The sequence below is a fragment of the Phacochoerus africanus genome, chromosome 5, assembly GCF_016906955.1.
Source record: "Phacochoerus africanus isolate WHEZ1 chromosome 5, ROS_Pafr_v1, whole genome shotgun sequence".
Classification (NCBI taxonomy): domain Eukaryota; kingdom Metazoa; phylum Chordata; class Mammalia; order Artiodactyla; family Suidae; genus Phacochoerus; species Phacochoerus africanus.
Window position 1 is genome coordinate 86,277,904 of NC_062548.1, and position 72,089 is coordinate 86,349,992.

Genomic DNA, 72,089 nt, shown 5'->3' on the forward strand with positions numbered 1-72,089 from the left:
AAGAAGAATCATCATCTCAATTTGACATAAATTTTTGGCTCTTCCCTGCTGATGAGAGAACTGGATTACATGTGGGTTGGCCAGTGATAGGATTATAGTGTTTTCCTCATTGAGGAAACCTACCGAATTAAAGCTTACCTCACTCCTGCATGCTTCTCTTATCTTCCCCCCAAATTATCAGATGGGTTACTCAATTTATTTTGTTTCTCTGACCTCTTCAGATGGTTTTGTATAAGTAGTTCTCTCTAAGGAAGAGAGTGGTAATGATTTCTTTTCTTTTCTTTTCTTTTCTTTTTTTTTTCCCCCAAGAAACCCATGAATTCACAGGAATTTGTCAGGGTGATAGGAATATGTTTAATGTTCAAAGGTATTGATAATATTAAAGCAGCTAGCTAGAGCTAAATAATCTCATATCTGTATATATACACACACAATTGTGATAAATATCTTGCTAGAACTCTAAGGAACTGCTCTCTTTTTTCTAAAATATTTTCTTGTATCCTCTTCTAGGAATCCTGGAAAAGGAAAGATAAAAATGAAGTTTTCTGTATAAACTAATTGACCAAAGGACTAAAAAACAAGTTATATAATTCTAAAATTCCTTCCTCAGTCTGCTCATGATGACTGGTGACAAAGATGGCTCTTATCAACGGGTCATCTGATAGATCACATGTTCAACTATCTGGCCACAGCAGGTGCAAAAGACAGAACCCACTTCTAAAAATAGGAATTTTAGCGACACTGTGTGTGTGTGTTTGTGTGTGTGTATGCAGGTGCACATGTGTACATATTTGGATGATGAAACAAGCAAGGATGGTCAGATTTTCAAGGTTATATTGGCATAGACCTGTGTGCTGAAGTGTGATTTTCAAAAACCCAGACAGATTTTTATGTCTTCTGAGATTCTTCAGTGATGGAGACCAAGATTGCTGTTCTAACTTTGCCTCCTTCATTTCTGATAAAACCACCGTTTCTCATCATATCCTCTCCTTTCATCTCTGCCAATTAACTAAGTAGCCAGAGCCTTGTTTTGAAAAGTTCTGAGTAGTTTGTAATCTCTCTCTTTTTTTTTCTTAGCCAAGTCAACGTGTCCTCTGGAGGCCTCTGAATGAGGGGTCTGTCCACTGCCCCACCCCTGACTGCCTGTTAGTGCAGGCCTGGGCTTAATCTTCTGCTTTCAATGAGTGGCGCGGGGGGGTGGGGGGGGTGGGGGGGGGGTGTAGCTAAAGCATGGGGGGGTGGGGTGGTGACCGCAGGTGGCTAAAGAAAGGGGGTCTTGTTCTCAGGATGCTAAATGACTGGTTAGCACTGCTTTTACTGTGAAATCCAGCTTCTGTCACTTCATGGCTAATTGCTTTATTATTCTCAGATCCAGATTGGACCTGATTTAGTTCTATCAGGAGCCATGACTCTCCCTGGCATTTGGCCAGGATCCTTTCGATCCTTTGATCTGAGGTTTTATAATCACATTACCATTTTAGGCGGAGGCAGGAGGCATGGGCTTTTGCTGATGCTTTCTATGTACAAGGGCACAGGTTTGCTCAGTGGGCAGATGGAGTGTGACTCTAACCTGGGCAGGGTTTGAGGAATGGAATCTTCTCTGTAATTTGGTTTTTCCTTCTCAGTCTTAGGCTTTGTGGGTTTAATTTGCTTTCTTCCCTCTATTCAGCCCCGTATGCGCTTGCCCTGTCGGTGGGTTTAATTTTGGCCATTTCAATGTTGGACCCTGAGTAAAGTTTTGCTCTCCTCTTTCGCCAAAGCTTTTCTGCATCAGCTGGCTGCCCTTAATGTGAAACAAGTCAACAGGTAGTTATAATGACCTCCCCTAATTGTCAGCAGAGCCTGGCTGGTCCCCACCAGTTGTTCTGGGATCCAGACACCAGAGCTGAAAACGTCAAGCGGCCCACAGGCTGTGTTGGTTGTTAGTTTGCCTGAAGAGGGCGAGAAGCAGGAGCAGCAATGGCCTGGGATTTTTTAATAGGCAGGGCTGTAAACTGTCGGCCAGGCCTAAGTCACAGATGCACCACAGAGCTCTTTCAAGCCCTTATTCCAGTGCTCCACTTGTAACTATTTTTAACCTTATTAAAAGGGAGCGAAATGCTTCAGCTTCACAAGCACATGCTAGCGTCTTGCAGTAAATTTCTTTGCTTTATAACCCCACCTTTGATTCAGAAGGCCAGCGGGCATGAGAACTTGGATAAACATAAATCTCCTCCAGATCTGCTTCAGGGACCCCTGCACAGTCAGCGATGTGCTAGAAGTAGGCTCTGGGTCTCCAGCTGGAGCAGAGGGGATGGAGAGGCTCCCCTCTTTGGATTTTCAGGCAGTTCAATCTTCAATTCAATCTTGCAAAGACAGAATTTGTGGCATTTGTGTAATAGAAACACAGACAAAAGTCAGAAGAGGCACCCAGGCAGGTGATGTCTGATAACTTGAGCTCCACGTGACCAGTTTCCCAGTACAAGGTCAGCAGGTCCGTGGAAGCCAGCTGTGGAAGCGGGAGGTGGAAGTGGGGCTGGCATTACAGGGCTGAGGGATTTTTGTCACTCTCTCTCTCTTTTTTTTTTTTTTTCCACTTCTCACATGGCAGCTCCTCCTCTATCAGTGGCAGGGCCTAAAATCTCATTTAGAATTTCTTCCAAGCTTTCTAGTTTGGAAAGTCTTTGCTAACTTTTGAAAGGACTTTGGGGGGCCTGGCATAATCTTCATCTGAAGTACCTGCTTAGGTCTCTTTTTTGTTTTGATTCAAAACAGAAAGAGACTCTTGCCCAATATAATGCTTTGGGTTCAGGCGTCCACTATGTGGAGAAGCCCAAATTCTACTGAGCTTAAGATCATCCCCATGGGGGGCCTGAGATGAGCTGACATGATAGCAGAAGTTTTGGGGTTGAAACTGTAACTGTCATTATGTAGAGTCTGCTCTGTGTACTGTGCCAGGATGGAAGGAGCGTTGCAAAGGACAAGTAAGACAAGACTTCTGTCCTCCAGGAGCTTCTCAGCTTATTAGCAATGTCACACCCAGTTATGGAGCTGTATGATGCAGTGCGTGATGAGCATTAACAGCAATGGGGGTCAGAGAAGAAAGTATGTGTGATGCTAGAACAGGTCAAGAAAGGTTCATGAGGAGTTCCTGTCATGACTCAGTGGTAATGAACCTGATTAGTATCCATGAGGACATGGGTTCAATCCCTGGCCTCCCTCAGTGGGTCAGGGATCCAGCGTTGCCATGATCTGTGGCATAGGTCGAAATTTCGACTTAGATCCTGTGTTGCTATGGCTGTGATGTAGACCAGCAGCTGTAGCTCCAATTGGACCCCTAACCTGGGGACTTCCATATGCTTCAGGTGTGGCCCTAATAAGACAAAAAAAAAAGGGGGGGGAAAGGCTTATGAGAGTTGGGCACCTCAATTCTCAGCTACTATTGAGTAGAGACTGTCATGGACATCTGGTATTTTGGGCTGTTGCTGATTACTTCTCTCCATTCATAACCTTCTTTTTGCTATGGGAAAAATCCAGTCTATATGGTTGGTTCCATTGGGCTGCCCTGCCATGGAGCTGGACATATGACCGAGGATTTGCTGGTCTCACCACCAGGGCTGTATTGATTGGTTTAGGGAGGAACACCAGACTCAATCTGGCCAATCCTCCTCCTCATGAGACTTTGCAGACAGAGTGCTACAAGGAAGCCTTGCTCTTTCCGCTGGGCTTGCCCGGCTGGACATGTGTGGATGAGGGGTGGCTAGCAGCTCTCTTTGATTCTGTGTGAAGAGAACCAGTGTAAGCTGAACAGAGATAAGCAGAGCGAAGAGATGGCAAGAGAAACAGACACCTTTGGGTGACATCATTTGAACTTCCATATCTAGCAGTGTCTGAAGCCAGTTACATGGGCTGATCATTTCTTTTATCTCTGCGAGCTTGAGTCAGGTTCTATAACTTATACCTGGAGGAATCCAACTAATGTGGGCTAACTGGGGTGCAGTGATAGAAATGTTTCAAGGAAGTAGGGTGTTGGGTTTTTATGTTAGTGTGGGTAGCTCATAAACAGGATAACTTTACCCAAAACAAAACAGTAATAACAGAACCGTTACCCTGGCCAGCTCTTTTCTCTTGAAGACCAGCTACAGGAGAAGGTATAGAAACAAAGCACGATGGAATGTTTATTAGTACTGGATCCATTGCATCCATTTTTAGAAATATATTTATCAGGTTCAGTCCCTCCTCACACCTTCCCCAGCTTGCTCAGAATCCTCTTTGTTACTACATATTATACCTACAACACACTTTGAAACACGACGCTTTAACCAGAACATTTAATTCAATAAATATGACTGAACTCTTTGAGTCAGGCACTGTGCAAGTTTGGGGGGTGGGGTGGTATACATTGATAGACAAGAGAGACATGGTGTCTTTCCTCATAGAATTTATGAACTCAATAAAACAGCATATACTGGCATTACTTAATGACAAAGGTTTTTCTGTGGCCTTACATTTATTAGGCACTTAGTATCCAAGATCTCTCTCAAGACTTTGTTTATCCCTTGGGCCTCAGGGCATACCTGTCTTAAATATTGGTGATCCCTAATTCCTTCCTAGGGCTTGTCTACTAGTGTATCTTTGCCTGATCTTATAATCCATTGGCCTTGATTAAATTAAGTGTTGTACTCTTAAGGGTTGGGCCATTTCTATTAATTTGCTTTGTACAATTCTGACAAAAGTGTTCTACTCAAATTAGAAGAAAAAAGAATTTAAGAAAGGAAGAAAGGAAACAACAATAAATATTGTGCCAATTCTAGCCAAATTGAATACAGTATCCTGTGTTCCCCATAAAACATCCTCCCTACTTTCTGTCTCGACCTAGAATGTAAAAAAATTGTAGCATCAGTATGTGTACTTTTATGCTTTTAGGTCATGATGCACTCAAGGTAGCAGAGCAGGAGAGCCCAGGGGCCATAAATACTGGAGACTTTAGATGCTGGTGTGCTTCTCCTCTCATGCGTAAGAGCAGCAGAATCAGACTATGTTCCAAACCATGGCTCCATCATTTAGTAGCTGTATGTCCTTGGTTCAGTTGCTTAATCACTCTGAACTTCATATTCCTTGATAGGAATTGAATGAGAAGTTCTCTTGTGGCGCAGCATATTAAGGATCCACTTTGTCACTGCAGTGGCTCAGGCTGCTGCTGTGGCACAGGTTCGATCCTTGGCCCAGGAACTTCTGCGTGCTGTGGGAGTGGCCAAAAAAAAAAGGGTTAAATGAAATAATGCATGAAAAATGCTTAGCAAAAATGCTGGCATGTACAAAAAGAATCTGTAAAGGATGCTAAAATTAGTATGTGAATGTATGATGAAAAACAGCATATGTACCATGCATATAAGTTTCAAAAGGAAAAATAGTCATTTTTCACTGTAGAAGCCTGATGAATACTACCTATATCACGTGGTCAAAGTTATCAACATAAAAATTAATGATGTTTATTATATAATTATAGTGGGGCAGGTCTAAATCATGTGCCTCCTGACATCAGCATTGAGAAGGGCACAGCAGCACTTGTTGATACTCTTGCTTGAGTTTAATCTTGAGGAAACATCAGATAAACCCAAACTGGGGGGCATTTTAAAAAATAACTGATGGAGTTCCTATCATGGCTCAGTGGTTAACGAACCCGACTAGCATTCATGAGGATGCAGATTCGATCCCTGACCTCGCCCAGTGGGTTGAGATAAAGCGTTGCAACCTGTGGTGTAGGTCGCAGACGCCGGTTGGATCCTGCATAGCTGTGGCTCTGGCGTAAGCCAGGCTCTGGAATTGGCCAGCAGCTACAGCTCGGATTGGACCCCTAGCCTGGGAACCCCCCTATGCCGTGGGTTCAGCCCTAAAAGGACAAAAAGACCAAATAAATAAATAAATAACTGAGCTGTACTCTCCACAAATATCAAGGTCATGAATGATGACAGATTGAGAACCTGACTAAATTCAATATCTGATCCAGGCTTGGCTACTGGACCAGAGAAAAAGGGATCTAAATAGGACAGTCGACAAAACTTGAATATAGTTTTTAAATCCAACTATAATGTTGTTTTAATGTTAATTTCATGATTTAGGTAATTGTATGATGGTTATATAAGACAATAGTTGAGAAATTCGGGTGAAGGGCAGAATAATTCTTTGCACCAATTTTATATTTTGAAGTCTGAAATTATTTTGAAATGAAGGAAATAAGGCAGGTAACAGACATTTGGTAAACTATGCTGTGTCAGAGGGAATCTTCCTGAATCTGGGCCAGCCATTTAGATGAATGAGGTTGGCAGTTTTGAGGGCTGGATCTGCTTTCTCTGTTGGGAGGTCTGCTAGCTCTGTGAGGGAGTCACGCATTTGCAAGGTCGTTCCGGGGCTGGTCTCTGGTCCTCTCCTAGGGTATATCCTTCAGCTCTATAGCTCCTTTGAGGAAGAAGTTTGAGATAAGTAGGAAGTTTCTCTCTGACAATTTTTAGAAATGGGGCTCCTCCTTTCAGGTCAGTGAGATTGTCCTGTTGACAGAGATTCACCCAGAACTCTCCCTGTGGCTCAGATATTAATTTTGTTCTGGAATCTACCATCATTCTATCACTTGCTGGACTTTGGCTCTTGATCACTGGGAACAGGAGGAATAATGATGGCCTTATAAAAAAGTACTGCGTCTACATTTGACATCTATATTATCAATATAGGATGCTCAGTAGAAGAAAACTTAGAAAAGATGACTAAAGCTACGAAAGGTACATTCTATGAAGATATATAAAGTTTTAGATAGAGACCCTGTTCCAGAAAACCAAACCAGAGAAAATGTTATCTGCAAAATGCATAAGATCTTGGAAAGTACAAATGTGTTGTTCACCACCCATAGCAGGAAGACTGCCTGCATGTGGAAATGTAGGAGGACCAGTTTTCAGAAAGTAAGAGGAAAAAATGATTTCACAAAGTAAACAAAGAAAAATATGAGTCTTGTTAACAAGTACTAAATCTGACAATGATGAGGTTCAAGACAGGTTTGAATTAACTCACAGGTGACAGTTATAAAAAACAAATAAGTGAAACTATGGAGAGTGGAGTTGCCAGCAAGGAGCCCAGGCATTTCCTAAGCTTCTTTTGATGTCCAAACTCTAATTTTCCTATTCTTAATTTTGCTTATTCACTATTAGCTCATTGAACCTGGGCTGCTCTCTAAGAGTGAATGGTGAGTATCTTACAAGGAATGTTGTGAAATTAACAAATACAGTTTGTAATATGCACTGCAAATATGAAGTGCCATAAAATGCTAATGAATGGTAATGCCTGTCCACTCATTAGCGACTGGTGCAAAGGGCCAAGGATAACAGGAAGAGAGGCTGCTTTTTGAACACACAGAGTGCTGTCCTATCCATCTGGCCTCATGCATGGCACCAGGGGAGGCTCTGGCTCAGCCCTCATTATTCACCCAAACAACTTCCTTTCCTTCCCTGTCTGGGTCTGCAGGCTGTGTTCTGAGCAAAGAAAGATTCCTTGAAATCCTTTGGTGCCATCAACAACAGCAGCAACGCAAGTTTGGCTTGAAAAATCCATTCCAGGAATGAAAAAATACAATGGAAATCTATCATTATGGATGTTTGAGAGAGAGAAAGGAAAAAATAAAAGACCTGGCTTTGTTTTGCATTTTGGTAAGAAATGATATATAGCTACCTAGTAAAAACAGTTTTATTAAAAAGATCCTCTAGCTCTGAATTCCAAATAAGAATTGTACCCTCTTATCATCCAGTCACTTTAGAATGAAAGTTAAAAATGCTGATACTGTGGAACTAGCCCTTGGTATTATATCTCATAGCTGATATATTTGTCTAATACTTTGGTTTTTGAAGGCCCATTACTCAGGACAGCGCGCAGGGCTGTTCATTTTAATCCTTTCTGGTTAGTGAAAGCAGGAATGCTAGGAAGAGCTTACAGATAAGATTTCATTCCTTGCTTTTATGTGTAGATAGGTAGTGGGGTATAAACCAAATAGTGAAAGAAATGGAGTTTATCACCCTGAGGGAAGGGTTTTGACTTCTGATCTATGGGCTTTTGTTTAGGGGAACCCTGCTGAAAAGTAGGGTTCTATGTTGTCAGAAGCAATCCTTCCTCTTGCAGAGTGGAAAATTCTAATAGCCCAACAAGGGTCCAGATATATATAACTGAGAGTTCAGTTACCTTGGTCACTTTAGAGTAGCAATAAAGCAGTGTAGAATTTCGTTGTGTTTATTCTGTCCTCTTAAAAGGATTCTCTTTTCCTGTTGAAGCAATATATTGAGGAGCAGTCAGGGGGCTTGGGCTTTCTGTGCTGTCCTATGCTGTGAAACATAGGACAGTTAGGGAGTTTTTATGCAGTGGTTCCTTCTGGGCTCCTCGAATGGTTCAAAGGGAGGGTGGCTAAGTGACCTACATTAAGCAGTTTAATAGATCTAATACTTGTTTGGTTTACACAAAGCCATCCAGCAATTATATTGATGCTTGACAGTGTTATCATCATTATTTATTTTGCTATAAGCTAGATTTATAGCATTTGTAATACTAAGCATAAGAAACATTAATAGTTTTACTAATTATATCAGTACTTTACAGATATAAATAGCGATAAAAATGCCAAGTAAAGTGAACTAGTAAAACATTTTAAAGAGAATTTTAAAATAAGTTGCTGATTGATGATGTCTTGGGTGAGCCTTGGAGTTTGAATGGAGACGAAAGTTTCTTTGTAGGTTTAAGTCTTGCTTTTTTCTGCCTGTTCTTAATGAACAGAAAGTAATTGTGTCTTAACCTAACCATAATCAACTGAACCATGTATTTAATGTAGCATCAGCAACATAAACTTTGTTTTGGATCAGAGAAAATGAAAGCCCAAATGTGAAGAAGGACAGAGAGCAACGAGAAAGAGAGGACCACACATGATGAGGGGATTAAAGAGAACAGAGTAACTAACATTGTGCATCTCCCATTCTAATTATTGATCTTGCTCTGTGTTCTCCAGAAAACACCTTCTTATAAATAAGGATATTGAGTGAAGAGTTGAATCCACTGCCTTTACCACAGTTGCTAATGGAAATCCATGAGCAGTTTAAATGCTGGACAAATGAAAAAAAACCAAACTGGGAATGGAGGACCTAGCAGATAAGACTGGGTAGGCAGCATGTTTAGTTTGTGAGCTGAAGCAGTGGGCAACCACCTTCGATAGGTTGCAACTTTTGGAATTGCTGAGTTCCTGTCTGTTGACCTACATAGCAGGTCAGCTCTGGGGAGGCCCACTTAGCTTAGAACAGGGGCCTCCTGATTTTGTAAATCAACATGGCCACCCCCATTCATTTAAGTATTGTCTATGGATGCTTTTGTGTTATTACAGAGTAGTTACAACAGAGACCTTCTGGCTCACAAAGCTGAAAATATTTACTATCTGACCATTTATTTTTTAAAAGGATTACTCTAAAGTACCCATTTTTATAATTATTTTTCACTGGGATTCCACATATAGCTGTTTCAGAATTTTTTACTGCCTACCTCAGTGCAATCTGAGCATCAGAACTGAAATGGGGGTTGGGTATAAGGGTGTATAAAAGAAGGCCCTTCTGTTTGTGCAAAACTAGAAGTGTGATCCGTCAAAGTAGGGCCTTAGGTTGCATTACATAATTCTGATTTTAAATGTCTGTTCTTAAAGCCATAACTTAGGGATAAAAGAGTGTGAGTATTTTTATTTGTGGTTTATCGTGGGTCTTACTGCATTTCTCCATCTTCTTAGATCTAGCCAAGAGGTTCATGGTAGAAAATAAGTCACCTAAGCCAACTTGAATGAATTCTCCACTACCACCTCCCTGAAGAAAATTCCTAACATGGAAATTCATTTCAGTGGGAGAGGTCTCTATTTTTAAAATGTTTTGACCTGATTTAGAGGCTAGTTATAAATAAAATGGAGGGAGCTGTGTACTTACTAAACTTATAATAAAACATTTGAGAGCTCACACATATTGGATGCAATTTAACAGTATTTGCAAAATAGACAAATACTTTCTGCTGCTTTCATTTTCCGTTTAACAATTCTTGGGTTTTTCATCACATCTGATCTTATTGTTGCCTCTGTAGAATTTTATACTCTGTGAAGTCTAGCTAAAACTTCACCACTTTCATGACTAGTCCTCATCCAACTCAGGTGAGCATGATAGAAGACTCACAGGCTTTGCAATCAGATAGATACACCTGAGTTCACATCCTGGCTAATCCATGGCTCAGGGGCCATGAACAAGTTACCTTTCTTTCTCAGCTTCCAGTTTCTTATTGTAAACAAACTCAACCTCAGAGTTTTTATGAAGATTAAGTGGGATTGTGCATGGAAAGGGCTTGGCAGACAATACTGGCTTTCAGTGAATGAAAAGAATAAGTATTACTTGTTTTTAGGTAGAAGACTTCTGTTTTAAAGAATGGCAATTACCTGTACCAGTTATGCGACTTTTTCTATGTACTGTCCTACATTTTTAGTTTATCTTTTCAATTACCTATTTCCCCTACCTAATTGAATTTTGGGCTTTTAAGAGTAGGCATCCCATTTGTGTATTGCAAATAATCGGCACTTAATAAGTATCTGGGTTGATTCTGAGGTTTTGTTATTTTGGGTGGATATAGAGGGAAACCCAAGCAGAGAGACTATATTTTGCATGCTCACTATGTTGTCCAAGGAACTGTGCTGGTAAAGGAGTGGAGAGCCTTGCCTTTCTGAGGTGTGAAGAAATAGCCAGGTGTCCACATTTGAAAAATGGGACAGGAGCCCCCATTGTGGCTCAGCAGGTTAAGAACCTGACATAGTGTCTGTGAAGATGTGGGTTCAATCCCTGGCCCCACTCAATGGGTTAAGGATCCAGCATTACTACAAGCTACAGTGTATGTCACAGATGCAGCTCAGATCTGGTTTTGCCGAGGCTGTGGTGTAGGCTGGCAGCTGCAGCTTCAATCTGACCCTTAGCCTGGGAACTTCCATGTGCTACAGGAGTGTACATTAAAAAAAAAAAAATGTGAGAGAAGTGTGGAGTTGAGAAGATAGTTTCGAAATGTATGGTCCCTACTCACAGGGCATTAATCTCTGGTCTTTTCTCTGTTTACAGACCCATGTAAATACTGCTTTCCCATACAACATGGATAGTAGACTGTCAGTAGAGATAGCTTGCTTAAAAAAAATTATTATTCTTTCAGTAGGGAAGATAGCATAAAATTAATTTTAAAAATCTGGAGTTCCATTGTGGCTCAGCAGATTATGAACCCAACTAGTATTCATGAGGGCATGGGTTTGATCCCTGGCCTACATCAGTGGGTTAAGGATATAGCATTGCTGTGAGCTGTAGTGTAGGTTGCAGATGTGGCTTGGATCTGGCATTGCTGTGGCTGTGGCTTAGGCCAGCAGCTTGCAGCTCCGATTTGACCCATAGTCTGGGAACTTCCATATGCTGCAGGTGTGTCCCTAAGAAAAAAGCAAAAAAAAAAAAAAAAACCCTGTCATCTTTGATTCCTGTTTTCATCTGGGAATGTATCAATATTGCTGTAGGCATTTTTTGAGATTATAAAATTGACTGTTTTAGGTGTACAGTTCTATGAATTTTGACAAACTTTTGCAATGTATAACCTTCACTACAGTAAAGATAGTGAATATTTCCTTAATCTCCCCCCCCCCCGCCCCCACCCTCCACAATTTCTCCCAAACCATCAGTGTCTGGAAGTCTCTGATCTTATTATTGGTCCTATGATGTTGCCCTTTTGAGAATGAATCACACAGTATGTGTCCTTTTGAGTCTGGCTCCTTTCCCTTAGCAAAATGCTTTTGAGTTTCATCTATAATGTTTCTTGCAGTAGGAGCCATACCTTTTTATTGTTGAAAATTTCATAATATGAATGTATCATGATATATTTATCCATTCACCATTTAATGGACATTTGCATGGTTTCCAGGTTCTAGTGATTATGAATCAAAGTATTCTAAATATTTGTGCATAGGTTTCTGTGTGTTCATGTATGAAGACATGGGTATGGAATTCCCTTGGGTGAGGGATCACTGGGTCATAAGGTAAGTGTATGTTTAACTTTATAAGAAATATTATATTCCAGAGTAGTTTTACCACTTTGCATTCCTACCAGAAATATGTGAAAGTTCCAATGGCTTCATATCTTTGCAGTATTTTGAATTGTCAATTTTTTTCTTAATTTGAACAATTATAATATATGTGTAGTGGTATCTCATAGCTTTAATTTGCATTTCCCTGTGGCTAATGACATTGAGCAACTTTTCCTATGTTTCATTTTCATCCACGTGTCTTCTTTGGTGAAGAGTCTGTTCAAATCATTTGCCTATTTTTTTCTTCTTTTTTTGGAGGGAGGTATTTTTGAGTGTGTGTGTGCAATAGATATAGCGCATGCGTGCTAGTCGACACACACCATTTTGTAACATGATACCACAGTGAGTCAGTCAGTTCCCCATCCCCTTGGAATATTCCTTTTAGCACTTCATAAGTATAAAGACTTAGAAGCAAATTACCTAGGAGTTCCCGTGGTGGCTCAGTGGTAGCTAACCTGACTAGTATACATGAGGATGCGAGTTCGATCTCTGGCCTTGCTCAGTGGGTTAAGGATCTGGTGGTAGTGTATGTGGCAGATGCAGCTCAGATTCTGCATTGCTGTGGCTGTGGCATGGGCTAGCATCTACAGGTCCAATTTGACCCCTAGACTGGGAACTTCTATATGCTGCAGGTGTGGCCTTAAAAAGACAAAAAAAAAAAAAAAAGAAGAAGAAGAAGAAGAAGAAGCAAATTACCTAAAATGTCCAGAGTGAGTAAATTACTGAGACAATTTCCTTTGTCTCAACTCACCTCCCCCTTCAACTCCATGCTTTCTTCTCCTCATCCTTGTTCCCCTCTTGCTGACAAAGGCACAAGCCAAACATAGTCTTGCCTCAGGGCCTTTGACTCAGGGCTCACTTTACCTGGTGAATGTTTTCCCAATAAAGTTGCATGACTTTTACATGGCTTTCTCCTTCACTTCCTTCTGGTCTATAAACAAATGTCACCCTGGGTAGGCCTTTCCGAACCAGCCTATATAAAATACATCCACTTCCTCTATATCCTTTGCCTTATATTACTTTGCAGCCTTTGTCACTACCTCCTCGTATGCTGTATTTTATTCCCTTATTTGTTTACTGTCTATCTTCTCCCACTGAAATCTAAGTTCTATGAAAGTAGGAACATGACCTGTTTTGTTTCTTTGCTAGATTCCACAGCCTGGAAAACTACCAAGGATATAGCAGATACTCAATAAATTGTGGGTGGAATTAGTAAGTCTTAAGGAGAAAGGTGAGAAAATGCTAATTAGCTTAGTGTTTAGACCAGCCTGCACCTCCTTCCAGACCTGGTCTGCTCCCAGTACTTCAGAGTTTATTAAGGTATTTCATATTTGGCCAGGTGAATGCCTAGACCAAGCTTCTTTGGCTGAAACCTGTGTAACATTTCCAAGTAGATTTAATGGTCTTTTTCAAAGCAGTCCCAAGATGGCAGCAAACAGAGGTGGCAATGGTGGCCTTTGTTTGAGGCCCACTGCCCAATTTCTTTTGCCTCTGGCTGGTTTATGGATACTGTAAAACAAAAGCAGATTCTGTGAATCTGAGAATTCTCTCTCAGGAACACTGTGATTGGGCTCAGACTCTTCAATCTGGGGTTGGTCCAGGTTTCTTACCCTTGCTTTCTCATGTTGCACACACAGACAGGACATTTAACTGCTTGCTTTTTCCCCTAGGGTTCATTTGAGTAGAGTGTAGGAAGCATGAGGTGGCTGGTTTTCCATCCTGCAGTGGGTGGGCTGTCCTTGAGTTACAGGTCTCCAGAGTTAAGAACTTTAAGAAGTTTCTCTCTCTCATGGGGCTTAGATCACAATGGAGTCAAGGATGAGTTCAAACTTCTCAGTGTTTCTCAGTGTCCCGGCTCATAAATCGTTTTCTATACCTGGTTGAAATCTGGAGACCTTCCTGAATGTGGATACAGTAGAACCCACTCTGGTTTGGAACTCAATGGAGAGAATGGAAAATTTCCTAGGAAAAATAATCTGTTAACCAACCAATGAAATGAGCAAAAACAAAACAAACAAACAAACAAACAACCCCCAAAATCCACTAAACTGCCTTTGAAACAAAGAATATTTTATAATTACCAAAAAGTAGGGAGAAAACATTCTAGAAATGTAATGTTTCTCTTTTTTATTTGATGTAGATATTCAGATTTTCCAGTGCTTTTTCAGTTCAGACATTACTGGAAGAAAGCGACAATCTAACCTCCATTAATAAAACACAAAACAGTATTTTTGCCTTTTTCTTGTCAAGACTTCACAAATAGAAGAGGGTGTTAAAAGAGCACAGGGACACCGTCTGTAGCATCTCTCTTGGGCTGAGTTCCTTTTTAAAGTGTAGCCTTGCGATTTCTGGTTTTCAGAAATCTTTTAAGCTGAGCATGTTTCAGAACTGATCTTTGCCTTCTCAGTGATCTTAAGCAAAATTATGAAAATCTTCCCAAATCCTGATTCTATAACACAAGAAATACTGACAGTGATGCTTCAGGAGGTTAATGATGGTCTAATTATCTTGCACCAATAAGGAAAAAGAGTCAGCCTTTTGGCAAGATTGTGTCAGAACTAGTCAGATAATATAGATATTTCTACCTCCACGCATTTTCTAAAGGGGGATGTTGCTGCTTTAATTAAATGTTATATGAATACATTTCAAATAGATCCAAACACAGGGCAAACTCTGTTTCAGAACTGCTGTTCCTACATTTAAAATGTATTTGAAATGTAATTTAAAAAAAGATAATGGGAAAGAAAAACTAAAATAACTCGAAACAAGCAGAATATAGTAGCTCATCATTACACTAATATATCAAACAATGTGATCTTAGCTTAATTATCCCCTTTGAGAGTTGAGAAAACTAAGCACAACCTTCAATTTACAGCTGTTTGGTGCCGGGAACCTGAATTATTATTGAAGAAGAAGGGGGGGGCGAAAGTTTATTTATTGTGACCTCCACTCAGTTTTTATTCATCGTGGAAAATCTGTATATTCACAAATGAGGGCTATTCATCGTTAGCCCACAGCATTCTTCAGCTGTCCAGGCCTACATCAACTGCACATCTCCAGCTTTTGTGTTCATCTCGAAGGCTCTTCATCCAGATTGTTCATCATCTTGATGGTCGAGCTTTATCTTGCTTTTGTGCAGCTGCATTCCGCTTATCCAAAGTGCTGAGGGAGACAGAGAGGGAGAGAGAAAAGAGCTAGCGAGCAGGCAAGCGGGAGAGAGTAAGTAGGAGAGAGTGGGAGAATAGAAAGGAGAAAAAGCAATGGCCGGTGCACATATGAGGATAATTTGTAGTTTCTCAATAATAATATAAAAAAAAGGAGGACAGGCTAATTACTGGCTTAACTAGGGCAGCCTGTGGATCTTCATGTCAAAAGGACTGCCGTAATTATTTGCCATCAAAGCACATTCATATTGTGGCACAAAAGAAGGGCCTTTTGCAAATGGATCTTGCTAATAAACAGGGCTGAGAGGAGCATTATGTGTCTCCCTGGTTGCAGGCACATTAACACAGTGACATGGAGCATAACTTGGGGCCTGAGGAACAAAACACCAGAATGATAATTATCCCCCTCCCCTCCCCAGCCTCCCTCATCTTTCCCTTTGTGTTGGACGAGGAAGCTGAACATGACCTATTGGAGGGCCCAAGGCAGGCTATTAGTGACCCCTGAGCCCTGACAAGGTGCCTCTGTTCTTTTAAAAGCCTGCCTCTTGATGTCAGGAGGGTCACATGGACCGGCCAGCTCAGCTCGAAATGGTCCAGCAAACACTTCAACCTTACAGACACCTGGAAGGTCATGACCAATTTAATGCAGATGAAGACAGCAGAGACAAGGCTCTCTTGAATTCTGGTACTGAAGTTTCCCTCTCACTCCCTTTTTTTCTTCTTTGTCCACACTTGCTCATGCATTTAAGTCCTCAAAACTAAATTCAAGGGGAAATAAGTTCTTTTTTTCTGTTAGTAAATGAAGAAAGTCTTAGGCAGTAAAAAAGAGAGGATGCAAATTCAGCCCCCTGGATTAACCCTTCTTCTGGCAGATGTAAACACTCTGATTTCCCACAGGTAGGGGTCACTGGGAGGTCAGGGGGCCGCCTTCCTCTCTGTTTGCCAGGCAGGTGGTACGAGGCTCATCAGCAATAGGAAGTCACCTGTGAACTGGTCCTGCCTGATGCTGGCGATCTCTGGAGCTGCAAATCATCTCTGAAGGCTCCAGGCTTGTTCCGGCTTTACACAGAGCAGTTGATATTAAAGAAAAGGGCCAGTAATCAGCTTGGAAAATGTACCTGAGACCATTAAGATTGGATTGTCTGTTCCCTTTTCTTCCTTTTCCTTTTCCCTCTTGTGACTTTTCTGTGAGAGAGGGGTCTTTAAAAGAGAGGCGGCATCCCAGAACCCAGGCTGTGGGGGAAGGTAGTCTATTTTACACGCACTAGAAGCAAACCGGATCCCTCTAAGTCTTATTTTACCAGCAGAGAAATTAAGGGTGACAATTTGCATTGCAAAACGATTCTTGCTTCACAAATGTGGGCTTTCCTGAGCATTTAAATATTTAATTATTTGAAAGGTTGGAGGTTGATGAACTTCGAGTTAAAATGTTATGAGCCATTTCTAATGGAGGATCTACTAGGAATGACTTAGAAATAGTGAAAGATATGTATCTGTGGAAAAATAGAATTAAGGGTTTTTAGAGTTTGATTGAACTGTTCAAAAGTGTGCCCTCTATCTGAAGCAGATTGAGTTTAGGGAAGGAACACGTTCTTAGACTGTTGATCTCCCAACAATCAATCGATTTCTCTCTTTTTGCCTCCCTCCCTTTGCCTCACACCTTCTCTTCCTTTCCTCCTTCCTTCCTTCCTTCTATTCTTTTGCCTCTTTCCCACCACCTCCCTCTCTCTCTTTCTCTCCAAATAATCTTGACATAAAGGAATTGGGGCAGTTACAAATTAATTATAGACCTAAAATTTCCAAACTGTGAAGAGTAGAAAAGCAAACAAATAAAAAGGTTGAAACCACATTATTTCTAGTTTTATATCTAAACTGCTCTTTCTCAGGAACTTTAAACTCTTATATTCAATTACTGACAAGACCCCTCTGCACCTGCATATCTAGTAGACATCTCTTAGTCAACATGACCAAAATGGAAGTCTTGATCTGACACAAACCCCCGCCCCTGCCAAAAACAAACAAACAAAAAACCTGCTCTCCTCATAGTTTTCCTAATATCAGTGGATGGCAACTACAGCCTTCCAAGGCTTAAGTCAGAAACCTGGAGATCATTCTTTTTCTTTTTCTCACTACATCAAGTCTATCAGAAAACACTGCTGGCTCTACCTTCAAGATGCATTAACTAACCACAGTGCAGTCACCTCCACTGATACCTTGTTCTGAGCCACCATCACCTCTTGCCTCTGCTATTCCAGTAGCATCTTAACAGGTCCGCTGCCCTCTTCCATCCATTCCTAACCTGGCAGCTGTAGTGATTCTTCTAAATTGTCATCAGTTGTGTCAAAAGTTTGTGACAAATGCCCATGAGGCTCTGATTTAATCTCCTACTTTCCCTTCCCTTGATGATTCTGCTCCAACCATAGTTCCTCCTAATTTCTCCATGAACATGAAGCAAGTGTACCCATTTTAGCTCACTCAGCTCCTTGAGCCCCAAGTCAGTTTTCAGAACTTCCTTTGTCAGGGAAGTCTACCCTAAGCATTCTGTTTAAACCTACAACTGCCCACTACCCACCTGGCTCCCCCTTTGCCCCTGATGCACTTTTCATTTTTTCCAGTCAAAGTTGAACATGCTATGTAACTTATGTTTTATTTATTCAGTTATTCTTTTTGCTGTTCACTTCTGTATCATCAGCTTTAAGAGAGTAAGGACCTGTGGTTTGTTTTGGGTTTGGTGGGGTTTTGTTTGTTTGTTTTTCTTTTTTTTGTATTGATGTACCCTTAAGTACCTAGAATAGTGTCTGGAATAGTAAATGCTCAATAAATATTTGTGTTGTGAGTATTGAATAAATGAATTATAAAGTTCAGGAAAATAGACACCTAGAGTAATGATTTAAAACAAAACAAAAAACAGCAAAAATGCTCAGAAGGAAGAGCAAAGCTTGCCATGATAAAACAGATCTTGAATGAGAATGCAGGTCACTGGATTATTACATAGTCAGACCTATCATACCTTATTTCAGTCTTAGGAGGAAAAAAAGACAGGATGCAAATTCAGCCCCATTGTGGGTCAGCATTAACGAACTTGACTAATATCCTAGTATCCATGAGGATGCAGGTTCGATCCCTGACCTTGCTCAGTGGGTTAAGGATCCGGTGTTGCCATGAGCTGTTGTGTAGGTCTCAGATGCAGTGGCTCGGATCCAGCATTGCTGTGGCTATGGCACAGTCCCACAGTTGCAGCTCCAATTAGACCCTTAGCCTGGGAACTTCTATATGCCTCAGGTGTGGCCCTAAAAAGAAAAAGGAAAAAAAAAAGCCATAGTAAAATAACAAGAGGTATTTTTGTTTCTTTTGCTTGTTTACTTTCTTTTTGCTTTTTTCCTTATTTGTTTTTGCTTTTTTCCCCTTATAACCATGAACATTTGAGGACTGAATTTTTGGGGGGGTGGGGAAGTGGGGCAATGCTCCTCCTCCCACTGCCAGTGCTAATCAATTATTGTGGAATCATAACAACCAAGGAGTCTGCTTTAGCATCTCCTACTTCCTCCCAACACTGGAAAACAATGAACATCAGGAGCTAAAATGATAGATCAGGTTCAAATATGTCTGTCTTGCCACCTTAATGGATAGCCTTAGTGATATCTATTTGACTCCATAGCTCTTAGATGGGCAGATCTTTCTTTCAAGGTTACAGAGCAAACCAGTGGCAGTTCAGTCACTAACTCTTCATTCTCAGGCCTGGGCTCAAGTCAGTCATCCATCTCTGTCCCTCTGTCTCTATCTCTATACAGGTATTCCTGCTTTTCGAAAGTTTGCTTTATGTAACTTTGCTTTTATGAAAGACCTGTATTATTAGTACCTGTTTTCGCTAACCAAAGAATATCTGAGGTTTTTTGCCTTTATGAAAATAAAAGGGCAAAAAGCAAAAATAGCCTTCAGCATTTATTTGCAGTGAGCTGTCCTAGAGGCAGCTCGCACCCTGAGCAGCATTGAGTGGCCCTGCCCAGCTCCTTCCCCAGGAACTACTCTCAGCATCTCAGCATTAAGCCACCATGACTTTGAATGGTGTCTGTGAGCATCTGTGCTTTATCTAGATTTTTTTGTGTGCATTTGTTAGCAAGATGGGTTCTAAGGTGATTTCTTCTTCACTTTACATGATTTCAGTTTACAAGTTTCCATAGGAATACTCTCCTTTCAGATAGCAGGAGACCCTGTAAATCTATGTCTTAAACAAAGATTGGAGAAGGAATTGAGGGGGAGTATTAGAATAAATACAGCTATGTTTAATTAGAGTAAAGCAGTTTGTTACTCATCACAAGGTGCTTCTAGCACAAAGAGGAAGGTTAGGGAAAAGGAAACAGGATTAGATCAGGATGCCATTTTGAGTAGCTACTCTTCTCTGGGCTTTGGCTGAATCCCCATGAGACCAGTGGTCCTGGAAGTGTGGCCTGGGTTTTCCTGTCTCCCAGGACAGAACTGTTTCAAGCATCAAGTTCTCTCAGCCTTCAAAACCAGACAGGTGGAGCAGGTTGAGAACTGTGTTTATCTTAGAAGGCTTAGGGTCAGGTCTGCCCCAGAACAGAGCAGAGAGAGGCAGCACGACCCCTAGGATATGATTGTCAGCACAAGACCAGAGTTGCCACCAGGTGCAAACCTCCATGTGTCACAGAGATACCTTTGGAAATTCTTAAATTCTTACTTTAAAAAGTAGACAGGGGAGCCTGATGTTCTCTCATGATTTCCCCTTCTGATGTGTGGAAAAGTTATACCAAGCAGTGCCCCAGTTCTCAGTGGACACCTGCTGGGTGTCCTACACATTTAACTCAATCCTGATACGGTCTGCCTAGAGATAGCATCCAATCCCACTGGCTAAGGGCTCAGTCCCATAAAACTGCCCACACTTCAGACACCAATCACAAGTTCAGGTCGTTACCTATGCTTATCACCACTGGCTATAGATTAGAGGTTTCTACACTGCCCCCACCCCCACCCCAGGTTTGAATAATTTGTTAGAGTAGCTTGCAGAACTCAGAGAACATTTACTTAGATTTACCCGTTTGTTATAAAGGATGTTACATAGGACACAGAACTGCCAAATGAACAGGTACATAGAGTGAGGTCCCCAAGAATACGAGCACAGGAGCTTCTGTCCCCATGGAACTAGAGTGTCACTTTCCTGGCATGTGGAAGCTTTCATCAATGGAAGCTGATCCAATCTCATAGTTTGAGGGTTTTTATAGAGCATTCATCTCTGGCTCCCCTCCACCTTCCCAGAGGTCAGTGGGTGTGGCTGAGAGTTCCAGTCCTCTAATCACTGAGTCTGGGCTGACTGACCAGCCCCATCCTGAGGCCCTCCAGGAACCTTGAGCAAAGTCACCTCATTAGCATAAACTCAGGTGTACTCCTTCTGAGTAATCAGAAACAATTCTATTGTTACAGACCCTCCTGCCTCATCCTCCGTAAGGGTCCTTCTGCTCTATGCTGTTGGAGCCAAAAGAGAAGACCTAATGCAGTTCAGAAGCAAAGGAAAGCTTTAAGCTTTGATCAGAGAATGGAGAGGTGGGAACCTGAAGCCCTAGGCAGCTGGGATTGTTTTTTAGGCAGCAGGGGGAGTGGGTGGAGTTCTCGCCCAGCGGGCACAGCTGCACCCAGATCTGCAGTGCTTGACGCCTGGGCTCTGCCCACGGCGCGCTGCCGCCATCTTGAATCGAATGTTGGGGAGCAGCGGCTTTGCGGTAGGAGCTCCGGTCAGAAGGGCTGGGTGAAAGAACTCTGCCTGCAGTACTGGTACCCTAGAGGAAGCACAAGGGAAAAAAAGGTTAGACTTTATTACCCAGGTTCTATTTTTATTTCCCGGGAATTGTTAATGAGCTTTGCTGGTGCCTCTATCATTCAGGTAAGGGATCTGGGGGCTTTGTGCCAGGAAGGGGGGTTCAGAGACCAAATCTATTTCTTCTTATACCCAGTTACTGTGTAACCAAGGGCTCCATCGTCATCAACCTGGAGGACATTAGCAAATTTGTGAATCAGCTTACATGGCTATTGTGAGGGAGAACCATTTGTTAGCTTAAGTAAAACCTGAATTAATTGCTGTTGTCTGTGAAAATATTGAGTAAGGAGGCCTTTAGTATATATTTTAAAAAGGTGAAAATTTAACAGACTCATGAAATTTAAGACTCTTTTTTGTTCTTCCATAGTAGGGCAGTCATAAAAGCAGACTCTGTTGATCTGAATGATGATACAGGAAAAAAATTATAGTTTCAAATGAATGATTTTGCAAAGGTTTTTTTTCCCTTCTATCTCTGAACAAATGAGGTATGTGGTAGGCTGCGTAAACAAGACTAGAAAATGCAGCTAAAGGTGACTCTGTGAAGTTTTTTTATTTGTTTTTTGTTTTATTTCATTTTTCCCTGCTTTTGTGTGACTTTGGAAGAAACAGTCCTAGAAAGCCTTATGAAAATAGTTTGGGGAAGATGTAAAAGTTTTGTACTTTTTGTGGGTTAACGTATTAGGGAATGAAGATCATTGGCTTGTCGTGACCTGTGTTAATGCTGACACTAACTTTCCTAAAGTTTTAGTTTGTTTGGTTCCCTGTCCATATTTTCAGTTCCTGAATATGTACTGTCCAAAGTCATTTACTTTGGTTTGAAATCATACATGTGATGTCAGTTATTAACTTGGAAAGCATGTTTTGATGAAAGTGTTTATTGATACTAGCACATGCAGAAGAATCTTTGTTGAAGAAACAATACTATCTCTTCTTTGAAGATTTGAATGTAGAACTAATCAGGGCTCCCAGTGTGAGCCTGAGCATCTTGAGCTGAACTGAGCAATCTTCCTAGGCTGTGTTTTCAGGGACCCTCCCGCAAACAAAGGGGGGTTTATTTTCCCCTTTTATAGCCTTCTGAGAGCCAAGTGGAATCTGTCACATAATTGTTTCCATAAGGAGAGGCCTCATTCTGTGGCTGAATCCTTTATGCCCTCATGTCCCTGAGCTTGCCTTTCCGGAGAACAACATGCAGAAAGTCAGTGGCACAGCCCAAAACCTCCTACAAAAGACAGAAGAAAATAGAGTCCCAACATTTAGATCAAAAAAGAGGCAAATAGGATAGTTACATTTAGATGTATAGATCGGGCTACTGGTTAACACTATCAAACAATGTTAATGTATTTATCCTGGTATTTAGTTCACTATTTTAGGGTAAAGTTTTCATTGTTATAATAGTGGATAAATTTACTTAGTATTTTCTATTTTCCGAGAGGGTAATATGTGTGTTTATATCCTCTTTACCCATGTTTAAACCTAAATACACACCCCCCCACATACACCCACACCACACATATACATAAAAAAGATATGTATACATATGTGTGTGTATACAGAATGGTATATACGTATACACGTATGTATATTATATCTATACATATGCATTTTCATATTTAAAATATAACAAAATTCTCAGGACTTCCAATAAGGCTTACAGAAAGAATGCTTATGATTTGTAATGTCTTTTATACCTATAGCATGGTACATTTTTCTTTAAAATGCTAACTTTTCATATGCAAGTAATATATGTTTACTGTAGAGCATTTGGGAGATATAGAAAAGTACAAAGAAGAAAATTAAAATCACATAAAACCACTATGTCAAGAAAACCACTATTACTATTGGGATTTTTTTAGCGGGCTACTTTTTTTTTTTTTCCCCCTTTTGGTCACAACAACAGCATATGGAAATTCTCAGGCCAGGGATCAAACCCACAGCAGGGACCCAAGCTGCTGCAGTGACAACACAGAATCCTTAACCTGCTAAGCCTCAGGAGAACTCTTAGCAAGCTACTTTTTAATTTTGACTGTCTTCAACTTATTATCCTTTAAGATAAAGGTGTTATCTCTATGTGAAACAAACAAATTATGGCAGTTGTGGTTTCTTTGTTTTGGTATTTTAAGATAATGCACATTTCGTTTTTGGTTGTTCAAAAAATTTCCTTCTCTGAAGTACGTGACCATCCTCTATCCTCCATCTATTCATCCACAATCCATTCATCTATCTGTCCATCTATCCTTCCTAGTGGTACTTACAGATCTTCAAGGATTTTCTTCAGTTTCCTTTGGGATTTTGTTTCAATAGATATTCTTATCTGACCAGTCTTTTGTATCATCCTGGGTCTTCCCAAATTCTGTTTTGACAATGTATTAAAATACTATTGATAATGTGTTTCCTTGGTGTTCTTTTTTCCCACTGTCTTCTCTCACCACCAGTCCTTTAGAGACTCATCTGAATGGCTTGAATTATGATGTTACTATTCAACCCTTTTAACCTGTTACTCTGAGTTTTCCTTTCTGAGTACTGTCTATAGTCCATCCACCCAAAGCCTTCATGTCAGTTCACCTCTATCAAGATCTTTTCATCTTTATCCCCATCTTTAACGTCGCTTTTATAATCACTGTCTCCCATCTGATTTGGGCACAGGACGTCGGTCCTGTGAACTATGTTCTATGCCATACCTTCAGATTATTGACTTTGTCCTTGTCCAAGTCCTGATCAATGTAAACAATTCTTTTCCTTTTCCTTGACAATGCCAAAAGAAATCTAATGATTTTATTGATTCATAATTTTTTTATTTATTTGCTTGTTATTTTTGCAGTACAATTTTTTTTTCTACTGTACAACATGGTGACCCAGTTGTACATACATGTACACATTCTATTTTCTCACATTATCATGCTCATCATAAGTGACTAGACATAGTTCCCAGTGCTATACAGCAGGATCTCATTGCTAATCCATTCCAAAGGCAATAGTCTGCATCTATTAACCCCAAACTCCCAATCCACCCCACTCCCTCCCCCACCCCCTTGGCAACTACAAGTCTATTCTCCAAGTCCATGATTTTCTTTTATGTGGGAAGGTTTGTTTGTGCCTTATATTAGATTCCAGATACAAGTGATATCATATGGTATTTGTCTTTCTCTTTCTGACTTACTTCACTCAGTTCGAGAGTCTCTAGTTCAATCCATGTTGCTGCAAATGGCATTATGTCGTTCTTTTTTATGGCTGAGTACTATTCCATTGTGTATATATACCATGTCTCAATCCATTCATCTGTCATTGGACATTTGGGTTGTTTCCATGTATTGGCTATTGTGAATAGTGCTGCAGTGAACATGCAGGTGCATGTGTCTTTTTTAAGGAAAGTTTTGTCCGGATATATGCCCAAGAGTGGGATTGCTGGGTCATACGGTAGTTCTATGTATAGATTTATAAGGTACCTCCATACAGTTCTCCATAGTGGTTGTACCAGGTTACATTCCCACCAGCAGTTCAGGAGGGTTCCCTTTTCTCCATGCCTTCTCCAGCATTTGTTATTTGCAGACTTGTTAATGATGACCATTCTGACTGGTGTGAGGTGGTATCTCATGGTAGTTTTGATTTGCATTTCTCTAATAATCAGGGATGTTGAGCATTTTTTCATGTGCTTGTTGGCCATCTGTACATCTTCTTTGGAGAAATGTCTATTCAGGTCTTTTGCCCATTTTCCAATTGGGTGGTTGGCTTTTTTGCTGTTGAGTTGTATAAGTTGCTTGTATATTCTAGAGATTAAGCCCTTGTCAGTTGCATCATTTGAAATGATTTTTTCCCATTCTGTAAGTTGTCTTTTTGGTTTCTTTTTGGTTTCCTTTGCTGTGCCAAAGCTTGTCCGTTTGATTAGGTCCCAATGGTTTATTTTTGCTTTTATTTCTGTTGCTTTGGAAGACTGACCTGAGAACACATTTGTAAAAGTGATGTCAAAGAATATTTTGCCTATGTTTTCTTCCAGGAGTTTGATGGTGTCTTGTCTTATATTTAAGTCTTTAAGCCATTTTGAGTTTATTTTCGTGCATGGTGTGAGGGTGTGTTCTAGTTTCATTGATTTGCATGCAGCTGTCCAGGTTTCCCAGCAAGAAAACTGGGAAAGAATAGACTATCTTTTTCCCATTTTATGTTCTTGGCTCCTTTGTCAAAGACTAATTGACCATGGGTGTCTGGGTTTATTTCTGGGTTCTCTATTCTGTTCCCTTGGTCTATATGTCTGTTTTGGTACCAGTACCACACTGTCTTGATGACTGTGGCTTTGTAATATTGCCTGAAGTCTGGGAGAGTTATGCCTCTTGCTTGGTTTTTGTTTCTCAGGATTTCTTTGGCAATTCTGGGTCTTTTGTGGTTCCATACACATTTTTGGATTGTTTGTTCTAGTTCTGTGAAAAATGTCCTGGGTAATTTGATAGGGATTGCATTGAATCCATTGATTGCTTTGGGTGGTATGGCCATTTTACAATATTTTTCCAATCCAGAAACATGGACTATCTTTCTATTTCTTTACATCTTCTTTAATTTCCTTGATTAATGTTTTATAGTTCTCGGCATATAAGTCCTTTATCTCCTTTGTCAGGTGTATTCCCAGGTATTTGACTTTTTGGGGTGCAATTTTAAAAGGTATTATATTTTTGTATTCCTTTTCTAATATGTCATAGTTAGTATAGAGAAATTTGATTTCTGAATGTTAATCTTATATCCTGCTACTTTCCTGAATTTGTTGATCAGTTTGAGTAGTTTTTGGGTTGAGTCCTTAGGGTTTTCTATATATAGTATCATGTCATCTGCATACTTTGACAGTTTTACCTCTTCTCTTCCTATTTGGATGCCTTTTATTTCTTTTGTTTGTCTGATTGCTGTGGCTAGGACTTCCAGTACTATGTTGAATAACAGTGGTGAGGACAGACATCCTTGTCTTGTTCCAGACTTTTGTGGGAAGGCTTTCAGCTTTTTTCCATTGAGTATTATATTTGCTGTGGGTTTTTCATAAATGGCTTTTATTATGTTAAGGTGCGTTCTCTCTATACCCACTTTGGTATGTTGGATTTTGTCAAATGCTTTTTCTGCATCTATTGAGGTGATCATGTGGTTTTTGATATTTCTTTTGTTAATGTGGTTATGATGTTGATTGATTTGTGTATATTGAACCATCCTTGTGCACCTGGAATGAATCCCACCTGGTTGTGGTACATGAACTTTTTTATATGTTGTTGGGTTCTGATGGCTAAAATTTTGTTGAGAATTTTTGCATCTATATTCATAAAAGACATTGGCTTATAGTTTTCTTTTTTGGTGGTATCTTTGTCTGGTTTTGGAATTAGGGTGATGATGGTGTCATAGAATGTCTTAGAGAGTGTTCTTTCTTCAACCTTTTGAAATAATTTAATCTGGATGGGCACCAGATCCTTTTTGTATGTTTGGTAGAATTCGCCTGTGAAGCCATCTGGTCCTGGACTTTTATTTGTAGGGAGTGTTTTTAATGACATACTCAATTTCATTTCTAGTGATTGGTCTGTTCAGTTCATCTACTTCTTCTTGATTCAGTTTTGGAAGGCTGTAAATCTCTAGAAAGTTGCGCATTTCTTCCAAGTTGTCTAATTTGTTGGCATACAGTTGTTTGTAGTATTCTCTCATGGTTTTTTGTATTTCTGTAGTATCTTTTGTGACTTCTCCTTTTTCATTTCTTATTTTGTTTATTTGGGTTTTTTCTCTCCTCTTCTTGGTGAGTCTAGCCAGAGGTTTGTCAATTTTGTTTACCTTTTCAAATAACCAGCTCTTGGTTTTATTGATTTCTTCTATTTTTTTAATCTCTATTTTATTGATTTCCTTTTTGATCTTTATGATTTCCTTCCTTCTACTGCCTTTAGATTTTGTTTTTTCTTCTTTTTCTAGGTGGTGGGTTGAATTGTCAATTTGAGATCTTTCTTCTCTTTTTGAAAGGCCTATATTGCTATGAATTTCCCTCTGAGCACTGCTTTTCTGACATCCCATAGATTTTGAGTGGTTGTGTCTTCATTATCATTTGTCTTGAGGTATTTTTTAATTTCTTTCTTGATTTCCTCATTGATCCATTGGTTTTTTAGTAGCATGTTGTTTAGTCTCCATGTAGCCAGTTTTTTCTCATTTCTTTTCCTATGGTTGATTTCTGGTTTCATGCCGTTGTGGTCAGAGAAGATACTTGAAATAATTTATGTACTCTTAAATTTGTTGAGGTTAGCTTTGTGCCCTAGTATGTTATCAATTCTTGAGAATGTCCCATGTGCACTTGAGAAGAATGTATATTCTGATTTTTTTGGATGTAATGTCCTGAAAATGTCCATTATATCTAACTTTTCTATTGTGTCCTTTAGGATCTCTGTTGCCTTATTGATGTTCTGTCTAGATGATCTGTCCATTGATGTTCAAGTCTCCTACTATGATTGTATTCCCATCAATTTCTCCTTTTATTTCTATTAGTATTTGTTGGAGGTATCTGGGTGCTCCTATATTAAGGGCATATGTATTGACGATTGTAATATCCCCTTCTTGAATGGATTCTTTAACCATTAAATAGTGTCCTCCTTTGTCTTTCTTTATGGCCTTTGTTTTAAAGTGTATTTTGTCTGATACGAGCATTGCAAGTCCTGCTTTCCTGTCTTGTATGTTGGCATGAAATATCTTTTCCCATCCCCTCACTTTCAATCTATATGTGTCCTTTGCTCTAAGGTGAGTTTCTTGTAGACAGCAGATTGGAGGTTTTTGCTTTTTTATCCAATCTGCCACTCTGTTTCTTTTGATTGCAGCATTTAGTCCATTGACATTTAAGGTGATTATCGATAGATACATATTTATTGCCATTTTAAACCATGTTTTCCAGTTGATTCTATGTTTCCCTTTTCTTCTTTTGTGGGTTGGATGGTTTCCATTTATTTTATGCTTGAGTACTTTTCAGTTTTTGTGAATGTAATGTTTGGTTTTGGTTTGTGGTTGCCATGTTTTTTAAGCACGTTAAGCACTTCCTATATCTGCTTGCCCTATAGATAGGCTCAAACATATCATTAAAATAAAAAAAAAAGAATCTATATTTTCTTATTTTCCTTCCCCACATTGCTTGATTTTGATACCTTTTTTTTTAACATCTTCATGTTTATGTCTGTATGCTGGCTTATTTAAGTGACTGCTTTCCAATTGTGGTTTCCTCCATCCTAATTCTTCTTTTTCTCTTTTCTCTCCCTTTTTTTTTTTTTTTAATTTAGAGAAGCCCTTTCAGTATTTATTTTAGAATGGGTTTAGTATTGCTGTACTCTTTTAGCTTTTGTCTGTTGGAGAAATTCTTTATTTCCCCTTCTACTTTAAATGATATTCTTGCTGGATGGAGTATTCTAGGTTGCAAGTTTTTGCAGTTTAAATATATCTTGCCGCTCCCTTCTGGCCTGTAGTGTTTCTGTAGAGAAATCAGCTGATAGCCTTATAATTAATGCTTTGCTTTTCTCTTGCTGCCTTTAGAATCATCTTGTTATCTTCAACTTTTGCCATTTTTATTACAATATGTCTTGATGTGGGCCTGTTTGGGTTCAACTTGTTTGGGGCCCTCTGTGCTTCCTGTATCTTGATATCAGTATCCTTTAGATTTGGAAAGTTTTCAGCCATAATATCTTCAAATATATTTTTAATACCCTCTTCTTTTTCTTTTCCTCTGGAATTCCTACTATGCATAGATTGGCCCACTTTATATTATCCCATAGGTCTCTTATATGCTTTCATGTTCTTTCATTTGGTTTTCTGTCTACTGTCCTGACTCTGTGATTTCCATTATTCTATCTTCCATGTCACTAATTTGTTCCTCTGCATTGCTTATTCTGATGTTTATTGCCTTTAGCTCAGTTTGTATCTCTGCAAATGAATTTTCTAGTTTTGCTTGGCTTTTCCTTATATTTTCTATTTCCTTTCTAAAGGAATCTGCATTACTGTTCATACCCTCTCTCAATTCCTTCAGTATTTTTCACTGTCTTCCTTTTGAACTCAATGTCTGTCAGACTGCAGAGGTCTGTTTCATTGTTGACTGCTTTAGGTGAATTCTCCTGTTCCTTTAACTGGGAATGGTTTCTGTGCTTCTTCATCTAGCTTGTGTTTTTGTTTTTCTGTGAGTTTGGGGAAGACAAACTGTAGTCTTGTAAGGTTACTTCTGTGCAAGAATAACATTTGTATTCTTTGGGGGCTTTACTATTTATTTTTGGTGTGGGAGTTTGAATATTTGCTGTCTCTTTCTTTGGTGTGAGCAGGCTGTTGTTCCCAGGATGCTCAGTGTGTTTTCAGGGAGAAGGAGGCAATGGGTAGGGCCAGCAGTCAGTGCCTGGTCATTGGGCTTTCAACAGCAGCAAGGACCTGCAGGAAGGTGGAACAGGCTACTCCTAGTTGCATGGCCCTGGGAAGTGGTAATGAGCTCTAGGCAGATCTTCAAGGTGACCAGAGCATTTGGCAATAGCAGCAGCAGGGCTTGTGAGTTCCCAGGGGAGTGAGAGCAACAACAGCTTGTGTTTGATTGCAATGCCCTCCTCTGAGGTGATTGGAACTGCAAGTGGTGCCTGTTCAGGGACCCCTATTGGGAGCAGGCCATGACTATCTCTAGAGTTAGTGATAACTGCGGTGGTTTGCCGCCCTCCCGCCACCTCTAGGCATGCATGAAACAACCCGCCTCACTTAGCCCGAATATGAGGTGCTGTACAGGCTGCTCCTAGTTGCAGGATTCTGGGAAGTAACAGGGATCAGGCGTGTGGGTACTGCCTAGAACGTTTGGCGGTGGCAACAGCAGGGCGGGTGTGTTCCTGGGGATGCGAGAGCACCAACAGGTGGTGTTTAGTCACAATGCCCTCTTCTGTGGCACCCTTTAGGTGAATGGGGCTGCAAGTGATTTTTGTTCAGGTATCCACATGCACGTCTGGAATCAGGGATAAATGCAGGGATTTGCCCCTGTTGCCTGCAGGCCGTGCAAGAAGCACTCTGTCCCACTTAGCCCACGCAGGAGGTGCTGCACCAGCTGCTCCTAGTTGTAGGATCTTGAGAAAGGACAGTGACCAAGTGTCTGGCTGCTGCCCAGAATGTTTGGCAGTGGCAGCTGCAGGGTGGGTGTGTTCCCAGGGGAATGAGAGCAATAGCGTATGGTGCTTGGCTGCAGTGCCCTCTTTTTTCTTTTTTGCCAACCCCTGAGGTGACTGGGGTCACTGGTGGATCCCACTCACAGGCCCCCAGTGGTGGCAAGCCACTCTTCTCTCTGGCCTCTGAGACAACTGCTGCAGTCTGTCCCTGCCACCTGTAGATCGTGCAGGAGGCACCACACCACACTTAGCCCCTTTATGCCCTTAGCCCACACAATAGGTGCTTGGCCACTGGTAGCCTGCTCAAGAAGCACCTAATCTCCCCTAAACGAGCAAGAGGCTTCTTGCCACCCATAGCCTCCATAGAGCTGCCTAGCCCTTTAAGCCCTCATGCTCTAGAGCAGAGAGTTTCCTGTGGCAGCCCACCCCTCCTCTCCCTTCCCTTCCCCAACAATGGCACCTTGCCTCTCCTTCGGGTCCGGACCTTCTCCCAGGTTCCCTCTGCCATGGTGTTCCCCTCCTTAGCTGGTGGCGCACTGCTCCTTAACCCCTCATGCTATCCTTAGTTCTCTCCCTGGGCCTGCCCTTGGAGTCTGAGTCTCAGTGCACAGCCCCCAGCCAGGCATCTCAGGCTGTGGTTTTTGAGCCAGTGGTTCAGATGATCTGTGAGGCTCTCACTCTACTTTGCTGTTTTCAGTCCAGCTGATATGCTTTTCTCGGCAACTTTGAGGTCCCTCGGACTTGACTGATCTTTCGTCAGTTAGGTGGCTTCCCAGGATGGGAGTTCCTTTTCTCCTTCACAGCTCCAAATGCTAGTCCTATCCTGATTCCTTTTCTCTCTCTTTTTTTCTTTTGTTCTGCCTAGTTATGTCAAGAGTTTCTTGCCCTTTTTGGAGGCTTAAGTTCTTCTGCCAGCATTCAGTTGATGTTCTGTGCGAGTCGTTTTACATGTAGATGTGTTTTTTTGACGTGTTTGTGGGAGAAGGTGCACCTGACCTCTTACTCCTCTGCCATATTGCTCCGCCTCCTCTGATAAAAATATATGATTTCTGGTCTCAGCTGAACTTTTAAAAAGCTGCTGAAAATAACTTTTTAATGGCAAGTTAACGTCTTCCCTTTTTGGTACAGTTGCTGCTCCATGTCTGAGGTACAACTAACCATGGATGGAAAGTATTTGAAAAAAAAAGTCCAGAAAGTTCCAGAGAGGGATATCTGAGGGATAAGTATTTTATCACCTCTTTAAATAACCAAATTTGTCTTTAGCCTCCTTTCTTTTAAAGGGTAGCCTGCAAGGTCATGCATGACAGTCTGGTGTGGTGAAAAAATTTTGGACTTTGGAATTTTCTCAGGTAGAATTCTGGCTCCAACATTTACCATCTGTGTGACCTTGGCCAGTTGATTTAGTCCTTTTAAAGTTTCATTTCTTTATTTTGAAACCTTACTTTATTTGATTTTTCAGGAAAATGCAGTGACATAATCATGTTCAAAGAGCTCAGAACACAGTAGATCCTCAGTTGAAGCTATTATTGTTTTTATTATGTAGCAGTGCTTCCAAATTCCTTTTCCCTTAAGTTTTAAGTTTTTATCTTTGTCCTTTCTTATCAATTCCTTATTTATTTGGAAGAAGATATAGCAGCTCCTAGGACTACAGACTCCATCCCGGACCATTTTTTCCAACTTTTCTTATTCTTTTTTTGCATCTTCATTTTGGGTAGCTAGACATCTTCCTCATGTGAACATCCAGTATCTCTCAATTTTTTTCTTGTCAACAATACTTTTTGAAAATAGGTCTATTCATAACCCACAGATGTACTTTTTTCACACAGTCTGCTGTTGCATGGCATCTCTTTACTGAAACTGCATGTAAAAGTTCTCAGTGACTCCTGATTGGTAATTTCGGTTGGGGGTGGGCCTCAGTTTTCAGCCCAACTCCAATATTACATCCTTGGAAGCAAGAAGGGAATGTTGCCATTATCATACTTCTATGAGACTTTATTTCTACTCATACAAAGGTATTGTCACATTCTGTTGTTGTGGTGTTCTGTCTGTCTCACCTGATGGATGACTGGAGGTCTAGAAGAGAGAGAATGGGCTTTATTCCTAAACTGATGGATAAACACACATATATGTGTGCACACACACACACACACACCCTTATTGACGCCAAAGACTGTGGTCTCAGAGGAAAATTGACATAAAAAGTATTGCACTTGTGTACATCCTGAGGTTCCTAAATGCTAAGAATGGGCATCTTTCATGTTTAGTGAGTGTTAGCAAAACATTTCTGACATTGCCATTAGCCAACCAGTCAGCAAATATTTATTTATTGACAGTGCTAGATACTGTCATGAGTAATGGGAATTCGGTTCTGAATAAGACTTAAGATAGACACAGTCTCTGCCTTTGGGGCTGGTTGAAGATTCAAAGATTTGAATTCTGTATGTGTATGCCTCCCCATATGACATATTAAACACTTGAATTTTTACAGTTTCACAATTAGAACTCTTTGGAGGAGAGAGTTACCCCAGAAATTTCTATAATTTTTCACTTGGGTAGAAAATATCTTTCTTTCCAACCTCATCTGGAGCCAGGGATTGATTTAGTGAATTCAATTTAAATTTCAATAAGTATTTTTGACTTCCACATAAAAATGATTGCATAATATGGGATGTACTTATTATTTAAATACTGAATACCTGTAAACTTAGTGAAGCCTGTGCATTAAGGTTTTGTGCAGATGGCATAGGTCTAGAAGGGAGTCATAAGCACTGGGAAAACATATCCAGATTGGAAAGTTTTACTTTTTTAAGGTCCTCTGTTTATAACAAATTATGGAAAAAAATCTCTACTTTGAAAGGATGAGCTTTAAAAATAGTCTTTAAAAATATATATGTATAAACAGAAGTAGTCTATCATTGCTTCAAATCTCAATATGTGATTTTTCCATTCTGAGATTTTTATTCTGAGATTCCTGTATATATATATGAATATATATATATTTCATAACGCAGTAGCCTGCTATTTATTGAGCAAGAAATACATTTGAAATATTCTTATGAAGATCATTATGTAACTTCTGAAAAACTGAGTATCCTACTTTGAAAATATTTAAGACAATGTAATGCATTATTGGGACAAGATGATACTTTGCAGTTTGTTTTGAAACAGGTGTTGTTGATGGACCACAGAACATTAATCATTGCCACTGTTTTTTTTTTAATCAGAAAAGAAATATGATATGATCACCTCCAACCAAAGTGCTGGAAGAACTTAAGCCACCTGTTATCTTCCAGTTGCTAGCTATGAATGAATGTCAGTATTATCAGGTACACTTTAACTAAACCGTGACCCTTTTACTATTATTTCTATGTTGCCCATACTTTTATTCTCTTTTGCCCTCTCTTTGTTTTTTGGTTCCACTTTTTCGGCAGCTTGGGAAGAGCAAGGTTTTCTGAGACTTTGGCCACTGAGACCTAGGGATGATGACTAAGGGAATTGTCTTTTTCACTTCTGACTCACAACAGCTTAAAGAAAGTCTGATGCCTTACACATGCTCAGCAGCTATCTTGTAAGACAGGATGGAGAGGCATGATTGCTCCATTGCTTTTTAAGTCTTTGTAGTTCCCATAGACTGAGACTATGATGCTTTCCTATTTGAAGGGTACCTTCTCCATTCTCCTGCATCCATTAGCAAGAGAAGATGGCCATCCCATGATTCCATAGAGACTACCTGAGGCTCTGAGAGTGGCCCCTTAGGGAGATTATGGCTTTGATGAAGTTATTTTCAGTTTTCTTAGACCGATTCCTACCCTGCTTCTTAAACCAATTCCTTTCTTCTTTGCCTATGCTTTCTGTATCTTCATTTGCTTCTTAAATCTCAAAAAGATTTTTCAGGAAATTTTGAACTAAACTAAAGGAGTAGCTCCCTAACTCATTTATTCACAGGCATTGCCCTTGGGGTGGGGAAGAAAATGATTGCAGCCAATTAGTTTTTCCTGGAACCTCTTGAAATCAGTCAAGTCATGCCACTGAACCCTCTACCAAAAGATTAGACAAGATCTGAAACTGAATAAAATATTGTTTGTTGCTGGACAAGGGAAATTCCACAGGGACATGGAGTGGGATTTTCCTTATTTATTAACATTTTTAAAATGACTATAACAAAGAGTCTTTAAATTACTTGTACACAACTTCATTTTCTCTTTAACTCAAAGCCCCTGCTTCCGCTGCTACACCCACACCCAGGCACACTCATGCTCACACAAGCATATACTTCTTATGTATGTTTTACAGCATCACTGCCTTCTGGCTCCCTGTTGAACCTATTCAGATATTTGGGCAAGGGTCCAGGCTGGAAATGCACCCCTTACCCACAGTTTATTGAATCAGGATTCTCAGACCAGGGGCTGTTTGTCTCTGATAGAAAATGCCAGACATCAGGTCTATGATGTACCTAGAAAAAAGCTGGGAGATATATCCTCTTCACATAACTGGCTTGTAGAAAATAATTTGCCCCAGACATTTTCATCTTTGAAAGAATGTAGATTTATAGGTTTGATTTCTTAATCAGGGTGAACTTTTGTTAATGTTTCATGGCTTGGATATATATGGTCATGCCATGGACCCAGTGGTGATATTAGTAATAAAGACAATATTATTAATATCACTACATCAATATAAAAAGAGTTATAGAGTTAACATTTGTAAGGAAAAAAAAAAAAGGAGAGAAAGAAAAATCCCAGGTTAACAGTTGCCTTCACTGCCATTAACTTAGTCATTGGCAATGTTTTATGTACTCGTAGTTTATGTACCAGGACTAGTATTTGGCAAGAATAATCAAAGACACACACAGAAAAAACAAGTTGCTTCTTTTTCTCATTTTCTTCTTTTTTTTTCTTTTTTTCTTTTTTTAGCTTTTCACCTCCTGTCCCCTCCCCCCCCCACCCCCCACCCTGGTCTCCTTCCAATGAAATTTTATTATTTCTTTGAAATTCTGAATCAGCCTCCGGGGGTGGATGGGGGTCTGTGTCCTTTTAGAGCCAAAGTGCAGCATTTGAACTTTGCTATCACATAACACTTTCTGAGGCTGCTTGTCTGAAATGACTTAATTTGCACTGCAGACTAGCACTGAACCTGCAAATACTCCAAAAAGCCACAGTGAGCCAGGGCAGCAGACCTATTACTAATTTTTTATTAAAATCCCTGAGGCACCCAACTCAGGGCCCCAAAGCAGCTTTAATAATAGACAACATACAGCACATTTTTCTTGTATTGCCATGTAATCAAATCTGAGGCTGCTGTTCACTTTCTTTGTTTTACCTAGAGGACCAGCTTCCAATTTAGTTGTGGCCTACTCTAAACTGATTTTTCATTGTAATTAATGCCTACTTTGGCCTCAGCCACTTACGCAACTTTCCATTAGAGGTTTGCAGCCATCCGCTGAGTATTTTACTAAGTTACCCTCACAGACCTGCTATAGCTGCAATTTTGTGAAAGTCTTTCTTTTTATTATTTTTTTTCACAAAGAATTTTTAAATTGCTTAGCTAAATAGTTTAAAATTTTTTTTCTTCTTTCTTCTCTCTGTGTTGCACGTATTAAAATATTTGGGCATAGGTCCAATTTGGGGAAAAATACACATATACACACACACATAACCCTATTCGGCCCCTCTACTGTCCCAACAGCCCCAGCCTTTAAAGCCTTTAAATGGTTTCAGAAAGGCCAGTGGAACTTGTTTATATCTAGGGTCTGCTGTGGCTAATTTTCTGTCTGTTTTGTGCTGTCCATTTCCTCTGAAATAGTACCTGAGGTTTAAAGTTCCTCAGCAGAGGATGTCAGGAGACCTCTGCAAACATTCAGGCGGCAGCCTTCCCACCACTAACCTTAAAAAAGATTATGGCAGTGGGCCCAGGGTCAGATTGAATAGATGAAAAAGTATATGCCATGCCTTTGCTGCTCCCTGAACCTTTCTTTGTTGGCTGAGCTGACATTTCCAGTGACTTTTCCTAGAGTCTTGTTTAGACTGTCTTCCTAGAGAATTCTGGATCTGTTTCCTAGCCATCTTTCCTCAACCCCCCTTTGTCATTACTAAATCACAAAGAAAACTATCAGAAATTAGAGCCTTCTGGCTTTTTGGATGTTCCTCTTTCAACCTGAGGATGTAGTTTTTAAGAGGACCCAGTGAATCAGTGAGGACAACTTTGTGGGGGCAATTCCTTTAAAGACTTTGGCTAAGAATACTCTGAAAAGAAATTATGAGATATTTGTGCAGTTTTTTAACTGTTATATTTTAAGCATTAGTACTTTACCCTTTGGGAGTGATGGGGAGAATCTCATACGTTCTGATAATGAGTAATGGATTTCCTTGTCTTTGCTGATAGAGATTACAAAATTTTGCTAGCCATTAGGTACAGTAATTCTCTTTCTAATCTTTAGTAGTCATTTCTCCTTGGATAACATTTTGCACTGATATATAATGCTGTCAGCCTTTTAAATAACGTTTACAGACTCTTGATCACATCTGCAGTGTGAGTTGAAATTGAAAAGTACACAAAGTCTTTATGCAACCCTCTCTCTGTGTTGGGGCTGTCAACAACTGGGTAATGTTTTATGAAGGAGAACACATTTCTAGGTTGGGAAAGGTGAGATCTAGATCTGTTTCCCACCCCATTGCTTGTTTATTGAACAAATAAGGCCTTCTGGTCCTCATTAGTTGGTTTCCTCATCAGATTTAAGGCAGGTCCTCCTCTCTTTCTCCCAGCAAGGACCCTCAGGTGTCAAAAGGTAACAGAAACACCTATATAAGGCAGTTGATAACCCATTTTTTTTTTTTAAGTAGGGACATGTTTCTATTGGTTATCATTTACATAGGAAGGGAGACTGAAATAGACTGATTTGTGTCTGAGGCCTAAGAAATCAGGCGGTGTGCCTATATTCACACCTCATGCATCATATATTTGCATTCATACATATAAATCATCTAAATTCATTTAAATGTAAAGTGACACTGAAAGGAGAGTGGATTTGTAATTCATCAGGTGATATGTTTTCCTTCTAAAGTAAAGGGATCTTATGTATGGTAGAATATATTGTAGGTTTTGAAGATCAAAGGAATCTCCACCAAGATCAAGAACCAAATTTCTAAAAGTTTAGTTAAGAAAAATTCTATTTCTTCTATTTTTCTCCAAACTCTTCCTTTTGGAATATATAATCAAAATGTCCTATCCTACCTACTTTCTCCATGTGATACCCAGTCATACCTGGACTCATTGAGCAGCTTCCCTTCCAATCTGCCATTAGCACCTCTCACCTCTTCTTGCTCCAAATATTTCTCCATTGTATACCAAGTGGGTCTGATTTTAAAGAACTGCCTGGAATCGAATATTGGAGACTGCCCAATACCAGTTCTGGCAAATAAAGACAGACCTCCTCTTTCCTTTAGAAGCATCAATATGATTTTATTCCACCCTACGTTCAAGTTAAAACATGAAGCTTTACTCTGGTCTTAGAGTCCCTGAAAAGAGTAGTAGTGGTTCTTTTAAGTAGGCGTTCCCAAAACGTGTGTAAGTGTAAGATAAAGGTCAGAAGAACATAATCTTTGGGTCATTGATACATATTAGGATTTTCTAACTGAACAATTGTGCATCCTATCAGGTGCCCAACCAAAACATGCATTACCTGCTTCTAAGTGGAATCAGATGGACTTAACACAAGTGCATTTTTTTTTCAATGTGAATGGGATATTTTTCTTGTCTTTTTGACATAAAACATGATGCTAAGTGTTTGACAGGGGTTGTTTGGGTAACTGTGGTTGGCCTGGGCCACGTGGCATAAATGCCAGGGCTGTTCAGAATACTAAATACAATTGCAAGGGCTCATTCACATTAATTGGAATGACTTGGCATCACAAAATATCTGAGCCAAAGGGACTGCAGAGATAATCTAACACAACAACCCTCACTTTACAGATGGGGAAAATGAGACCCAGAGAAATGAATAAAATTGCCAAAGTCCCCACAAGCAGTCAGCAAGTCAACTGAGAATAAAACCTAGATGCTTGTAGAATGTTCTTTCCCTTGATCTGTGCAAATAATTCTGAGCCTTTCCATCAAAGCCCAACTTTATACCAGAGACAAAAATACTGAATTTTGGGAAAGCAGTTTAAGGTATCACTTAATCTGCATATGCCCAGTACGACTCTCCAAACTATACTGCTAGAGCAGCTGTTTGAAATAGACCAGCCATTTAAAAACTGCAGCTTGGTGTGGTAGAGACAAGGGTGTCTGCCCAGCTCAGGCTAAAGGATTCATGGTCTGGACTTTGAAACATAAATGTACTTTGAAATCATCTAGGAGACTATTTAAAATACATATCTCCAGGCCTCTCCTTCTAGAGATAGGAACTCTAGGTCTGAGATGGTGCCAGGTAAGCTCCATTTTATTGAACAATAAATGTTTTGCATTGTTCTCTGTTGTCTAAATAAGACAGACAAATTACTGCCTTTATGAACCTTTAAATGTGTATTTCTGTATGTGTTTGAGGAGGCAGGAGAAGTAATCAATGAACACATCAAAGATAAATGTTAGATTCAGATATTGATAGGTGAAAAGAAGATATAATAAACGGATACATGGTTGTGTGGGCCTGCACCTGCTAGTATGGATGGAGATGGCTTTTTTTTTTTTTTTTGCCATTTTTTGGGCCGCTCCTGGGGCATATGGAGGTTCCCAGGCTAGGGGTCCAATCGGAGCCGCAGCTGCCAGCCTACGCCAGAGCCACAGCAGCGTGGGATCTGAGCCGCGTCTGCAACCTACACCACAGCTCACGGCAACGCCGGATCGTTAACCCACTGAGCAAGGGCATGGATCGAGCCCGCAACCTCATGGTTCCTAGTCGGATTCGTTAACCACTGTGCCACGACGGGAACTCCCCGGAGATGGCTTTTTGAGGGCTCCAGTAGGAAGGAAAAACTTGCTATTTGGAGAGCTGATGGAGATATTTCCAACTAGAGGGAACAGTTGTACAAAGACCTGAGCCAGGGACACCCTTGAGGTGAATGAGGGCCATACAGAAGGAGCAAGTGGGCACAGAGCATGGGTGAGGGAAGAGAAGCAGCCATGAGGTCTGAGGGTGGACAGGAACACGTCCTTCAGCCTATGGTTTGAAGTGTGAAATCAGAGTGTGGATTCCTTTCTAACTGACTGAGCAATTATTGAGTGGCTGTTAGCAGGGGAATGATATGGATCCAATTTATGCTGTAAAAAGATGCAGCTGAACAGGTGTCCCAGGTAATTCTAATTCAGGGGATCCTCAGACACATACTTTGAAACACTCAACTCACCTGTGATCTTTAGTAATGTTTTACCTTTCTGGGTTTCAGTTTTCTTATAAAATTTAATTTCTGGCCATATCTATATTACAGGATGGTAGAAGTCAAGTGTTCCCTTGGGGATACTGTGCAAAAGTAAATTTAGAAAACTTGATTATTCATTTTGCTTAACTTTTGTCTCAATAGCCAAGCTGGGAGACAATTGACTAGGAGATAATTCAGATTTTGGCCACTGGGTTGGAAAAGTCATAGGCTGCAGAACACCCACTTGTAACCAACTTATTTTTCTTCTTTCCAGTATTTATTGTAAGTGGATTTCCCTTTGTGTGTGCGTGTCTGAGACAGATGGCAACTTTACAGCATGATGTTAGAGGAAAAAGTGTTTGGAAAGGGAATAAGGAAGGCAAACAAGAAAAGCAAGCTTTGAATAAGCAAATTTTCTTAAAAGGAATATATTCTGGGACAGTTTATTTTTGTGATCTGCCTGGAATTTGGGGACAATGTGCTAGAATTCTCTTTTTGCCTTGAGCTGGCAAGCAGCCTAAAAAAGGTGGGGACTTGGAAGAGAGACACAGTGTTTCTATTAAAATAAGACTTTATTGAAAGCAGGACCAGTGGCTAAAGTTAGTCCTTGGCTTTTTTTGAGGCACTATGGCTGGGCCTATGTGAACATTGAAGTAGAGAATGGAAACTATTATCCAACTAGGGCACTTAGGCTCAAATATCTAAGTACATATCTTCAAATCATTGCAGGCCAAGTCGTGTGCTGTTTTTGGAGGAAAATATGAGTTATTTGGATTACTTCCTTAATTTCCCACTTTATTTATGGGTAAATATGGTCTATATTTGAGCTGAGGATGAGTTTAAAGTATTCTCCTCTTCCAAAAATACTTCTCTGTAGTGTTTCTTCCATTCAATTTGGGGTTGTTCCTATTAGTGCTTATAGGGAAAGCTTTCTGTAGCCCAGGGATCATCCTAGGCTCTGGTCACAACTAGTTCTTTCCCACAGTGCAGCCGTCCCTTAGGTGTTTAGGGCTTGCTTCTAAGCCAAGTTCTGGTTCTTACATGATCCAAAAGCAAATACCTCTCTGTCACAATCAATGGTCGTCATTTTAAAATTTTCTATTTCAATTAACTTTAAAACTTTAGAGCCATGATCAGTTTCTCATTTTCCTTGTGCTTCCATCTCTGGCTGCAATTTATTGATTCTTCCTTTAACACACTTTCCAGATAATTATAGTATTCTTTAATATTTATTGAGGCCTAAGATGTGTAAGTTGCTTTTAATTTTTTTTAGTAAAGTATTGTTGATTTACAGTGTTGTGCCAATTTCTGTTGTACAGCAAAGTGACCCAGTCATACGTGTGTGTGTATGTATATATATATATATTTTTTTCTTTTCTTATATTATCTTCCAGCATGGTCTAGCCCAAGAGACTGGATACAGTTCCCCATGCTATACAGTATTACCTCATTGCTTATCCAATGGAACAGTTTGCATCTACTAACCCCAAACTCCCAGTCCATTCCACTCCCTCCCATCTCCCCTATGGCACCCACAAGTCTGTTCTCTCTGAGTCTGTTTCTGTTTTGTAGATAGGTTCATTTGTGCCGTATTTTAGAGTAAGGCATACTTATTTCAAAATTTCCTACAAAAAAATGGATAAGAATAAATACTAATGTTTTAAAATTTGAGAAAAGTAAATATAAATAAGCATATCATATATATATATATATAGAGAGAGAGAGAGAGAAAATAAGTATGTTAAATATATTTAACCTTACAACCCATCAAAATATGCAAATAAAAATAACAAAACGCTGCATTTTTATTAAGTCGGCATAATCTTAAGCAGTGGTGTTGTCATGGTCGTGAATGTGGGCAAAAGGGCCTGTTCACATAGTGATATGGGGATGTGAACTGTTAGTTTTTCTACACAGTAGATTTTTAACATGAGCAAAGAGCTTTGGAATTTTCAAACCTATGGCTTTATAGTAGTCTTTTAAGATTTTGAAGGAGACAATAGGAGATCTATTAAAAAAATCACAATTAGACCTATTTGTTGCACCATGATTTATCATGGTTTTACCATGAATTTCTGATTTAACAGGAAAAAAGTTTAGAAAATGACAAAAATGCCCAATATAAGGAAATAGTTAAATTATGATATATACAGCATAATTATAAAATATGCAGCTATTTAGAATAATATTTGAAGAAGTGTTTTATGGTATGGAGAAATATAGTAATAAGTAAAATAAGACTGTATATATATTTCATCCTTTTAAATATCTCTGTCTGTCTCCCCCCTTTTCACTGAATAGGCATGATAAAAATAGTAAAAGTGGGAGAATGAACGCTTAGTGTATGTGAAGATGGGTAAACGGAAATTCTATATCATACATGTCTGTATTTTTCAAGTTTTTTAACTTGATAAAATGTTATTTTAAGAGGAAGAAAACTGATCTTAATATTGGGTTAAGTCAACTTCCTAGCCTAAAGGGGAAAACTACTCCTGGACAGTATCTCTCCTAAGCAGTCAAGTCTCTAGGATGTGGCAATTCCTGTTTCATCAATAGAACCACTTTTTTTTTTTTTTTCCAAATCAAGGGACACTTGAATTCTCAGAATACTTAAAGCAATGTTTGGCTCACATTGTCATTCAAATTGGTTTAATTTCATTGAATTTTATTTTATCTCTAGTAAAACATTTTGAAATGGTCCTATGAAAGACCCTCTACAACCAAGCTATTGGCTGATCAATTTGATTAGCAGTTAGGAATTATAAATGGAAGATAAAACGAGTCTTTTCTTGTTATGCAGCCCTGGTAATAAATGGCAAGTACATATTTTTGTGAGGCTTTTATTCTTAGAAAGAAAGCAAAAGGATATAATAGGTTTTTTAAATACATGGCACATAATTTATTCTGACAAACAGATGTATTTTGTTGTTGCTATTATCATTTGATGAAATACTTTAAAACTAGTCCAAGGTGGTCCATTTTCAAATATAATACATACAGTACATCTAGCAGTTAACAAAATTTGGATGTGTAGCATAGAATGGTCATTATTTTTACTGAAAAAAAAATAAAGGCACTAATTACTTACAGACAAGATACTTAGCACAAACAGATAAGCTTCAAAATGAAAAATTCTCGGTTTATGATAATTATGTTCTCTGCTTTGTTTTCAGAGACTGATAATTTGAGGCTTTAAAATCACCAGGAAGCCATTAATTGGAATTCTTCAATAAAAAATAAATTACATAGAAGTTCATGATGAGTTGTAAAAGCAGAGAGACTGTATTATACAGTGAGCGATGTTGCTTCACTATTTATAGCCTTGTGCAGATATGTCTAACAGAAAACTGTAAAGAATTTGAGATGTGCAGATAGCAATTATTCACATATCCAAACTATCTGCAGATATTTTAAATAACAGCTTTTAGCAGATCTCTGCACCAAAAAGGCAGGGCTTTGATTTGAAGCAGGGATTTGCTAAACATGTTGCTTCTTGTTTTTGACATCATCCTTGCCTTCCTAAGGCCATGTCAGTTCGTAGCTTCAGGAGAGAGAGATCCTCACTTTATATGGCACAGTGCAATGCCATGTATAAGTGTGATACAGCCTCATGTACAAGTAGGTACCTTTTGGAGATGGTGCCTGTCAGTGGGGGTCTGGGTTGGACTATTTGTACTTGTTAACTGAGCATTCTCAGCTTCAGAATATTATCTTCTTAATCCCTGTGAAGGAAACCAAACTACTATGGATTCTAATATATTATGCTCAGAGGTAGAGGCGAGGGTTAGGGAAGAGATAGGGGTGTCAGGATATCCTCTTTGGGATGTTTCAAGAGAACAGCAAATCCAGTCTGAGTAAGGGAGGCAAGCAGATAACAGGTGCAGTGTGGGCAAAGGTCAAGGGGTTGCCTACACATTTGGGGCTATAACTGGATAGTGAATGTGACTCTGATGCTGAAGTCTGAATGCTTTGGACCTCCCTCTCCTTTGATTTCATTATGGAGATACTGGCATGACTCATGCCTGTTGTACTGGGAAGGAGAGGGATTTCCATGACAGTGGCAGACAAAGACCATCCTCTAGTGAAAAGGGAATGGTGAGACCTGGATATAAGAATGAAGTTGGGGTTCAGTTTCAGATTTTTAGGATCCCTGCTTCAACTATTCAGTCAATAATTTGATAGGATACACTATAGTCTGTTCAGAACTGTGTGTTATTTGGGTAAAAATGACCTTAACATTTAAGGAATATGATAAGGAACTAGAGATTGTAGTCAGATACATATGTAGGAGGCATCTTGGTTCTATGATTGAACACAACTTTTATAACCTGTGTTTGTCAGAATAGGCTTGGTTATGCTTCAGTAAAAAAAAACCGCAATCACCAAATTTCAGAGGCTTGATATAATCAAGGTTGTCTTCTCCATCCTGCAATACATTTAATATAGGCTGCCAGGAGGCTGTGTTCATACTTAATCAGGGACCAAGGCTGATGGAAACCCTCTTGACCAAAGATATGAAAAGGGAATGGGATGAATTGTGCATTGACTCCTCAGAACTAACATGTCTCTTCTGCTCACATTTTATTGGTTAAAGGAAGTCACATGGTCACTCCAAACTTCAATGCGAGAGACATAGTCTTAGCATAGATATGGGGAGAGAACTGGAATATTTGTGAACCATCCTAATAAGTAGCTACCTTAATTTCCTAGGGCTGTTGTAACAAATAACCACAAATGTGGAAACATAACACAAGTTGATTCATTTACAATTCTGGAGGTCAGAAATCTAAAATCATTCTGACTTACTTCACTCAGTATGAGAGTCTCTAGTTCCATACATGTTGCTGCAAATGGCATTATTTTGTTCTTTTTTATGGCTGAGTAGTATTCCATTGTGTATATATACCACTTCTTCTTAATCCATTCATCTGTCATTGGACATTGAGGTTGTTTCCATATCTTGGCTGTTGTGAATAGTGCTGCAATGAATATACCTGTGCATGTGTCTTTTTCAAGGAAAGTTTTGTCTGGGTATATGCCCAAGAGCGGTATTGCTGGGTAATATGGTAGTTTTATATATGGTTTTCTAAGGTACCTCCATACTGTTCTTTATAGTGGTTGTATCAGCTTACATTCCCACCAACAGCACAGGAGGGTTCCCTTTTCTCCACACCCCCTCCAGTATTTGTTTTTTGTGGACTTATTAATGATGGCCATTCTGACTGGTGTGAGGTGGTATCTCATGGTAGTTTTTCAAATATACGGCATAAATGAACCTTTCCACAGGAAAGAAAATCGTGAACTTGGAGAATAGACTTGTGGTTGCCAAGGGGGTGGGGGAGGGAGTGGGGTGGATTGGGAGCTTGGGGTTAATAAATGCAAACTATTGCCTTTGGAATGGATTAGCAAGGAGATCCTGCTGTGTAGCACTGGGAACTATGTCTAGTCACTTATGATGGAGCATGATAATGTGAAAAAACAGAATGTGTACTTGTATGTGTAACTGAGTCACCATGCTGTACAGTAGGAAAAAAATTGTATTGGGGAAATAACAAAAAAATAAAAATAAATCAACTGGAAAACAAAAACAAAAAAAGAAATCTAAAATCATTTTCTCTTGGCCAAAATCTAAGTTTAGATAGGGCCATGCTCCCTCCATAGGAACTAGGGGAGAATCTGTTTCCTAGATTGCCCAGTGTCTAAAGTGGCATTTCTTGCATGTCTTGGCTTTGGTCTCTTCATTTTCAAAAGCAGCAGTAGCCTCTTGTTTCAGTGTTCACAATGCTGCCTTCTCTGTAGTCAGTTCTCTCTGCCTTCCCCTTGTAAGGATATTTGTGATTACATTTGAGGCCCACCTGGATAATTCAAGGTACTCGTCCCGTTTCAAGACCCTTAATTTAATTAATCTGAAAGTTTATGTTGTTATATAAGGTGACATTCAAAGATACCAGGGATTATGACCTAATTTTGCCACACTGACAAGTATGGCACACAAGAATGAAACTATACACCAATATTCTTTCTGCTATAGGTATAAATACCCTAAATAAAATGATAAAGCAAAAAAAAATAAATACAGTAGTACTTCAAAAGTATCATATATCCTTACTTGCTAGAGTTTAGTCTGAGAATGCAAATATATAAAATGTTTGAAATATATTAATAAAATTTACTCTATTAAGAGATTAAAAGTGTAAAATAATTTAGTAAGCTAAGTAGTTTCTGGGGAGATGTCAGGAGTATTTGATAAAATCAGCCCCTATTAAATTGACATGAATTTTTTGTATGGCCATTTGGTAGGATCTATCAAAATGTAGTATGTGTGTACCTTCTATCCCAGCTATTCTTATTTTAAGTTTATGTCTTAGGGGGAAGAATGGTCACTGCCATGTGCAAAGAAACATGGACAAGAATATTTATTTTGTATTGTTGGTACTAAATAAGAAGTAAAACCATATAAATGACTGCCAGTGGGAGATACCAGAAGATATGGAAAGGCCACCAAAGCATTTTGTTTCGTTTAAAAAAAGAAAGAAAAAAAAAAGCAAATGTGGGACAGTCCATGTAGTATGATTCTTCTTTATATTAGAACAAGATAATAATTAAGCCTATATATATTAATATGGAGAGACAGCCTTAAAGGATACATACCAAAAGGAAAACTTTTGGGGAGGGAAATGGGGTTGGAGTGCAGAAGCAGGGATACTATTCTATATACTTAGTTTTTGCTTAATAGTCATAACTATACATATGCTTTTTAAAAACACTGAAATGATTACAAATTTTAATTGCATCACAATTATTTTAGGGAAACATCAAATGAAGAGGGGCTTCCCTTGTAAAGCCCTTCACTAATCCTGCTACATCAGTCAAAAATTTGTATTTCCCCTGTGGAAGAAGGCTGTCCATTAGTTTTTCATATCATGTGCAAACTAGGTCTATCCATGTTGCTGCAAATGACTTATTCTTTTTTATGGCTGGATAATATTCCATTGTATATAAGCATCACATCTTCCTTATCCATTCCTCCATCAATGGACATTTAGGTTGCTTCTGTGTTTTGGCTATTGCGAATAGTGCTGCAGTGAACATTGGGCTGAATGTATCTTTTTGAATTATGGTTTTCTCTGGATAGATGCCCAGGAGTGGGATTGCTCAATCATATGGTAGTTCTATTTTAGTCTTTTAAGGAACCTCTATACTGTTCTCCATAATGGTTGTACCAATTTACGTTCCCACTGATAGAGTAGGAGGGTACCCTTTTCTCTGTACCCTCTCTAGCATGTATTGCTTGTAGACTTTTGGATGATGGTCATTTTGACTGGTGTAAAGTGGCAACTCACTGTAGTGGGTTACCAATTTGCCTTTCTCTAATAATTAGTGATGCTGAACATCTTTTCATGAGCTTTTTGGCCATCTGTCTTTCTTCTGTGGAGAAATGTCTATTTAGATCTTCTGCTCATTTTTGATTTTTTTTTTTTTTATATTGAGCTGCATGAGCTGTTTCTATCTTTTGGAGATTAACCCCTTGTTGGTTGCTTGATTTACAAAGATTTTCTCCCATTCTGTGGGTTGTCTTTTCATTTTGTTGATTTCCTTTGCTATCCAAAATGTTTGTTTAATTAGATCTCATTTGTTTATTTTTGTTCTTATTTTCATTACTCTAAGGGTTGGATAAAAGACATTGATGTAATTTAGTTCAAAAAGTGATCTACCTGTGTTTTCCTCTAAGATTTTTATAGTATCTGGTCTCATATTTAGGTCTTTGGTCCATTTTGAGTTTATTTTTGTGCATGATGTTGGAGAATTTTCTGTTTTCATTCACTAACCTGTCACGTTTCCCCAGTACCACGTATTGAAGAAATTGTCTTTTCCCCATTGTATATTTTTGTCTCCTTTGTCGTAGATTAATTGACCGTAAGTGTGTGGGCTTATTTCTGAGCTTTCTATCTGGTTCCATTGATCTATATTTCTATTTTTGTGCCAGTATCATACTGTTTTGTTGACTGTAGCTTTGTATTATAGCCTGAAGTCAGGGAGCCTGATTCCTCCAGCTCAGCTTTTCTTCCTCAGGATTTCTTCAGCTTTTCAGGGCCTTTTGTGTTTCTGTACAAATTTAAATTTTTTTGTTCTAGTTATGTGAAAATTGCCATTGGTAATATAATAGGGAAAGCATTGAATCATAGATTGCCTTGGGTAATATAGTCGTTTTGACAGTATTAATTCTTCTAATCTGAGACTATGATTTATCTTTCCATCTCTGTGTCATCTTCAGTTCCTTTCATCAGCATCTTACAGTTTTCAGAGAACAGGTCTTTTGCCTCCTTAGGTAGATTTATTCCTAGGTATTTTATTATTTTTAATGTGATGGTAAGTGGAATTGCTTCCTTTCTGATCTTTTGTTATTAGTGTATAGAAATGCAAGAGATTTCTATTTTTTATCTTGTAACTTTACTGAATTCATTGATGAGTTCTAGTAGTTTGCTGGTATCTTTAAGATTTTCTATTTATAGTTTCATGCCATCTGCATATAGTGACAGTCTTACATCTCCTTTTCCATTCCTTTCATTTATTTTCCTTCTCTGATTTCTGTGGCTAGGACTTCTTAAAACTATGTTGAAGAGTTGAGAGAGTAGACATGCTTATCTTTTCCTGATCTTAAAGAAAATACTTTCAGCTTTTCACACTTGAGTATAATGTGAGCTCTGAGTTTGTCATTTATGGCCTTTATTATGTTGAGGTAGTTTCCCTCTGTGCCCACTTTCTGGAGAGTTTTTATCCAAAATGGGTGTTGAATTTTGTCAAAAGGTTTTTTTGGTATCTATTGAGATGATCACATATTTTTTTCATTCTTGAGTTTTTGTAATGTGTATCATATTAATTAATTTGTGTATATTGAAGAATCTTTGCATCCATGAGATAATCCCACATGGCCATAGTATATGATGTATTGTTGGTTTTGGTTTGCTAGTATTTTGTTGAGGATTTTTGCATCTGTGTTCGTCAGTGATATTGACCTGTAATTTTGTGTGTGGGTGTGTGTGTGTGGGTGTGTGTGTGTGTATGTATCATATCTTTGTCTGATTTTGGTATCAGGGTGATCATGGCCTCATAGAATGAGTTTTTTCCTTCCTCTCCAATTTTTTGGAATAATTTCAAAAGGATAGGTGTTAACTCGTCTCTAAATGTTTGATAGAATTCTCCTGTGAAGACATCTGTCCCTAGACTTTTGTTTGTTGGAAGTTTTTTTAAATCACAGTTTCAACTTCAGCACTTGTGATTGGTCTGTCTCATATTTCTTTCTGGTTCATTCTTGGAACATTCTGTCTTTCTAAGAATTTACCCATTTCTTCTAGATTGTTCATATTATTGGCATATAGTTTCTGTTTTGACCCCTTGTATTTCTATGGTCTTAGTTGTGATTTCTTTATTTCTAATTTTATTGATTTGATCCCTGGCTCTTTTTTTTTTTTTTAGTGAGTCTGGCTAGAGGTTTATCAATTTTGTTGATCTTTACAAAGAATGAGCTTTTAGTTTCATTGATCTTTTCTATTGTTGGTTCATCTCTATTTCGTTTGTTTCTTCTCAGATCTTTATGATTGTTTCTAATTAACTGGATTTTGTTTTTCTTTCTCTGGTTGCTTTAGTTGTATGGTTAGTTTGTGTATTTGAGATTTTTTCTTGTTTCCTAACATAAGATTGTATTGCTATAAAATTCCCTCTTAGAACTGCTTTTTACTGCACCCCATAGTTTTGTATCATCATATTTTTGTTGTCATTTGTCTCTAGGCACCTTTTGATTTCCTTTTTTTTTTTTAAACAGTCTTTTTCTTGTAGTTGGTTTCTAATCACATAGCATTGTGGTGAAAAAAGATGCTTGATATGATTTCAGTTTCCTTTAATTTACCAAGGCTTGCTTTGTGGCCCAGCATATGATTTCTCCTGGAGAAAGTTCTATGTACATTAGAGAAGAAAGTGTATTCTGCTGTTTTCAGATGGAATGTTCCATAAAGATCAATTAAGTCAATCTGGTTTAATGTACCATTTAAGGCCTATGTTTTCTCTTTGATTTCCTGACTGGATGATGTGTCCATTGATGTAACTGAGGTGTTAAAGTCCCCCATTATTATTATGTTACTGTTAATTTCTCCTTTACACTTGATCTTAGCCAAAAGGCCGAGAAGCAATTGATTTCTCCTTTTATGGTTGTTAGCAGTTGCCTTATATACTGAGGTGATCTTGTGTTGGGTGCATATATGTTTACAATTGTTATATCTTCTTGGATTGATCCTGTGATCATTATGTAGTGTCCTTCTTTGTCTCTTGTTACCATTTTTATTTTAAAGTATATTTGTCTGATATGTGTAGTGTTAACTCCAGCTTCCTTTTGATTTCCACTTTAAGGCAATACCTTTCTTTTTCCATCCCATCTCTTTCAGGCCATATGTAGTCTTAGATCTGAAGTGGGTCTCTGATAGAGGGCATATATACAGGTCTTGCTTTTGTATCTATTCAGCCAGTCAGTTTCTTATTTATTTTTTATTTTCTTTTTATATCTGCACCTGCAGCAAATGGAAAATCTCAGGCCAGGGGTTGGATTGGAGCTACAGCTGTGACCTATGCCGCAGTCATGGCAATACCAGATCCTAGCCACATCTGTGACCTATGGTGCAGCTTGCCAGCAATGCTGGATCCTTAAATCAACTTAGTGAGGCCAGTGATTGAATCCAGATCATTACAGAGACAATGTTGCATTCTTAACCTCCTGAGCCACAGTGAGAACTCCTCAGTCTATTTCTTTTGGTGGGAGCATTTAATCTGTTTACATTTAAGGTAATTATTGATGTGTATGTTCTTACTGACATTTTGTTAATTGTTTGTTTTTGTAGGTTTTTTTTCCCCCCTTTGTTCTGTTTTCCTACAATTTGATGATTGGCTTTAGTGTTGTTCTTGATTGCTTTTTCTTTTTTTTGTTTTGTGCATGTGTCTATTGTAGAATTTTGGTTTGCGGCCACCATTTGGATTTATTATAGGGGTCAGTATACACACAAGATTGTTTTAAGCCACTGGTCTTTTACTTCCAAGTGAATTTCCAATATCCTGCATTTCTACTCTCATGATTGTTGGTTTTGATACTATATTTGTGTATGGATGATTTCCTTATTTTACTCTACATTTGCTTTTACCTGTGAAGTTTCCCACTTATAATTTTCTCATTTCCAAAAGTTGTGGCCTTTTCTTTTCTGCGTAGAGAAATTACTTTAGCATTAGTTGTAAAGCTTGTTTGATGACACTAAATTCTCTTAGCTTTTGCCTGTCTGTAAAACTTTTGATTTATCTGCTGAATCTGAACAAGAGCCTTCCTGGGTAGAGTATTCTTGGTTGTACTTTTTTCCTTTCATCACTTTAAATATATCTACCATTCCCTTTGGCCTGTAGTTTCTGCGGTAAAACCAGCTGATAACATTTTGGGAATTCCTTTTTATGCTGTATGTTGCTTTTTCCTTGTTGCATTAAATAATTTCTCTTTGACTTTTTGTCTTTTATCAATATGGGTCTTGGCATGTTCCTCTGTGGTTTATCCAGTATGGGACTCTCTGTGCTTCCTGGAGTGGAGTGTTTCCTTTCCTATGTTCAGGAAGTTTTCAGCTATTATCCCTTGAAAGATTTTCTCAGGCCCTTTCTCTCTTCTTCTCCTTCTGGGACCTCTTAATGCAAATGTTGGTGTGTTTAATTGTTGTCTCAGAGGTCTCTGAAGCTGTCCTAATTTATTCTCATTCTTTTTTATTTTGTTCTATGGCAGTGATTTCTACCACTCTGTCTTCTAGCTCATTTATTCATTCTTCTGCCTCATTTATTCTACTATTGATACTTTCTAGTGAATTTTTCATTTCAGTTATTGTATTGTTCATCTCTCTTTGTTCTTTAAATTTTCTAGTTCTTTGTTAAACATTTGTTGTATCTTCTCAGTCTGTGCCTCCATTCTTTTTCCAAGATCTTGGATCTTTTTTATTCTCATTACTCTGAATCCTTTTTCAGATAGTTGTTCTTTGGGGTTTTATCTTGTTATTTTGTCTGGAATATATAGTTTTTCTTTGATGTTTTATCTTGTTATATTGTCTGGAATATATCTCCCTGACATCTCATTTTGTCTAACTTTCTGTTTTTGTGTTCTCTTTTCCACAGGCTGAAGGAAAGTAGTTCTTCTGGGAGAACTCAAGCTGATAAATATTCCTTGGGGCATCTGTGACCAGTGTTCTTGCCCCCACAATGAGCCACAGCTGACTCCTGCCTCCCCAGGAGACCCTCCACGTCCTGCAGGTAGGTCTGGCCCAAGGTCTTATGGAGTCACTGCTTTGCCCTGGGTTCCAGTGCATGTGAAACCTTGTGTGAACTCTCCAAGTGTGGAGTTTCTTTTTCTCCTAGTCCTGTGGAGGTTTTGCACTCAAGCCCCATTGGCCTTCAAAGCCAAATGGGGTGTTCCTCCTCCTAATGCCAGTCCCTTGGGTTGGAGTGATTGACATGAGGCTCGGAGCTCTCATTCCTGTGGGAGAACCTCTGCAATATAATCATTTTCCAGTCTGTGAGTCACTCTTGCAGAGGTTATGGCATTTGGTTATATAATGAATGCACCCTACCATCTCATTGAGCCTTATTTGTCTTTGGATGTAAAATATCTTTTTTGGTAGGTTCTAGCATTTTTTGTCTTTGGTTGTTCAGCAGGTACTTGTGATTTTTGACGTTTTTGTGAGAGTGGCTGTACTCAAGTTCTTCTGTCAGCCATCTTGTCTCTGATCCTATGATCCTCCAGTTGCTTGGTTCTTATATCAAGTTTATCTCTATTTTAAAATGGTATAACTAGCCCCTGGTTAGTTTGAATAATGAATTCATGCAGACCAAACCCCAAATCCCTGGAATTCTCAGTATTTGGCTTTTTTGCTTTCCACCTGTTCAAACATATTCAGAAGGTTTTCATAATGTTTTAAATATAATGCTGATTTCTCCATTACTTAAATGTGATAATTCATATCTTTTCATAATCTAATGGCACAGCCCTGTGAATTTATGGAGACAGCCTAACAATGTCAAGATAAAATAAAGCAATATTGGCCAGTGTCTGTGAATATGTTTTAATGTCAAGACAGAGTGGGGCAGAGTTGGGGACAATGCCATACAATAAAAATATTGGGTCTCTGCAAGCACAGAAACAGCTCATAATTCTTGTTGAATAAAACCCACAGTATGAAGTCAATTGAGAAGTGATCCCCAGGAGATTAAAAATTATCTCCTCCCCTTCATTAATAAGTGGCTGCAGTCCAAAGTTGATTGTTGACGAGGCTTACTTTGATAAATGCCTTCTTACTCACTGAAAAGAAACTTGCTGTAATGAGACATTGTCTTCTATTTCTACTATCAAGTTTATATTTCTGTGTTGCCATACAAGGAAGAGGGAGAAAGAAGGTTCCATTGAACTGACAGTTCTAGCCAGGGAATTTGTTCCTGACAACTAAATTGTCCATACTATATTCTTTTTTTTTTTTTTTTGCTTTTTTGCTTTTTTAGGGCTACACCACAGCATGTGGAAGGAAGTTCCCAGGCTAGGGGTCCAATTGGAGCTATACCTGCTGGCCTATGCTACAGAAATGGCAACATCAGATCCAAGATGCATCTGTGACCTACACCACAGCTCATGACAACACAGGATCCTTAACCCACTGAGCGAGGCCAGGGAGTGAACCCACAACCTCATGGTTCCTAGTCAGATTCCTTTCCGCTGTGCCACAATGGGAACTCCCACACTATATTCTGTCTTCCTTCACAAATTTTACCATCAGGAAACTTTAATGAAATTATACATATATATATATAAAAGCCCATCCAGTAAGGTGTACTGTAAGATGCCTGCACGTCTGCATTAGGGACTGCAAAGATATCCTGAGGGTTTGAATTCTGTTTCAGATGATTCTTTCTGGAAAGCAGCCTCTGAGATGATGATTAGCATGAAAGTAGTTGATTGGGGAATATTCTAGGAACAAAACCTACGAGGAGTGAGGGGAGCAAGGTTGGTCCAAAGGAGCAACAAGACTACAATACAGAGACAACAAAGGCCTCATCTGATCCCATGCAATGCTCTGCAGCTGAGATGGTCCTTCAGAGTTGTCTACCAATTGGTTCAACGGGTAGATTCTTCAGAGCTGACATTGGATGTGGGTTGTTTCAGGAATAGGTACTAATCTTGATGAGGCGGCTCTCTTCAGCCAAGGACTCTCAGAAGGCATTTCTAGCCATCACTCATCACATACTCAGTAGCTAGGGAATTGAGTGTCTCATCTTGGAGGACAAGACCTGGCCACTACAAGTCTCCTCACCATCTAATGTTAGTTGATGTTTCTGAATCATTCTCACCAGAGTGATTGTTGGAATATCATTGCATTACCAGTTACCTCAGTTAAGTAACTCCACTCTGTGTAAAATGAAAAGATGAAACTCACAACTAGATCATTCCATCTATGAATTCTATGTACTAAGGATTTTCTTGCTGGAATGTTTTAAGCATCAGGATTTAAAACAGAAGTATAACAATTGATATACTTTATCATGTCTTTGGTGGACAAGCCTACTTCATTCCTTTTACATGCTTTTATTTAAACCTCCCTTGGGTGACTGGGGTGAAAGGAGGTCACAGGCATCTTTGACAGTCTGAAATTTTCAGGAACAGTTCCAAAATTTAATTAAGTACTGATTGTCTTCTATGCACATGAGAGAGATGAAAAAAATCTTCAGAAATAACAGAATTAGGCATGCTCTATTTTGTAGCCTTGTAATGACCTCCAGCAAATGCCTGACCTACTTCTGAAGGCCTTGAGTCCACTTGCATGAACACGATGTCTTAAAAAGCTGACTTGGAAATCAAAGTAAAAAACCTGCACTATCCCTGGTAATGGAGCAGGGAGAGATATCCTGTGCTATTGGTAGAAAAGGCAAATTTTAAAATAGAATGAAAATTGCCTCCAGTCACTTAATTTGGGAAGTCAGTCACTTAAGTATGGGAATAGTGTAGCATTTCAGTCTGATGGTACCTTGAATTAAAAGAACTAATCTATAGTGGATTTTCTTATTATGCTGATGGCGTGGGAAACAGATATTTGCCCAGCCACATTCTAGAGGGAGCCACTTCTGTCTGCCTTGAAGAGGTTAACTAGTAGGCCATGCTCTGAGAGGGCCCCAAATGTTATGTGTGTCAGATTCTTATCCCTCCTGCGGCAACCAATACTGTTATTGGTCAGCAGAAACAGTGCTTTTGATGTTTTACATTAGAAGGCAAAATTCACATTGAGAAGTAAAGAAAGGATTGTGTCAGAGAGGTCTTGAACTCAAAGCAGATCCAAGAGTTATTCCTTTGCACCACAGAAGAAGGCCCAAGGAGAATGACTTTTCTCCCTTTGTCAGTCCTGATGTAGGTCACTTATGTGCAATATCATTTCTACGCTGTGGCTTATTTAACAAGTCCTATGACTTCCTTCAGTGAAAAATTTGCTTTCCATTAAACTGATTTGGGAAATACTATTTGCTATGCCCCTGTCTTGCAGATTTACAATGAATATTAGTGTATTAAAAGATTATGTGCTCCTGTCTTTAAAAAATCTGGTGAATCCAGATTCAAATATGAATCCAGTCATATTTGATTTTTATCTCTCTTCCCCTTCCCTCTTTAGATCACACCTTCATAATTCCCCCAAAATGTACTGCAGATCAGTTTGGGAAAATCTGTTTGAGCTAAACTATCAGACTGTCAGGCAAGGTCAAAGGCCACTCCTGTGCTCTGCTTCCAAGTCTAACCTGTCCACTTTTTCCAAGAAACCTCTGATCACTTGAGGTTAAGTGAGTGCTTATGATTAACAGTAAAATCTCTTGCCTCTGCCCCCTTCCCATTCCTTTTCCTTCCTTTCCCTCCCCTATTCTCACCTCCCTCTTTTTTCTTTAAGCCAAAGTAGTACTTTCATAGCATAGGATCACCCCAGCTCAGTTAGAAACTCTCAATATGTTGCAAACATCTTTAACTCTCCACTCTGCTCTGCTCATAGTAAACCCTAAATAAATAGTTATGTATAATTGGAGAATGCAAAGCAATGGACTAGATGACTCTGAAAGTAACCATCCCCAAAAGCATGTGTGGTTAAGAACACAGCTAACTCAGAGGCAGGGGAATCCTGGAGAAGGGCTGGGGCTCTGTGAAGGTTGTTTCCTTTGCCTGGAGCTTAATACAAGAAGTGTGGGATTCACAGCAGCATGATTGGGATCCAGAAGGACATCTCAACAAATATGTGTGGATGATGACATATTCCCCTGGAACAAATCACAGTCCATTTGACTACCTTTATCCTTTTAGTCAAAAAGGTGCAAGAAAATTTCTTTACCTTCACCTCGCCTCTAGGTTTTTATCCACCATGGATGCTATTCAATTCTGAAAGCCCTTGAGAAGCTCCCTAAGGTATACTGTTTCTTGCTTTCACCACATCCCCCACTTATAACGCTTTTTTATTTTGGCTCCTTGAAAAATGCTATAACAGCCTTTTACTGTAAATAGTGGCTACTACCCTCAAATTTACCTCTCCCAAAAGAAAGACACAAAGGCAACTCCAGTGTAAAGTATAAGGAGGAGGTGGTGGCTATTATACCACTTGGATTCATATGGTGTTATAAATTTCTATAAAAATGGGAATTATAGAGAATCTGCTTTGCTTTCAGGCAACCTGATTACCTTATAGAACATTCCACTTCTGTTCACTGCAGAGCATGGGTGGGAGTGTTCTAGCCATGAAGCCACTAGGTTTCTCTTTAGATAAATAGATCAATGGATAGAGATGTATAAGTTTTGTGTACTCTGGAATTATCATCTTTTACTTTGTCAGTATAAATGATGTTTCCTATATAACTTACTCTTTTTTTTGAAAAAAATGTATTGAGCCTGTGAAAGCATTTATAAGTAGATACATGAATATATAAAATGTTCAAATGCCCCAAATATAGTATTTTTTAAACAAATAAGGTTGTGAGAAATTTTATTTCGTATTGTTCATTGTAGAAAGGAAATTTACCAAAGAAGATGAAACATTATGGAATTCAACCCTGGATTCTAAGTGACAGAGAAGCCCCAACATAACCATCTAATTTCTTCATTCTTAGCATTTCAGTCAGCCAAATGGCACATACTGCGTGCCATTCAGTATAAGTATCTTTGACAAAAGAGCATTGCAGACTTTCAGGTTTACTTGATGAGATGAAGAGCATGGGCCGATGGCATCAGGGAATGTTTCCTGGTAGAGGAGGCATTTGGGTCTTGCATGGTGGTTAACATTTGGACAGTCTTTCCCTCAGTGGGAATAGAGTTGAGAGTGTTTGAGGCTTTGGGAACACCATTATGAATGTTGCAGAAATAATGAAAGCACTACCTTTGCCAGGGAAATGCTCCAACTGTGGAAATGGAGTGCAGCCCCTAATCAAAAAGGAATGAAAATGATGCTGGCATGTCCACTTTGGAAATGGCTAGGTGATGGTTTTGCTTTCCTCCTATGGGCCAGCCACCTTCACCCTAGTTTTGCAACATGGTGACCTGTTATAAACCATTGTGAGATGAATCAGATAATTTGATTCTAGGAAAAATAATTAGTAGAGATTTTGTTTGACTTGTATTTGTTTTATGTAAATTAAAATTGCTAGTTTTAGGGTACTGTGAAGTCTTCTACTATCTGTTGCTGGAATTTAGGCATGACTGGGCCAGTTTGACTAATCAGTGGAACAGAATGAGTAACATGCAGTGCCATATCCATAACATCCATTGTTATGGGCTGAAGGGCATCAGTCTAAGGGTGAGAGTGTGATGCCAAAGCCTTAATCATCAGATAGTAGCCTATATCCTCATGGCAGCTGCTCCTGGAGTTTGTTCCTGATCCCACCCCTTGATGCATATCTGAGCCCTGAGATGATAGAGGCTGTATATACACATCACATATAGGGGCTCAAAGAACATTGCCTTTTGGCCTCTATGATAGAATGTCACGCGAAATGGAGAGAATGCTTTGCCACGTATCTCCCCAGAAGTAAAGTGCAGCCAAAAGAGAAACACTAACATTAATAGAACAGCTGGAAAGACTGAAGCACAAAGAACAACTCAGATGCTGTGAGATACTCTGGAAGCTTCCAGAAGTACTTTAGGCAAGGGCTTCAGCAGGTAGAGAGAATTATAAAAGGGACTTGAGTTCCTACCAAAGCAGGGATCTGATTACTTGGATAAGCAGTGTCACTCACATTCTCTTACATACCAATGCAATCACTGGATGGTAAGAAAGGGGATAGCTTCAAGGCTTAGAGTCACAAGGCTTATTGTGTTAACACAAGAAATCCAGTGCTATATGCATGAACATCACCCATCAGACATAAAGGGACAGCGTGAAACACTTGAGAATCTTAGCTATAGGTAACTGGTCCTGGAGCCATAGAAATTTCAAATGGATCATGTCCAGAGGAAAGTGATTTTCTATGATGAACCTAGGATCCAGGTGAAGCAAGGATTAATTAGAGCACATATTGCCGGCTAGGAGGCTAACCTAACTGGGTGGAGTTTAGTTTCAGTGGCAATGGAGCCTTGTCATTGAAATCAGAAAGCATATGTTCATGCTCTGGCTCTCCCAATTAGTTGCTGTGTGCCCACAGATAAGTTTCTTTGCTTCCTGAGCCCACTTCCTCACATACTAAGTGGTCCATGAGATAAGAGTCTTGGTTTATCTCTCCTCCTCTTCAGCATCAGCATCACTAATTCTACCTAGAACGTACATCTTCCTTGTCCAGAGCTTATGGGGCATTCTTACTTGGATTTGCTAATCTCCAGCTATCCCTTTAAATGTATGAAAATCTTGAATATTCTAAAAGTTTTTCAGCTATTACCACAGGGGGTATTCAAGGAAGAAATTAACAAGTATACAAAAATTTACAAAGCAACATTTTGTAAAAGGCTTTTTCGGTAATCCTTCATTCTCATCTTCATGTTTAACTTCCCTGCACCCTGTCTTGTACCCTGGGGACTCATCTGTTAGTTTTTCCCCTGGTAGTCAGCACTGCCCCAGCCTGTTCTCTCTGATACTGGCATTTATGTGTGCTTCTCCCCGCTTTTTTTTTTCATGTGTGTGAGCTCTCTTGCTTTTTATGTAGTAGCCACTGGAGGAGAGGCTTAGTGAGTGCTCATGAGGTCATGGTGGCGCAGGAGGCCCAAGGAGGAAAAGCACGACCTCCACGGGGAGCTCCACGTTAGGCAGCTGCTCAGTCATGTCTTCCTTCTTCCTGCAAGAAGCATGGGGTCCTATGCAGGAAAATTATTACAGTGGTTGTGTGGTAGTTTCACAAGCAGAGCTGTTCACTTCTTTTTCCCACAGTTCCTGGAGTATTCTAAGCTGAAATCATCTGGATGTGAGCTAGGAAAAGGGAAAGGAGATAAACCAAGTGTTCATTTGTGTCTTTAACAGGTGTGATGATTATAGACACACACACACATATACATATATTTGATGGGAATATTCAGAAAATGTGTATGGGGAAGGGGAGAAAAATGATTCTAAACCTATATTTCCACTCTTAGATAATGAAGATAATCACGCCTAGCACATAGTAGGGGGCTAAGGAATGGTGGTTCATTTCCTGGTGAAATTAACTATAAAAGTGTGAACAGGTCATACATATTGGGATTCCTACATATTGAAGTGTATAACACAAATCCTAGGACAAAATATTGAAAAGTTATTTCCAGCTCAGGTTCTTAGGTTCTTTTTGTTGTTGTTTTTCTTTCTTTTTTACCCCTTCCCCCCTTTTTATCTGGTGAACTAGGCCTGATGCTGTTCCTGAACACAGATAATATTCTCTCTTTTCCCCATATTTGATGGATTCCCATTTCTGTAAGGTGTGACATGCTTCTGTAAGTTGGTTAATTTGCTTAGATCTTCATGGCCATGTGGGTTTTCTGCAGGAAGTTATTTTTCTCTCCCTGTTTGACATGGTGTTGGCGGGTGCTTGGTGAAAGAATGTGAGCGCTCATTAGAGTTTATTGTATGGTGCAGCAGGGGGAAGTAAAATTATAGAAGCCAGGGGGCGTGGGGGGGAAAGGCAATTGCTAGACCAGTACTGACACCAATAACTTTTTACGAGGGTGAGTCAAAGCATCAGGGAGGCTGGAACCAAGTTTCCGCCCTCTTGAACCTATTACTGTAGATCATGACACAGAATGAAGAGAAGGCAAGCCTCTCTCTCAGGCTGGGTGGAGAGAAAGACTAAAGTTATGGAGACAGATGTCAAGGTATTTGAACTCAACTAGTGGTTAGGGTGGGTGGGGATATTAGGAGAAACCATTAGTGTAGCAAATATAGTAAAATTCAATACCTGATTGCCTAGAATAATGGGGGGCAGGAAGCACATCTTTAGTGAATAAAATAGCTACAGTGGGTGATTTCCACAAACACTGAGATTGTAACTTCTTCCTCTGTTTTCATCTCCTTATGAGAACAAGGAATTAGTGTATTGCTCAGCTTGCTGGAGAAATGCAGTAAATCTTGGATTCATTATGCTTGAAAACTAGCCCCTTGATGGAGACAATGTGATGTCCCATCTTCCCAACTTTTTGACCTTGAGAGGTGATGGGCACAGTGGCATGAACTGATCAAGCAATGACCTTATTGCTGATGAGGCTGGTGCAAACTAATTGCTCTCTGTGAATTCCCATGAGACTCATTTCTTCAGTCTTAGGGGAGGCCATAGTTAGGAAAAGCATGAATGGACCAAAACGTGGCTCTTCTCTATGCCAGTGGCATCTAGATCTTTGCATTTTCCAGAAATATCATTGTCCTAGAATACTTGTAACTCCTCAGGTGGCCTCAGCTGTGTCAAGCACAAAGGAGAGAACCATCTTCTTCGATCAAATGGGAATAGAACTAAATTAGTAGAAACGTGTATGTCTTTACATTTCATCCCTTCTGATGTAAGTGCTCTAAGCATTTTTCTATTTATTGTTTATTACTTTCACTAATAAATATATCTGCCTTTGAATTTTACTAGCAGAAGATTCAGGGACTATGAGATCCCTTATCTCATTTATATTGCCCATTTTATACAAAAATCCCAGTGGCAGCCATAGCCAACTATGGAGAGTTTGTCTGTGGTCACAGAAGATCACATTGTTAGCAGTTACCGGTCACTACCAACTTTGTATAGCCTGTGAGCAGTGCTTTGCCTATGGTCAGCTTTATGTGGACACCGGCAGTGGTGCGTAGTGTGAGAATAGAGGGCCTCTCTCTGAAATTTCTTACAGCAGCATTCTGTCCTGTGTAGCAAGAAAGCTGCATTGTGTGGGAGCACAAAGGGAGGTTACAGACACCCATTGGTACTGGATGGCAGGCCTCTGGTTTCCACTTGGTCATTGTGCCTGCCCTGTGTGTGATCACAGTGGTGCTGCTCCATTAGGATTCTTGGAGAGTGAGGACTTCTTGGATGGTGTTCAGTGGTCTTTTGTGCAGACCTGAAAACCAGCCTTGGTGAGGTTTTAATGCATGTGAAGAAGAGACTGTGTATAAAGGAAGTAGAGAAATGGAGCTGATTCCAAGGCCCTGGGGTCTGGACCTTTTGCCTTTAGCTTACACTAGCTTTGGCATTCAAGAGCTTCATCTGATAAGTCTCCTGGAGACAGAGGTGGATCCATCTTTTCTGCCAACCTCAGGAAAGCCATTCACACCCCCAGCAGTGTTCCCTCTGGGACTGGGGGCAGTGGGAACCATACACATACATTTGGCAGCATCTTCTCACTGAGCATCAGATCCTACTCTGCTCTCCCTGGGCTTGGGACCTTTGCTTTGGGTAAACTCCCAGATAAAAGGTTTTCCCTTGTGGTTGTCATGGACAGAACTAGTAATGGAAAGGCGCCTCCTAGAAACATTTTTCCTCAGGCTGTCTCCTCTTCATAGCTACTTTTTCTGCAGAGCAACATGCTACAAGATCTAGCCTACTTTTTCTAGACTCTCTCTGACCTTTATTTTAAGTTATCTTGTGACATGTGTACATGTGTTTTTATTGCAAACTGCCTCAAATCCATTTGGATATGGATGGTATACAAATTATAAATAAATAAATACATGATAAAGAGAGGATCTCTTCCCTGCCAGCTCGTTGCTTAAAAAGCAGCAAGTTTGCACTTGCGTGACTCTGCTTTTGCTGGGCCCCATGCCGGCAGCCAACAGGAGTGAAAACAAAATCTGTCCCTTTCAGCACCACACATTCCTCTCCTGAGCCTAGGGGAAGAGGTGGCAAGTATCATTTGCCAATCAGGAACCAGCTAGCCTTTCCTTTACTGAACCCACATCTTTAATGAAATTCCAACCAGTTTTGGAGAGTCATGCTGGTAAATAAGATAGACACGGCTTTCCCTAGCAGGTTCAGAATATGTCTATCTCATTCCTTCCCCACAGTTCTGTCTTGCCCCCTGGCTTCCTCTCCTGTTCTGCCCTCTGCATATCTCTTAGGAACCTTGCTTTTTCTCATAAGCAAATGTTCCACCATCCTTTGTTTCTTCTACACGTGGATCTCTCAACAACTGCTTTAATGAAATCTAGGTTTTCCTCAAACTCCCACTGCTTCCAAAGAGGGCATTTGCCTATTGTTTTGGTAGTTCCTTTATTCATCTCTTGCTTACTCCTTATCTTGCTGACTCTTTCACATCATTTTTATGCCTTTGAATCCGAAAACCACCTCTTCTCTTTTCATTTTCATCAGAGAACACTGGGCCTGCCAACAAGGCTTTTGAAGTCATCGTGGGTGATTCCTCTGTGCCTTCTTCTGTTTGGACTTTTAATTTCTCCTGTCTCTGTTTTGTAAGTTGTCTTCCTCTTTCCCAAGTCTAGGTTTTCCGCTGTGTCCTGAATTTCAGTCATTTTCTTCTACTTTACACTTTCCTGCATCAGTTGAGCCCTTCCCTCTCCATGACTTGATTTACTTTTCTGTGAGTTTCACCCCGATCTTAGAATTTTAACTGTGTTAATAAAATAGAAACCCTCATTCTGCCTTTTTACTTCAACAGGCCATTTTCCTCTTGCTGTTTTTGTTTTCATTATTGACCTTTTGGAAAGAATGTCTTACATATTGACATTCCCTGCCTACTTCACCACCCTCAGGTCATTGTTGTGTGACTCCCAGTACCATAACCAGAAAGAAACAACGTTCTTAAATATTATTCATAACCCCTCATCTGCCAAATCCAAGTGACTCCTCCTACCTTACATTCTATGAGGTATTGTCTTGCCCCTCACTCTTTGCTTGCCTTCTGTGCTATCCTTTAGGTCCTACTACTTCTAAAATTATTCCTTTCCCATGTCATTTTCTGCTTCTTTGAGTCCCTTGCTCTTTGACCTCTCCTGAGATTTTCAGTTTTTGAATCTCAGTATGCTACTGAAAACTCCTCCTATTTAAGGTTCTATCCCATTAGAACCTCAAGCTTTCTTTTTGTCCACTCTATTCTCATACCAAAAAACAACTGGTCTCTTTCAGCTTCTTCTGGTCTCTGTAAGCTTTGAATTCCCTTCTTCTCTATTCTGCACTTCTAATCACTGGATAGATATTGTAGATATCCCTCACCAGTGTCTCTTATATTCCTTCTCTTTCTTTCTCTTCCCACTATCAATCCCTCTTTTAGACATCTCTACCTCCTCCAAAAGCTCTCCACTGAATATCATGGATATCGGAAGGGTGAACTTCATTTGGAGCCAGAACCTCTAACATAAGATAATTCTCTCCTCTACCCTCTTACCTCACTATGCATATGCATACAGACCATGAAAAAGATCAGTTCTGCCTTCCTAATGATGGTTAGGCTTTAGAGCAAAATGATATATTTTTAAATCAGGTTGTTCTGTGCTGACCTGTTTAGTCAGAAAGACCAAAGTTAATCAGGTGTAGCTTGTGGAAGGCAAAAATCAGAGGTTGAACTCATGGAGAAACCCAGAAGAAGGGGCTGCCCTATGAAGACAGCAGAATGCAGGAGACATTTCAGCAGTGGTAATCTTCAAATAAGACAAGGAAGAGACTCTTAATGAAGTTCATGGAAACATTGCTTCCTAGCAACAAAACAGTGTTGGTGTCATATTTAACATTTTAACTCTATAGCAAAAATAAACAAGGTAAGGAGGAAAAAAATTATGTAAAGATTAGATACAACATGTGTTGAGGAGCAGGAAGGCCCATGCAGAATTATAATAACAGAAGTCTTATTGCAGCGAAAACGTTGTATACCCTTTGCCCTATGTGTTTATATGTAGTGTTTATATTTTACATTAATTTTATTCATTTCTATGTTGCTTTATGGATAAATAATTATATTTTTGAATGCAAAAGAGTAGGCTGTTATGTGTATCTTCCAGCTTCTTCTTCTATAGATTTTCCTGTGCTAGCCTAAGGAGAACTTTGCTAGATTTTTGGATATGCTAAAGAGGCATCACCAACCAAGTGATACAAAGCGGAAATAAAGGTGAAGTACTAAGGAATATTAAACAGCCTCATTAGATCTCACCTCTTAATTTTTTTTTATTGTGGTAAAATGTATATGTCAAAATTTGCCATTTTAATTATTTTTGAAGTACACAATATATTGGCATAAATTACATTCACCAATGTTGTACAATCATTTCCCACTATCTATTTCTAATTTTTTTTCTTCTATCCAAACAGAACCTCTGTAACCGTTAAGCAACAACTCCCCATTCTTCCCATGCCCTAGTCCCTGATAACATCTAACCTATGTTCTCTCAATTTGCCTATTTAAGATATTTGATAAAGGTGAAATTATACAATATCTTTTTGTCTCTGGCTTATTTCACCTAGCATGTTTGTAAGGTTCATAAATGTTGTGGAGTGTATTTGAACTTACTACTTTTTGTGATTAAAGGTATTGTGATTAAACAGTCAGCATTTCATATCTGTGTGTTCTACATCCCCAGATTTAACCAACCATGGATTGAAAATACTAAAAAAATTCCAGAAAGTTCCAAAAATCAAAAATTTAATTTGCAGCATGCCAGCAACTATTTACATAGCATTTACATTGTATTGGGTATCATAAGTAATTTAGACATTGTTTAAAGTATACAGGAGATTGTGCAGAGGTTATATGCAAACAGCACACAATTTTATGTAAGGTACTTGAACATCAGCTGATTTTGGTATCTATAGGGGGTCCTGGAACCCATCCCACCAAGATACTGAGAATGAATATATATTACATGTTGCTAATCCATTAACCCATGAATGGATACTTTTGATTATTGTACGTAATGCTTGCAGAAACATTAGCAAGTATATTTCAGTTCCTGTTTTGAAATCTTTTGTGTATATACTTAAGAGTGCAATTGCTGGGTCTTATGGTAATTTTATGTTTAGCTTTTTGAGGAACCATCAAGTTGTTTTTCACAGCAGCCACACCACTTTACATTTCCATCAGCAATGTATGAAGGTTCCAATTTCTCCACATCTTTGTCAACACTTGTGATTTTCTGTTTTTTAGACTAGAGCATTGTAGTAGGTGTGAAGTGGTATCTCTTTGTGATTTACATTTTCATTTCCCAGGTGACTAATGATGTTGAGGCCCCCCCTCCACACACACATATCATTAAGCATCTTTTTACATGATTGGCCATTTGTGTATCATCTTTAGAAAAGTATCTATTCAAGTTCTTTGTCAGTTTTTGAATTGGGCTGTTTGTCTTTTTGGGGTTGAATTGTAGGGGTTATTTGTCTATTCTAGATCTTAAACTCTCATCAGATGTTAAGATGTACAGATATTTTCTTCTATTCTGTAAGGTGACTTTACTCTCTTGATAATGTCCTTTTTCTGCAGAGATTTTAATTTTTATGAAGTATGATGTATTTATTTTTCCTTTTGTTTCTCATACTTTTAGTATGCTTGTTAAGAATTCATTACCAAACCAAAAGTTATGAAGATTTACTCCTGTGTTTTCTACTGTGAGTTTTATGCTTTTAGCTATAGTATTTAGATTACTATTCCACTTCGAGTTAATTTTTGTATATGATGTGAAGTAGGGGTCCAGTTTCATTCTTTTGCATATGGAAATTCAGTTTCACACATACTGTTATTGAAGACTGTTCTTTTCCCTATGGAACAGACTTGGCATCCTTCTCAAATGTTAAGCAACCATAGATGTATGGGTTTATTTCTGGACTCTCTTGTTGCATTGGTATGTATGTCTCCCCTTAAGCCACTATCAGATGGCTTTTGTTGCTGTAGTTGGTTGGTAAGTAGTTTTGAAATTAGAAAATTTGAGTCATCTGACTTTGTTCTTTCCAAGATTGTTTTGGCTATTTGGGGCCCTTTGTATTTCCATATGAATTTGAAGGATCACCTTTTCCATTTTTGCGAAAAAAAGCTATTGGAATTTTGAGAGGGATTGCATTGAATCTGCAGGTTGCTTTAAGTAACATTGCCATTTTAAAAGTGTTGTCTTTGTACTTATGAACATAAGATGTCTTTCCTTTTTTTAAGCAGTATTTTCTAATTTTCAGTTTACAAGTCTTTCATTCAAATTTCAGTACAATGTTAATTAGCAATGGTCAAAGTGTGTGCCCTTGTCTTACTACCATTCTTAGGGAGAAAGTTTTCACTCTTTCACCAGTGAGTGTGATGTTAGCTGTGGGTGTTCATAAATACCCCTTTTCATGATGAGGAAGTTCCCTTCTATTTCTGGTTTTGGAGTTATTTATCATGAAGGAGTAGTAGATTTTTCTCAAATCCTTTTTGGGTTGATTGAGATGATCACGCATCAACCCCCCAGCATTTCATCATTGTGGTATATTACATTGATGGATTTTCTTCTGTTTAACCACCTGGCATTTCTGGAATAAATCCCACTTGGTCATGATATATAATTATTTTAATATGCTGTTAGATTTGGTTTGCTAATATCATTGAGGGTTTTTACATTTATGTTCATAAGCGATCTTGATTTATACTTTTCTTTGCATTTGATGTCTTTATCAAAATTTAATATCCAGGTTATGTTGGCTTTATAGAGAAAGTGAGTTAGGAAGTGTTCCATCTTCCTCCTCTTTTTTTTTTTTCCCATGAGTTTGAGAAGAATTGGTGTTAATTCCTAAATGTTTGGTAGAACTCAGCAGTGAAGCCAGCTGGTCATGGACTTTTCTTTGTTGGGAAGTTTTGGTTGTTTTGATCACCTTACTTGCTATAGGTATGCTAAAATTTTCTGTTTCTTCCTGAGTCAGTTTAGATAATTTGTGTTTCAAGGAATTTGCTGGAGTAAAATTTTCTAGTATTCTCTTACAATCCTTTCTATTTCTGTAAAATCATTTATAATGTCCTCTGTTATTTTTTTATTTTAGTTATTTGTGTCCTCTTTCTTTTTCTCTTTCTCAGTCTAGCTAAAGGTTTGTCAATTTTATTAATCTTTTCAAAGAAGGAACCTTCAATTTCTTTGATTCTAGCTACTGTTTTTCTATTCTCTATTTTATTTATATCCCTCTGATTTTTATTACTCCCTTATTTCTGTTAGCTTTGGTTTCTACTCCCTTAATTTGTAAAGTTAGGTCATTGATTTGAGATCTCCTTTTTAAATGTAAATGTTTATTGTTATAAATTTCCCTCTGAATACTGCCTTCACTGTATCCTATGAATTTTGTTTGTTTCTACATCAGCATCCACTTTAATAAAACATAGATTGTCTAACAGGGAAAAGTGGGGAGAGTGAATTTACCATTTACAATCGCACAAAACCCTTTGTACATGTCTAGTACCTGAGAGATGGAAGGGCAGGCATGGCAGTGGCAGGCAAGGGCAAGCCCTACTTGTAGATGATATCTTAGTGTCCATGTCAGTAGAGAAGGGAGATCTTAGCCTCTAAGCCCTTGTGGAAAATGTACATGTTAGTAGTACCATACTGTAGATCATGTGCTCCATGTGGGTGAAGATACCAGGGGCCTGGGTCAATGTGATGATGTAGATGTGGTTACTCTTCTTACACATGGCCTTCATTTCCTGATGACAGAACTCCTGGATAGTTTTTACACCTTCAGTGAAGTGCTTGAAGAACTTGCTTTCATACGGCAAGTAACTAAGGTGAACAGCCATGGCTAGACCACCAGCTAGTTGGAGGTACTCTAGTTGTTGAAGGAGGCCTTTTTTATATGAGTACTTTTTATAGAGGTCCTTGTCTTATGCTGATAGATGTTGTCATCCTCAGCATACACTTTGTACAGGAGTGAGAGCTCCAGCTGCTCAGAGACCAGAGGATTCTGCACAGCAGTTGCTTGCTGAATCTAGTCCTGCTGAGCCATGATAACTTCATCACAGATAAGACAGTTAACACTTTTGGAGTTGCTGCCAGGTTGATTTCGGTTACTCAATAATATGTTGTTTAATTTCCAATTCTTAGTAAAATTTCCAGCTTCCTACAAAACTTTAATTGAGATCAGACAATATATTTTGTATGATTTAAATAGTTTAAAATTTATTGAGGCTTGTTTTTGTGGCCTACTGTGTCTTAGTGTGTGTCTCTTTGAGTTCATCCTATGTGGGATTTGTTGAGCTTCAGGGATTTGTAGATTCATGTTTTTCAACAAATTTGGGAACTTTTCCAGTATTTCTTCAGATATTTTTTCTGTCTTATTCTCTCTTCTCCTTCAGGAGAGTGAGTATGTTTGTCTGTTGTTATCACAAAATTTTCTTAGGATCTGTTCACTTTTTTTCACAGTTTTCTTTCTATTCCTCAGACTGGGTACTTTCAATTGCCCTATGTTCAGATTCGATGAATCCTTCTTCTGCTGGATCACATTGGATGTGGAACCCTGTTGGTGCATTTTTCATATCAGTTATTACAGTTTTTAGCATAAGAATTTTCTTTTTGGTACCTTTGTATAATTTCTATCTTTCTACTCATAGTCTCATTTTTCTTATATTTTGTTTACCTGATATCCTCTAGTTCTTTTGTCCATGTTTTCCTTAAATTGCCCATATATATTTAAGAAAATTGTTTTAAGATAACTTAATCCTGCAACGTCAGTATTCTAATACTTGGACTTCACTCAGAGATAGTTTTTGTCAGTTAATTTTTTCCTTGGATGAGGTATACTTTCTCTGTTTCTTTGTGTGCCTTGTGAGTATTGAAACTAAACACTTGAATAATAATGTAGGAACTGTGGAAATCAAATTCATGTTCTTTCCCTAGGGTTTGATGATTTTTTTCTTTGATGAATGCTACCATAGTTCATTTGTTTAACAACTTCTCCAAACTGTTTTTTCAGGACTGTATTCCTTGTTGTGTGTGGCCACTGAGATCTTTGTCCCTGAACTTATGTTCAGCCAGAATTTTGGCAGAGATTTCCTTGAATATCAGAGCTGAGCAAACAAATACCTCTCCTAGTATTTGCAGGTTGGCTGTCTGCCAGAGCAGTCCTTCAGCACTTAGTCAGGCTTGCACTGAGCCTAGGGATCAGTCTGAAGTAAAAACTTAGTGTATTCTCAAGTCTTTTCTGAGTATTCATCATACTCTGAGCATGCACATGGTTTTCTAAAATTTCCTGCATATATGACTGCTTTTATATATTCTAATTTGTTGAAGAAACTTTCCCCAGCTTTTGCTCTCAGGCCTTAGGTGATCTGTTGTATGTGTTAACCGTAATCCTTTGCTCAGATGCTCAGGCATCTGAGGTTTGTTACTTTGGCTTGCAGTGTTTTCGATTAATGCCAACTGCTTTAATGGCCTGAATTCCTAGTTAGGTGAAATAGAAATGAGCACATTGTGTTACTGCTTGAAGTCACACACTTGTTTAGAACAGACATACACAATCATTTGTGAATAGGCTCTACTATATTCCTTCTTAAACCAGAGACCAGGGTCCTGCAGTGGGAATCTGAACTGCTGCTGCTTTGATATCACCACCATTCTGAGGAGGGGATGGGGCATCAGCAAGTAAAAATGACACAAAGCTTTCTTACTGTCTTGAAGTTGTTTGTTATTGTTGATTCAACATCGACTTAGTTGTTATAAATCTTTTTTCCCAGAGTTCTGATAAAGTTGATTCCAACAGTTTGTGCTTATTTTTCAATTTTTCCTTTCTTTCCTTGTTTTTGTCTTTCTTTTTTTTTTGGTGGGGAAATGAGAGCTTGGAGCTGTCTGTTCTGCAGTTTGCTGATTTCAATCTAAAATTAACCATTTCATTCTTTGGAAAGGCTTATGAGGTTCCTACAATTTCAGTCCTAGAAGAAGCTTTTGAGTTCATGTAGTCTGGTGGTTTGTAACCCTTCCTCCAAGGGCACTCAGAATGTTTGAGGCTCTTTACTATTACTCTCCCCCATTTTCACCTAGGATCACTCAGAATTTGTTAGTATTATTATTATTTTTTTAAATGGCAAGTTGTCATTTGAATAAAAAAAATTTTAGCTTAAAATATTTTAGAAACCATTGATTTATGTTAAGTGGTTAGTTCAGAGATAAGGAAAAAAGGTTCAGACTTCTCATTTAGAGTCATCCAGTTTCCCAGATACTCAGCAGGGTATCTTAATTAAGACACGTAGGCATACTTGGCAGGATAATAAATTCATGCCTTCGTTGCAACATTAACTAGGGTAAAGGTACTATGCTATGTAGGGGAAGTTAGGAGGATATTGTTGTGACAGTTCTCAATACTTCTCTATTATCCTGAAGAATCCAGTTTTGGCTCCAGTTTGAATTCTCTCTCAGCACAAGTAGGCCCTGTAGTTGACTACATTTGAACCTTTTTCGAGGGTGACTTGTCAACTATTTGTGTTACTGTCTAATGCCTGCCTCACTTTTTCTTCCACTGTCATCTTAGGTATTAGCAAATAGCCTTTTCTTATCACACGTAATTCTCCCCCCAGAAGATATCAAGAAAATAAAATGTTCTCCATCTTGTTACATTTTCAGTTCCGCTTACCTGTGGCCACTAGCTCTGAATATGTAAGAATATTATGTGGTGGTAGTGAAACTTTTTTCCCCCATTTTTCACTGTTTTTTTGAGCAATAGATAGGAGCTTAAGTGATTATTGAATGGTACATTGGTACCCAGGGAAGGCATGAAACACCATATAATATAATATCAAGGTAGAGCTAAAGAAATACTCTCTAAGGTTGGAGAAATTTCTGCAGAGAGAAAACAGCAGTCTTTGCTGGATGGATTTTACTGCAGTTCTTAAAGAGAGTGAGCTGATCTCATCTACTTAACCTCTCACAGTTTCTCAGAGCCCTAAGAATCCATCTTTTACTTATATAGTAATTAAGTAATTTCTGATTCTGCTTGTATTATGTAGATATGGTAAATTTTATTTTCTTTGGCACAATTGTATATATTTATATATATAATTCAATAATATGTATGCATATATATACACACATATTTTTATTAGTTGATTGTATAAAAGTATGAGAAACATGGTAATATCACTCAGAAGTTTGTAGGAGCAGCAATTTTCCATCCATGTAATACTATATCTAAATAGAAACAATAAGGTTGGAGGTTTTCTTGCTGACTGGTATATTGACATGATTGTGATACCTCCAGCTGGCTTTTTCACACTGAATGACAATTACACGCATGCCCCATGATACTTGATGCTCACAGAGCATAAAGAGAAAGGAAAACAGTGATCTTAGGTCCATGAGGGAAGGCTATAACCACGGATAAAGTAAGCAAACAGAAAGCCAGCTAATTGAAAGGGAGGGTAGTTAAAATTTAGCAATGTTGAATTGGGAATAGCATCAGTGTCAAAGGGAGCTTGAATTTAGCTGGATGATTGAAAAATAACATGAGGAATTATTTCTTCCTCTGAATTTCTGATACAAAAATAAGCCAATGATTTTTTCCCCCATGTCTTAAGGGGCCATTGAATACATAGGTTTGGAATGAGTTGAATAAAAGCTATTATTTTCTAACATAAGAAATATGTTTAACCTTTTTGCATGTTTTAACTATGACATCATAGATATGTAGCTCTGCAGTAACATAAACTTTGCGGCTTCTGTTTGAAAGTTCTATGTATTTAACCTCTTTACTACCATGTAACTTCCTCCCCCACCCACAGTAATAATATTTATGATTTTACTTATGATTTTTTAAGGTAAGGAATAATGTGTACATATTACATTAATAATAGTGTACATATTAAGGCAAAAAAATACTAAAAATCCTCCTTTGCATGTTTCACCAGAGGTATCTGGGAGTATAGTGGAAAGAGCTTGAGCAGGGATTTCAGAAAATTTGGATTTAAGTGTGTACTCTGCCACTTGCCCTGTGATTTTGTCAAGGTGCTTTTCTTCTCTTATCCTTTTTTTCTCCCAGCCCTAAGCTCCCCCATGTGCAGAATCTAATTCCTTGGTTGTTTTAAAATAATATGTAGGAAACCATTTTTTAAGAAGTGATATATAGATGTTATGGATGATGATG